Source organism: Oryctolagus cuniculus, chromosome 9 (assembly GCF_051225735.1).
Source record: "Oryctolagus cuniculus isolate XC-2025 breed Fujian yellow rabbit chromosome 9, ASM5122573v1, whole genome shotgun sequence".
Taxonomy (NCBI): Eukaryota; Metazoa; Chordata; class Mammalia; order Lagomorpha; family Leporidae; genus Oryctolagus; species Oryctolagus cuniculus.
The window spans coordinates 108,653,794-108,725,882 of record NC_142875.1 but is presented as its reverse complement, the minus strand read 5'-3'; the positions used below and the strand labels follow the sequence as shown (position 1 = coordinate 108,725,882).

Genomic DNA, 72,089 nt, shown 5'->3' with positions numbered 1-72,089 from the left:
AAGTTAGCAGTTAATTATATATATATACATAATTTTAATTGTACTTAGAAGACTTCCATGCTCATTTCACAAGAACTATTTTTAAAAATATGTAAAATAGTATCAAAGACAGCATGGGTATCTCACATGATGATTCTAATTTTTTACCCTCTTCTGACTCATTGAAACAAAAAATAATATTTCTTAATACTCCTGAAATAAAGTATGGATGATAATTATCTAACTAATATTTCACTTGAATTTGTTTGCAAAGATTTTATTTAGCTTTTAAAATGATATTTATTAGTTATTACCTTTATTAGTGATATGAAAATTATTTTAAGGAGTTTTACAACTTTTTATTTGAATTTAACAAAAAGTTTGATTCTTAAGCTTGAAATATGGACAAACCAATTTTTCTTGGATTTCGCTAATAACAATATTGCAAAGAATATAATATTGTTAATCCTGTATAACTTCTCAAATAGAGTAAGGACATGAACTGGAATAAAAAAATGATTATTTCTTTTTCCTTAAACACCTGAGGTATCAATCTTCCCTTCAATATTTTGTGTAAACTGTTACAATAAAGAGCTGCCTATTATCCCATGAAGATATCTTTATCCAGAAGCCTGGAGGAAGAGGGAATCATCCTGTGAGCTTCAGAATAGTTTAGTTAGATGTTAAGGATGCAAGAGCCATTTTGTATTTTATATTTGTAAAAACTCTTTTCTACTTTCCAAGTTTTTTTCCCAGAATGTGAAAAAAACTGTCTCTTTGTGTGTGTCCCCCCCCCTTGGGATATTCCTGATTACTCTGAAGATTGTCTATTTGTTTCTTCTTTTCCTTCAAGAATTAAATATTGATTGATTGATCAATTTGATTTCATTTGAAAAACAAACACATACACATACAGCAGGAGAAGAGACAGTGTCCAAGAAATAGATAATTCGCTCATTTGCTGGTTCATTCTCCAAATCCCAGCCACAGCCATGGCTGAAATATACTGAAGCTGGAAATCAGAAACTTAATCTGAATCTCATCTGAGCATCAGGAACCCACCTACTTGAACCATCACCTGCTACCTCCCAGGATGCAAACTATCATGAAGTAAGATTGGAAAGATTTGGATCTTGGCATTCTCACATGGGTTTTAGGCATCCAAGGTGGCATCTTAAACAATGAGTCAAATGTCCACCAGAATTTTTAATAAAATTTTATTATCAATTTTATTGCATTTTCAAGACTCTATTTTAGTTAGTCCTCCACTTGTAAATAACTTATTCTCATCCATTTAATTTTTTTATTTCTTTTTGTTAATTTTGCTCTGATATCTTGAGTTTGTCTTTCTTCTATCTAATTGTTTTAAAAATATGTTAAATGCTGAGTTTGTTACTTAATTTACTTTAAACACCAGTTGTTGCATTATAAAATCATTCAAGTTTGTAAAACTTTCTTTGATTATTATGTCAATCAAATCACACCAGTGTCCACACAAAACTCATCACTGTTTTGTTTTTTAAACTGTCAATACATTTGTATTTTATATTTGATTAGATATTTACATTTTCCAATTGTTTCAAGAACTCAAGTGATTTTATTTGCCTTTGATTTCCATTTTTAAGCTGTTTTCCAAACTTATGACAATCTTATTTATACAGAAATACATTGAATAATTCCATTTTAATTTCTATGCGGGAAGAATAAATTTTTATTTTAGGTTACAAAGTTTGATACTGTATACATCACTAAGTATATGTTATGTATTATTCAAGATGTTAGTCTTCCATTTTATTTCATTTTATAAGGAAATGTATCCATGAGCTCCTGCTACATTTATGTTACCTCTATTGCTTTTTGTAATTTCCAAATCTTTGTTAACTAATTTTCTTCCTTATTATATAAGTATAAATATCAAATATTGAAAGGCATTTATAATCTATGATAAATTAGTAGAATAATTAAAACTATGTGGGAAGATCAGTTTCAACTTAAGGAACTAGTTATGGTTGGAGGACAGAAGAATGGAGACATACCAAATTTTTGCCTTTTTTAAAAAAAAAAAAGCTTGTATTTTAACAAACTTAGGTTGCTTTAACATGTGGGAGAGAAAAGGAATAATTCTGAGTATTATAGATAGTATTTCACATTAAGAATGACCACAATTTTTCTGACATTTCTTCAATCAAGAAGAAGATTGACTTCCTTTCTTTTTCAATATTAGCAGGCTCTATACTGCTTTGATCAATGAAGCATGTGGGCCTAGCTTTCTAAACAGTCAGCAGTTTCATCTGGTTTTTCACCCTTGAAATCCAATCACCACATTGTAAGAAGCACACATACAGGGAGAGGACACTATAAGTACAGTACTGGACAGACAGTGTTGAGTTCCTCACTGTCAACCTGCACCAGTGACCAGGCATTGGACTGTGCCATCTTAGATATCTCACTCAGTTGAGCCTTCCAACGATGCTGCCTGCTCTTAGCCCCAACCTGACAGAAACTATGTGAAAGACCACAGTGAAAAACTATGTGGCCAGTCTGGCACTGTGACGTAGCAGGTTAAGCCACCAACTGCATTTCCAGCATTCTATATGGGCACCAGTTCATGTCCCAGCTGTTCTACTTCTGATTTGGCTCACCGCTAACAGTCGGGGAAAAGCAACAGTGGATTGCCCAAGTGATTGGTCCCCTGCTACCCACGTGGGAGACCTGGAAGAAATTCCTGGCTCCTAGTTTGTTGAGGCCATCTGGAGAATGAACAATGGATATAAGACCCCTCTTCCCCCTCTCTCTGAAATTTTGGTTTTTAAGTAAATAAATAAGTCTCTAAAAAAAAAAAAGACTGCTTGGCCAAATCCAGTCAATCTACAGAATTATAGAAAAATAGCACACTGTTGTTTAACACATTGGTTTTTGGTATGGTTTGTATTATGAAAATAGAAATTTAGACTAGAAGGAGTAAAGAATCAAAAGAATTCCATCAATTCAATCCCACAGCAAGAAAAGAGAGCAAAAAGAAAAGGAAAATCAAAATCCCAGAAAAATCTGATAAGATTGAAAAATGCACCCAGTGTTATCCAAAATTATCATGTATTTAGATCCTAATCTTTCACAAAATAGAGAATACATTTTTGAAAGTCTGTTCTGCTTACAAGAGAAATACCTAAAGTAAAAAATAAACAAAGGTTTGAAAATAATAGAATAATAGAATAATAATAGAACTGTACCACATACTAATGATAACAGTAAATGCTAATTGCTGCCCAGTGTCTGTCATCCCATCCTCTGATCATGATAGAATCACATTATTTTCTTTCACATATTTGTACCACAAATACATACCTATGTGTTTTTATATTTTGAGATACGATTCCAAATGGTTAAGGTATTGGCCTTCAATTTCTGGTCTGTATGTATTTCTCACATCTATCCAACTTATAACTAATTTACAATCTAAATCTAAGTTTCAGGCAAACTCACATTTAAAGTGAAAAGCACCAACAGGCAAAAAGGGTTACTTCACAAGTGGGCATTGTGGCCCAGTGGATTAAGCAGTCCTTGGGATTCCCATATCCTACATCTGAGTGCTTGATTCGAGTCGGGGCTACTCAACACTCTAATCCAGCTATCTGCTAATGTTGTGGGTTTCAGAGGATGATAGCCCAAGTACTTGGGTTCTCACCACCCATATGCAAGACCTAGGTGGAGTTCCATGCTCTGGATTCAGCCTGACCCAGATCAGGCTGGTGTAGCACTGGATAGTGAAACAGTAGATAGAATATTGATCTCTGTGTCTCCCTCTTTCATCAGTTTAAGTTCATAATTGATCATAATGATAGGATTAAGTGTCAAAGGGATCACATAAACAAGACTAGTGTCTGCTAATACTAACTGATAGAATTAAAAAGGAGAAAACCATCCAACATGGGAAGTGGGATACACAGCAGACTCATAGAATGGCAGATGTCCTAAACAGCACTTTGGCCTCAGAATCAGCCCTTAGAGCATTCAGATCTGGCTAAAAAGCCCATGAGAGTTTCGCAGGCATGGAAAGCCAAGAGATTGTGGCAAAAAAAAAATTGACCTAAATGAAAGATCTCTGTGAGTGAGATCCCAGTGGAAAGACGGACCATCAAAGAAAGAGGTACCTTTCTCTGAATGGAGGAGAGAACTTCCACTTTGACTATAGCCTTGTCGAAATAAGATCGGAGTTGGCAAACTCAAGAGGCCTCCATAGCCTTGGAAACTCATGACAAGAGCCTTGGATGATTACTGACATCATAAGTAAGAGTGTCAATGGTTAAATTAGTAACAGGAGTCATTGTGCACCTGCTCCCCATGTAGGACCTCTGTCCTTAATGTGTTGTACTATGTGAATTAACAGTAAAACTACTACTCAAACAGTACTCTATACTTTCTGTGTCTGTGTGGGTGCAGTCTGTTGATATCTTTACTTAATATATACTAAATTTATCTTCTGTATATAAAGATAATTGAAAATGAATCTTGATGAAGAATGGGATGGGAGAGAGAGTGGGAGATGGGATGGTTGTGGGTGGGAGAGAGGTTATGGGGGGAAAAGCCACTATAATCCAAAAGTTGTACTTTGGAAATTTATATTTATTAAATAAAAGTTGAAAAAAATTCTAAATTAACCAATGAAACTTAAAAAACAAGGAAGGATCATTCAGAGAAATAAGAATTTAAAAAATATAGAAAAGATAATAATTATGAATTTGAACATATCTAAGGTTTTGATTTTTAAAAAATCAGGAATGCTAGAGCAACTTTTCACTGGACATCTGCATGCCCATATTTATTGCAACACTATTTTTTAAGATTTATTTATTTATTTGAAAGATGGAATTACAGAGGCAGAGATAGAGAGGAAGAGAGAGAGAATGTGTCTTCCATCTGCTGGTTCATTCCCCAAATGGTCGCAATGGTTGGAGCTGGGACGATACAAAGCCAGGAGTCAAGAGTTCTTCTGGGTCTCCCATGTGGATGCAGGGGCCCATGGACCTGGGCCATCTTCCACTGCTTTCCTAGGCCATAGCAGAGAGCTGGATAGGAATTGGAGCAGCCAAGAATCAAACCAGCGCCTGTATGGGATGCTGACACTGCAGGCGGCAGCTTTAAGCCACAGTGCCGCCTGCAAGCACTATTCACAACAGTCAAAGAATAGAAACAATCTAAGTTGATGAGTGGATGAAGAAAATGAGGTACATAAACAATGGAACACAACTCAGCTACAAAAAAGATCTTGTGAAATTTTGTTCTTTGCAAAAATATATATGGAACTTGGGTAACTATATTAAGTGAAAAAAGCAAAGCTCAGAAAGACAAGTATCTCAGGATCACACTCACATGCAGGGCCTAAAAAGCAGGTGATCTCATAGGAGTTAAAAATATTATGGCAGTTACCAGAGGCTGGGGCAGGAAGTGTGGGAGAGGGATAGGGAAATATTGATTGATGGGTGTGGGGTTATAGCTAGATAGGACTAAGTTCTTCTGGGGTTCTAGTGCACATTTAGGGTGACTGTAGATAATGTTAATTAATATAATATATATTTCTCTATTTAAAGATATATAGAGGACAGGATTTGGGAGGTTTTTTCACTATAAAGAAATATTAAATGCATTAAGAAATAAATATATGTATCCTGACATGCATTACACTATGTATACATATAATGAAGTGTCATATACCACCTCCAAAATGTGTATAATTAAAAAAAAAAAACAATAATTGAGATCAGACTTGCAGGCCTTTAATTTGGGGAAGCAAAACCCATAAAAAGAAATATTGATGAATTTTGTTTTCCAATAAAATGATATAATTTGTCTTTCTTGAATCATCCTGATCTAAGAAGTAAAAACATATCAAAGATAGAGTAAACATCATAAATCCTCTTATAATCTTGAAATTTGGGAAAGTGTATTTAAACCTGATATTGATGTAAATTACACTAATATGGATGTAAGTAATAGTAAAATTATTGTAGACCTAATACACAAAAAATTAAACACAAAGATAAAAATACTTTAAGAAATATTCATATTATATATGATAGAAAAAGATTTAATGTCATCATCATTTTATAAAAAATGCATACTCAGCAGAAAATGAAAAGTGAAATACCATACATAACAAGTTATCCTCACATTTAATGCAGTACTATTATATTGCTTTCGTAGATGCTTTTGTTTGCATTTTAAACTGACCAAGTTATTTATTTTGTTAATTGTCACAGAGATTTAGTATGTGTGCAAATTCATAAATAGTCTCTTATTTACTGCTAGTGAGAGCTGATATTGGTGTATTGCTCATTAAGTTGGGTCATTAGTAAACATTAATAAAAGATCTTTACCACTTGCATAGGTCTGGACCACTTCTAGGATTTGATTCCTTTCAATGATTTCATCTTTCAAATAATTAGAGATTTTATCTTAAGTTAAAAACATATGAAACACCCAAACCTTTTAAAGGTATGATCTTTAAATAAACAATAATTTATTGATATGTCATAACATACAAATATTAAGAAGGATATTCTGAAGTATGGCTGCTTAACTGGTGTGCTGAACATCATCTTGTTATCATAATGCTGATAAATGTTGCATAAAAATAGTTCTCTATTTCAATTTAACATTGGAAAGTTTTAGGCACTATTTTGTGCTATGGATCCTTAGAGAATCCTTCATATGCTAAGGTATTTTGTTTAAATTCAATAGAAGAATATAATACGTGCTGTTCAAAGTTTTGATCATAGAAACTCTCCTTAAAACAAAAATTTGAATTAGTAAAGTCTATGATTCATGATATCATTCCTGATCATGAATCATAAACTTTACTGTACATATCTGTGTTTTGTGAATATGTACAAGAATATGTACATGAATACGTACAAGTATTGAAGCTTTGATTTGTTGGAATAGAAAACATTTAAATGGCAAAGAGTGGAAGAAGTATTCTTGATTTTTATTTTTTCCCTTCATCCTATTTATATCTTTCTTGAGTGTAAATATTGTACCTCTTCAAAAATTGTAAATTAATTGCTACAAAAGTAATTCAGGCTAGTGGTTTAAGGGTCCAATTTTGAATTCAAAGTCTGAATTTCTGGTTCATTTCTGCTACTAACTACTTTACAAACATAAAGTGATGATGCTGATAGTGATGCTGGTGCCTGACTGCGATGTCTAAATTCAGAAATCGTCTCCCAATTTCACTCTTCAATTGCCTGTAAACTCATAACTGGGGACTGTAATGTGTCCATGAGTAGCTTTTAGGGTGAAGCAGTGAATGAAAATGGTGAAAAGAATACTGTGCATATTTGCATCTGAAAACATTAGATTTCAATGTTTGGATATTCTTTTGAATATGAAAAATCGCCACCTGTGATTCTTATAAATGCAGTAAAATATGTGCTAGATGGAAATTGTTGGCTGGATCATTTGAAAAATGATAGCTGTAATTTCATCAAGGATACTATGATCCTACCCTACAGCAGAACTGAGCTTTTCCTGGAAGCTCAAAAGGAAATCATGTAGAGGACAGAAACAGAAGCGAAGCTAGCAAAATATTAATTGGTTATGGTAATGTATTTGTTTTATTTGGCCTAACTCATTGATAATCCAAGCTTGGTAGCTGTTTCTTTCAGGTTGAGCTTCAGTTCTGATCTTCTTTATTATAAACATTAAGAAGAAAGAGCTTACATGGAGTTTTGCTTATGTGTGTCAATTAAGCAAGTGAAGATCAGGTATGAGGACCTAACTGGCTTTGTTTAGGGATTCTACAGATCTTGTCTCCATTTTAATTTATCTTAAATAACCTAGACATGGCTGGCAGTTCTATAAGAAGCACAACTCTTTAAAAACACTCGGTGCTTTACCAATTTGATTTAAATTAGTTTCTCATGCTAGCAGACAATTTGGAGTTCTTTTCTATTGATCCTTCTTGTATTCTGCATATTTCATTGCTTTTTTACCCCATGTGCCTTTCTCTTTGGATTTAATAGCAGATACTTTGAGCATCTGAGAGTTTATCTGGAAAGAGAGATGTTTAGCTTCTTCGTCTTGGGTTACTGAACTGAAATTATTTATTGCATGTTTGAGTACTAGTTGGATCTTTACCTATAAATGAAATTCAATCAAAAGTATTAACCTGAGTTTGAGAACAATATCCTTGAGATTATAATAGCCTAAAGGCTGAGTTCTAACCAGGCTTTGATGTGCAAATATTATTTGGTTTTGAGAGCAATCATCTCTTCCAGTCCTACAAGATCACAAGTTTCTAGACTTTTTGGTAAATTCTTATTTATTTACTTATTTTAGAGGCAGAAAGAGAAAGCGAGCATGTTCATATCTACTGGTTCACTCCCCAGATTCCTGCAATAGCCTAGCCAAAGTGAGGAAACTATAATACTCTTACCTGGTCATCACCTACTGTCTCCCAGTATTTGCATTATCAGGAAACAAATATTTGAAAATTATAAATATACATGCTAAGAAACTATTACAGGAAATATGTTCTATATACTATATCCAATATACAGCAAAATAGAAAATATTTTCATAGTTATTTTGTTATAAATGAAATTTGCAAATAACCAAAGATTATATACTTAAACTATTTCATGAATACCCAAATGGTCTATAGTTCACCCAGTGAAGTTTTATGAGGGACAAAATATGAGAGGACTTTAAAAAGTTCCTGGAGAAATGAAATCAACAGATAAAACAAAAATATAAACTTTGTTCTCAATTTAAGCCCTATCAGTTTGAGAAACTTTCAAAAGTAAGGTATAAGCTATTTAAGGCATTCCTAAAATAATGAGAATCCTGGAAATTTAACAGTGTTAATGTTTTTCTTACAGTAGTAATTAAAGAAAGATGGGTGCTCTTCAAGAATTTTTTTTCAGATTAAGAATTGAAATGAAGTCAGGAAGAGCCAAATAAGGTCTATAAGGTGAATGCCTAATAATTTTGTTGTGAAACTCTTACAACATTGCCCTTCTTTGGTGAGTGGAATGTGCAACTCCAGGTTTGAACTGCAGTAAAGGCTGCTCCCAAATACATTTAGATCTGGCACCAGCAACGTATTCTCTTCTTCACAGAGGACAGCTGTCTTTTTTGCCAGTTGCTGGGCTTCATCCAAAGCATGAAACCCCTGTTTTTAACACAGGCTTTTGTCTTTCCGTTTGTTGTAGCATAGTCGCCCTCTATCCCTGCAGTGGGGTTAGCAGCCTCAATACCAGCTGGGGTTAGGTAGGCAAGTGGCACACAACAGGTACAGAGAGGGTACAGCATTCTTTGAGGGTGCTGATGCAAGCACCTGTCTGAGAACCCAGACCACCAGCCCAAAGCTTGGAGCTGCCTTTAGCAGAGTGCACCTTGTAAGCACCACCATCATTTTCAGTTTTATGTGAAGAGGTTAGAGGGAAAATGCATAAGATCTGAAGATATTTGGTGCCAGTGGGGTGTAGGGAGAGAGGATGGTGGTGAGCACTCTGGAGAAGTGAGAGGCAGGGAATGAAACATAATGATGCTCTTTGTAGATGAGTTTCTCTTCACTCCCAGTAATGACCAGATTAGGCTATAGCTCCACAGGAAACAAAAAACTCTTTAGAAATAACATAGCTTACCTTTGGGTGTATTATATATCCTCAGTGATAGAACAGTGACACACTATATCATAAGACTATATATTTTATGATTCACTCTTTTATAATCTTTGTTCCTCAGGACTCAAGATGTTGCAGACCATTTTTCAATATCTTAGACAAGAATAAAAATACAAAACAGCCAAAGGAAATACTCAAATATCTTTATTTGCATGTTGGCAAGTTCGAGTTCAGCTTTGCTGCATGATCATCTATGAAATATTTCAATGTACAGTAAGGACATAGATATCAGAACAAGTATGTGCAGATTAAGTTAGCAAGCCTTGGAGATTTTTTAACTTGACTTTGGCCTAATGATTGAAGAAAGATCAGGAAGAAAAGGAAGAACTTAAGTGTATGTTTAGAGTATATTCAAAGCCTTTTGTCCAGCAAAAATCAGGAGTGATATTCAATTTGAACTTTCTCCATCTGGATATGGAAAGCGCCCCACAGAACATCTTAACTCTCATAATTGTTATACAATTCATATTTGGGAATTTGAGCAATGGATTCATGGTGCTGGTAAATTGTGTGGACTGGATCAAGACAAGAAAGGCCTCCTCCATTGATAAAATCCTCACTATCTTGGCTACCTTCAGAATTGGTTTAATCTGGGTAACATTAGTATATTGGTTTGGAGCTCAGTATCATTCACCTTTACTTATAACTGAAACACCATTAAGGATTATTGTTTCTGCTTGGATATTTACCAATCATTTCAGCCTCTGGTTTGCTACAATCCTCAGTATTTTTTATTTGTTCAAAATAGGCAATTTCTCTAGTCCTAGTTTTCTCTATCTTAAGTGGAGAATCAAAAAAGTAATTCTGATGATACAACTAGCAACCTTGATCTTTTTGTTTTTAAATTTGATACAGATGAACATACATATTACAGATTGGATACATCAAGATGAAGGAAATGCAACTTTGGATTCCAGAATTAGTGGTTTTTCAAAGTTTTCATATCTGGCCTTATTCACTTTGACTATGTATAGTCTAATACCATTTACTGTTGCCCTGATTTCTTTCTGTTTTTTGTTGTTCTCCCAATGGAAACATCTCCAGAAAATGAAGTCCAATTCCAAAGAACACAGAGATCCTAGGACCAAGGCTCACATAAGTGCTATAAAAAGTGTGCTCTCATTCCTCCTACTCTATGCCAGTTTCCTTCTGTGCCTTATTATTGCAAGCATTCCTAGCATATATCAGAACCACCTGGCCTATAGTGTTTTACAGAGTATTAAAATGATCTATCTTTCAAGTCACTCATTTATTCTGATTCTGGGAAATCCTAAGTTAAGGCAGGCCTGTGTTCTGATGCTGTGGCAGCTGAGATGTAGGCTACAAAGATGAGAAACACAGCTCTGTAAATCATTCGGACTACAGATTATTGTCAGTTCTAGATTTTTAAAAGCAGACTATGAGGAGTTTAAAGATAAAGGCTTACCTTGATTTCTATTAATTAGGACATTGTAGATTCTTCAAATGAGTATCAAAATAGCATTCAACCTTAAAATGCCACATATTAATGATGTGTATTTCTACATTATGAATAACTTGAGACTTATTTAAGAAACCATTAATCAATTCCAGTGTGATTTAAAAATACATACCACTGCACTTAAAGATTACTTATAAACTTTCAACCTTCTGTCTAGTAATGGCCTCTCAGTTCTAATTCAGTCACTGGGAATGAGTATTTGAAGAAACTGTTTCATCATGTACTCCTATTTAAGTGACAAATTAATGTAACCATATGAAGGTATCTTTCCTTCCTGTTTCATATCTTTGCTTCCAAGTACCAGCTGATTGCACTGTGAATGACGTGTGGTTAGTGGATAATAATAACTGCATGGGAATGTCAGTAGCCTACTGGGAGGAGATGACTTAGAACGGCAGACCTCACACCCAGCTATGCAGCCATCTACTGTGCACAGCTTGGCTCCACTGTCTGGAAGCCTCCACCTGGCTGAAGCACTGTCTTTCCCTGATGGACCATCTTGAGATTCTGCTTCATTTTCAGTTGATGGACTCATTGTCTTTTTCTAACCTCCACCTGCAGCTACCCTTTCCCTTCAAAAAAATCACTTTTTCCTGCTTGTGGGAGGGAAAGACCACATTTTGGATCTAGAGGTTACTCTTTCCCAATAGTGATGGCTTTTTGAAGTAAGTCCTTTTCTCTTAACGACTCCCGTCTCTGGTGAATTGGCTGTCCAACAGCAAACATCAAAGGCCTGATTATTCTGCCTGGTAACACTAAAATATTATTTGGACCACAGGCATGGAAAGTTTGGATTTAGAACTAGTGCTAGTACTGATATGATGGGAAAATTGAGAACATTAATAAATTTAATATGAATGAATGCCACATAAAACAATGACCTTCCCTTTTCAGTTATTGTATTGTGTATATTTGTACATGCATGTTTTGCTTAATATCGTTTCAAATAAACATAATTGAAGTACAGTTTACATATAATAAAATGCAATATCTAGCATAAATTTCAGTTAGAGTTTTGAAAATATGTACACTTAAGTGATTACACCAATGTCCTTTGCAATTCAACCTCCCCATCATCATCTCTTTCACCCAGAGAACTGCTTGTCTGTTTTTGATACTTATAAGAGAGCTCTTTGATTTCTAAAATCTCAAATGAATGAATCACAAATGTTGCTGTTTATGGCTACTTAAACTCAATATAATGCTGTTGAGGCTCATCTACTTTGTTGTATGGACCAGTGATTTGTTCTTGGGAAATACTCTTTAGTATTGGATATATTTCACTTAAAAAAAATTTTCTCTAACTTGTTGATGAACATTGGCATTGCTCTCAATTTTTGGCCATTATAAATAAAATTGATTGCATTATCCATGCATGTAGCTTTTTCATTACTGTTGGGAAAATAATCTAAGAATAAAACTGTCAAAACAAATAGTGTGTATGTTGAATTTTGTTAAGAAATACCAGTGTTCCCCAAGATGATTGCATCACTTTATATTCCCACCAGTACTGTTTGAGAATTTCAGTTACTCTGTTACTCTACATCCTGGCCAACAGTTGGTTCTCTGCTTTGTTGATTATTTTCACCATGGTAGTCAGTGTGCAATGGCAGCTCACTGTGGTTTTAATCCAAATATCTTGCTGGCTAATGGCTCTGAGCATTTTTTCCATGTGTGTTTGGTCATTGATGTAACATGTTTTATGCAATATGTGTTTAAGTTATTAACCTATTATTTAAATTGGTTCATTATTAAATGATTGAATTACAACAAGTTTTTTGGGTTTTGCTGTTTGTTTTTAGAAAAAGGTCTATTTATTTATTTGAAAGGTAAAATGACAGGGAGAGAGCCCAATATAGAAAGAGATATCAATCTCCCATCCACTGGTTCACTCCCCAGCTGACCACAATAGGAAGCTGGATCAGGTGCTATACCAGCATTGCAGGAGGCTGTTCAACTACTGCTAGACTTTTATTTGTGACTCATTTCTTCTCATCCAGTTAGTATTTATTTTACTTATTTTGTTATTTTTTTTCTGAACTCTTGGGCATTTAATTGGTCTTTTAAATAGTCAGTAATATTTATGTTCAATTTGATCTCTAAAATTTTTTCAAGAGTTCAGGTGGATTTATTCATATTGGATTTCCATTTTATGCTGTTTTTCAAAGTTATGGCAATCTGATTTATATAAAATACACTGTATAATTCCATTTTGAAATTTATTAGAGAAGAGTATCTTTTTGTTTTAGGTTACAAAGTTTAACACTACAGACAGCACTAAGTATGGTTATTATATTGTTCAAGATGTTAGTTACCTTATTTTTATTTCATTTTTTAAAGAATGATCTCCTTGAGCTTCTGCTTCATTTATGACATACCCATTCACATCTGTAGTTTCAAAATCTCATTAACTAACTTATTCCAAATTTGTAAAGTTTGACATATAATTATCTTATAAGGACAAACTTTAAATATTGAAAGACATTTAGTGTCTATCACAAGTTAGTAGAATAATTAAAATTATATGAGAAAATTCATTTAAAACTTAATACTAAGAAATTAGTTATTGTTGGGGGAAAATAGAAGAATGGAGACATATCAAATTTTCCTTCATTTAAAAAAGTTTGTATATTAACAAGCTTAGGTAACTTGAACACATAGGGAAATAAGGTATAATTCTGAAAATTTTAGATAGTATGGTGGATTAAAAATGACCACAATTTTTCTGACTTTTCTTCATTCAAGAAGAAGATTGGCTTGCTTTCTTTTTTGAATCTTAGCAGGCATTTGACTACTTTGATCAATAAAGTACGTGGGGCTAGCTTTCTCATACAGGCAGCATTTTTGTCTTGTCTTTCCAACCTTGAAATCCAGTCATCACACTGGGAGAGCTCATTGTAGGTGCCTCGCTGGACAGAGCACACTGATTTCCTCACAGATAATCTGCACCACTGCCACCTTAGATGTCTCATGGATTTGAGCCTCCAACGATGATGCGCTCAGCTCTCATCTGACAGCAACCACATGAAAAATCTTAATTAAAAACTTCTTGACTAACTCCAGTAAGTCTACAGAATTATAGAAAAAGTGATGCAGTGTGTTTTAAGACACTGATTTTTGGTGTGGTATTATGGAAGTAGAAATTTAGACAATCCTGCAAGGAGGAACAGAAAGTGCCATCAAAAAGAATGTGTGTCAATGAGGAAGCGCCAGTGCAGTGGGAAGGAAGAGCACTCAGAAAAATCCCCTTGTTTGTGTACAAATCTTTAGCATATGTCTTATCCAAAGTAAATCATAAGTGGGTTAAATATTCATGTCAGAAATAAAGACATAATCAAAGGTAGACAAAATATCATAAATCCTTTTATAGTATTGAAAGTTAGAAAGACATGTTTAAATATGATATTAATGATAGATTACTTTAACATAGATGTATAAGGGAGGAGAGAACTTCCACTTTGACTATGACATTGTCTAAATAAGATCGGAGTTGGAGAACTCAAGAGACTTCCATAGCCTTGGCAGCTCATGACAAGAGCCTCAGGTGATTACTGATGTCATAAATAAAAGTGTCAATTGTTAAATCAACCACAGGAGTCACTGTGCACTTACTCCCTATGTAGGACCTCTGTGCTTAATGTGTTGTACAATGTAAATTAATGTTATAACTAGTACTCAAACAGTACTTTATACTTTGTGTTTCTGTGTGGGTGCGAACTGTTGAAATCTTTACTTAGTATATACTAAATTGATCTTCTGTATATAAAGATAATTGATAATGAATCTTGATGTGAAAGGGTTGAGAGAGGGAGTGGGAGATGGGAGGGTTGCAAGTGGGAGGGAGGTTTTTGGGGAGGGAAAGCCACTATAATCCAAAAGTTGTACTTTGGAAATTTATATCTATTAAATAAAAGTAAAAAAAAGAGTGAAATTGGAAAAAAAAACATAGATGTATATAATTACATAATTATAATAGCTTCTAAATGCCTAAGGAAAATAAATACAATAAAAGGTAAAAAATGTATACCTTATAAAATATGTGTAGTGTATTTGACACAAAAAGATTTTAATACTTTCACCATTTTATAGAATGAAAAATGAAAAATCTTTGTCAAATGTGTATAAATGGGTAAAGCATTTGTACACAATTTATACAAATTTATACAAATTGTACACAATTTATACAAATTGTACACAATTTACACAAAACAATAAAAATCCAATTAATATACATGAAAAAATTATCCTCACATTTAGCTATAAGTAAATTCTGGGCTATTATATTGCCTTTATAGATGCATTTGTTTGCATTTTAAATTGGCCATGTATTCCTATGTTAATTTTTACATATAGTTTGTATGTATGCAAATTTGTAAAAATATCTTACATTCATTGCCAGTGAGAGCTGATATTGGTGAATCCATTATGTTGGGACATTTGTCAACATTAACAATAGTCATTAACATTTGCATAGATTTGGACTCACTTCTAGGACTTGACTCATTCTTGTGACTTCATCCTCCAAATAATTAGAGATTTTAACATAAGTTTTATCATATAAAACATTGTGAAGCACTACAAATTTTTTAAAGGGATACTCTTTAAGTTAAATAATAATTCACAGATACATGTCACAGCATATAAATATTAAGAGTATAATGTAAAGTATGGCAGCTTAATTGGTGTCTTGTGGATCATTTTGTTAGCATAATATTGATAAACGTATAAAAATAATTCTTATTTTTAATATAATATTGGAAAATTTTAGGTTAAGCAAATGAGGCAATGTTTTGTGCCACATTTATTATTTACACTTTATGCTACATTTATTATTTACATTTACATATGTTCACAGAGTCTTTCATGTGCTAGGATATTTTGCTCAAATTCAATAGAAAGATATAATATGTGTTACCCAAAACTTTGATCATAGAAATTTTCTCCTCCAAAATTGAATGACTGAAGTTTAGTTTTCATGATGTGGAATGATCTCTATATTGTACAGATTTGTGAGTGTGTATCCACATGCACATGGATATGCACAAGTATTGAAGCTTGTTTAGACTGAACAGAAAGCATTAAAATGGCAAGCAATGGATTAAATATCCTTGATTTTTATTTTTTCCTTTCATCTTATCAGTATTTTTATTCAATGCCTCTTCAATAATTAAAAATTAATTGCTACAGAAGTAATTCAGGCTAGTGGTTTAAGGGTCTGATTTTGAATTCAAAGTTTGAGTGTCAGAGACCCCGAGCTATTCAGGTTCATCTCTGCCACTAACTACTTATAAACAAAAAGCAATGATGCTGATGGTGATGCTGGTGTCTGACTGCGATCTCTAAATTCAAAAATCACCTCCAAATTTCACTCTTCAATCTCCTGCTAGACTCATAATTGGGGACTGTAATGTGTTCATGAGTTGCTTTTTAGGGTGAAGCAGTGAATGAAAATTGTGCGTATTTGCATCTGAGAACATCAGATTTCAATGTTTGAATATTCTTTTGAGTATGAAAAATTGTCTCCTGCGATTCTTATAAATGCAGTAAAATATGTGCTAGATGGAAATTGTTGGCTGGATCATTTGAAAAATGATAGCTGTAATTTCATCAAGGATACTATGATCCTACCCTACAGCAGAACTCAATTTTTTTCCTAGAATCTAAAAGGGAAATCATGTAGAGAACACAGAAGCAAAGCTAGCAAAATATTAGTTGGTTACAGTTATACATTTGCTTTATTTGGTCTAACTAATTGGTAATCTAAGCTTTTTTTTATTTTATTTTATTTTTTTTTTTTGACAGACAGAGTGGATAGTGAGAAAGAGACAGAGAGAAAGGTCTTCCTTTTGCCGTTGGTTCACCCTCCAGTGGCCGGCGCGGGCGGCGCGCTGTGGCCAGCGCACCGCACTGATCCGAAGCCAGGAGCCAGGTGCTTCTCCTGGTCTCCCATGGGGTGCAGGGCCCAAGCACTTGGGCCATCCTCCACTGCACTCCCTGGCCACAGCAGAGAGCTGGCCTGGAAGAGGGGCAACCGGGACAGAATCCGGCACCCCGACCGGGACTAGAACCTGGTGTGCCGGCGCCGCTAGGCGGAGGATTAGCCTATTGAGCCATAGCGCCGGCCTGGTAATCTAAGCTTGTTAGCTGTTTCTTTCACGTTGAGCTTCAGCTCCATTTTTCTTTACTAAAAACCTTAGGAAGAAGTAGCTCACATGGAATTTTGCTTATTAAAGAACTTGTCGCACCTTTCCCCTCCTCCCTTTTCTCCCCCCCACCCCCACTTCCTTCCTTTTGCTGATACCCCTAGTGCCAAACCAGATCTGATTCCTTGCAGTACAAATCAAACAGCATCTGCTGTACAGGGCATCTTGTGAAACAGACAAGAGGCAAGTTCCCCAGGGCTTCAAAGAGCCCCATACTCTTCTTTTTTTATGTTTTAACTTTTATTTATTAAATATAAATTTCCAAAGTACTCTTCTTTCAGCTACCTTCTACTCCCCCCCACACCCCGCACCTTCTCTCTATTGTAAACTCCTCCTTGACCAGATAAAAACTCAGTCTCAAGGCTTCCTGTGCCCAGTCTCTTCACAAGAACAGACTGTTGCCAACATCTTTGCTTCAAATAAAGCAACTTGTCTCTGTTGAGGTCGGTCTCCGTCTCCTTTTTCTGTCTCTCCTTTCTGGGGATATGAAAGGCCAGAACCCCGAGCTAACCCAACCCTAACACTCATGTTTGTCAATCAAGCAGGTGAAGATCATGTGAGTGCTTAACTAGCTCTGTCTGTTCAGGGATTCTTCAGACTTTGTTTCCATTTTAATTTATCTTAACAACTGTAACCTAGACTTGGCTGGCAGTTCTATAAGAAGCACAACTCTTTAAAACACTCAATGCTTAACATATTTTATTTAAATGACTTTCTCTTGCCAACAGACAATTTGGAGCTCTTTCCGAGTCATCCTTCTTGTATTTTGAGTATTTCATTGCTTTTACACCCCATGTGACTTTCTCTTTGGACTTATTTTTTTTAAGATTTATTTTTGTTTATTTGAAAGTAAAAGCTACAGGGAGAGGAGGTGAGACAGAGAGAGAGAGAGAGAGCGATATCTTCAACCCACAGGCTCACTTCCAAAATGGTTGCTGGGCCAGTCCAACTCTAGTGGCCTGAAGGTTCTTCTGGGTCTCCTGTGTGGGTGCAGGAGCACAAGTACTGGGGCCAGGTGCAACAGCAGAAGTGGAGCAGACAGGGCTCAGTCTGGTGCCCATATGGGTTGCCAACATTGCAGGTGGGGGCTTCACCTGCTACGCAACAATGCCAGCCTCTATCTTTGGACTTAATAGCAGATATTTTAGAGCAGATGAGAATTTATCTGTAAAGACAGATGTTTAGCCTCTTCCTCTTGGATTTTTTTATCAGCATGAAAGGATTTATTGCATGTACTGATTAGTACTTGGACCTCTAACTGTAAATGAAATCCAATCAAAGCTTTTAACCTGAGTTTGAGAACCATATCCCTGAGATTATTGTAGCCTAAGGCTGACTTTTAACCAAGCTTTGATGTGCAAATGCTATTTGATGTTGAAAGCAATTGTCTCTTCCAGCCTTACAAGATCACAAGTTTCTGGACTTTTTTGGTAAACCTTATGTATTTATTTCTCTATTTACTTATCCAACCATGAATCAAAAACATCTATTGTACATGTACAGACTTTTTTCTCATCCAGATTCCCTAAAAAAATACAGTATAACAACTATTAATATAATTTTTATATTTTATTAGATATTATAAGCAATATTGAGATAACAGAGGAGAAGGACATTGGTTATATGCAAGTAGTACCTTATTTTATGCAATGGACTTGAGTAGCCACAGATTATGATATGCCCAGGAGTCCTGGAAGCAATCACTTATCGATACTGAGGGACAACTGTATACACAATTATTTCATATGGATTTTAGTGTGAACAGGACTAGAAATGGAAACATTATACATTTTCAAGGTGTGGAACAGACATAAAAATGAAAAAGAAAATATTTGAAATCATAGTGGAGACTAAATTACTGAATTTTCCTCATGAAGCAGCACATGAAATATTTTAAAAATTAAAAGAATAGGCTTACCATCCCCAAGTCACAATTACTCAGTTGTAGAAAATAGAATTGGACACTTTCAAACCCTATGTATTACAGGTGAACTAGAATTCAGAGATTCAAAAGTGTTAGAACGTAACTTTGGAACAGACTCACAGTAGAAATCTCACATTGCTCTATTAAAAATTTGCCCATCCTCAGGAAGGGCAAAAAAGAGTGAAGTAATTCTTAATACTATAGATAACAAGCATGGCTTCCCAATAGCAGGGTCAGACACTTGTTACAAGAAGGAATGCTCTAATTTTTAATAGTTTATTGCTAAGAATCTTTAATGACAGATGTGCTTGTTCCTTATGATATTACTGAAAAATGTTGTGATTGAATGTTGAGGCTCACTAGGCTAATCCTCCGCCTGAGGCACTGGCACACCGGGTTCTAGTCCAGGTTGGGGCGCCAGATTCTGTCCCTGTTGCTCCTCTTCCAGTCTAGCTCTCTGCTGTGGCCCAGGAGTGCAGTGGAGGATGGCCCAAGTTTTTGGGCCCTGAACCCACATGGGAGACCAGAAGAAGCACCTGGCTCCTGGCTTCGGATCAGCACGATGCGCTGGCCGCAGCGGCCATTGGGGACTGAACCAACGGTAAAGGAAGACCTCTCTCCTTGTCTCTCTCTTTCACTGTCCACTCTGCCTGTCAAAAAAAAAAAAAAAATGTTGTGATTGAATTTGGGAAAAAAATCAAACTCCAGATGCTTTAGGTAAGTTTGAGAAACAATGCAGGTTTCTATGAAGGTATACACTGAAGTCTGGCTCAGAATCTCTGTGCCTGGTTCAAGACAAAACAAGATAGATGAGACTGGGGAAGGAACATTTTTTTCTCTGAGAAAAAGCTTCTACCTCAAGTTTTTGCCAGGCTCTCTCTTTACTGTGTTTTTCCTGAAAGCTCCAATGACATTCTTGCTTCTAAGCCATTTTCTTGAGCAGTCCCCAGCCTCTAATTCTTCCTCAGATTAGCTCTCCCCTCATGAAGCAGCGCAGGTGCTCCAAGCTTGAGGTACCCTCTCAGCATTTCATCAGCTTGAGTCTTCTTGTTAGCATCTCCTCCAGATCCTCACCCACCTCTGGTCATCCTGGTGTTGCATTTCATTCCTTAAATCCCTGTTTACATCTCACCTTACAATTCAGGTTAGAAAATAAGCCCCACATATCTAGCTGTAATGTTGACTCCTCTTACTGACCATGATCGTAATGCCCTTCTATCCAAGATGTTCAAGTTATAGAAAAAATGGACAAAAAGTTAATACTTGGCTAAGATCTGGGCTTAAAGAATGTCTGGAAATCAAAGACTTCACGCCACAGGAAAAAAATATTTCCAGTGTCTGAAGTAGAAAGATGGCCCAGGCTGGTGCTGTGGCTCACTTGGTTAATCCTCCGCCTGCAGCACTGGCATCCCATATAGCCACCGGGTTCTAGTCCCAGTTGCTCCTCTTCCAGTCCACCTCTCTGCTGTGGCCTGGGAAGGCAGTGGAGGATGGCCCTGGGCCCTGCACCCACATGGGAGACCAAGAGGAAGCACCTGGCTCCTGGCTTTGGATCGGCACAGTGCCAGCCATAGCAGCCATTTGGGGGGTAAACCAACGGAAGGGAGACCTTTCTCTCTCTGTCTCTCTCTCTCGCTGTCTAACTCTATCTGTCAAATAAATTAAAAAATAAAGAAAGAAAGATGGCCCAAGAGGAGTACAATAAAGACAGTTGTTTTTTTGACTTCTAAGAAGGGTCTCCACAATCTGTTTCCTAGCTCCAAAATTAGGAATGTCATCTATTTGTCTCTCTCTATATGATTCTTTAAGTCTGAAATATCTCCAGTGTGTGTTTGTCTCCTTCATCTACAACTCAGTGTTCTGGGTCCCTTTTCTCTGCGATTCATTGCTCAACTGTGTCCATGAAGACAGCAGCAATTTTTCACAGATATTCACTGGATACGAGTGGTCTGTCGCTCCCCCTCTTCACGGAGGAACGACACAGGACCCTGCGCTGTTCTTTTGTCTGCTTGGCCTTTCCCGGGTTTACTGCTGGTTCTTCCCGGGTTGGCTGCCGATCCTTCCACCTCTATGGAAGGGCGGCTCCCCCTGCCACTTTCCCCACTTCCGTGGGGGAGTGGCACACCGCTGGCCGGCTCTCTCGGGGGCTGCTCAGATGTTATTCGGATGTTCCCCTTATATGTTCCTGGTGCATGTTGTCTCTCTCCTCCTTTATAGTCCTCTTCCATCAATCCCAACTCTGCTACCCACATGCCGAGTATGCTGCTCTCCTCCAATCAGGAGCAGGATCAGCTCCTGCAGGTTATTGGTCAAACTGGAGGCAGCTGTGTAGAAGTTGTTTACTCCTCTCCCAGAGCCATATTGTGGGAGAGCAGATGCATAGAATAAGTCTTAATTCGAGTAACTTAGTCTAGTCAGAGTTGCTCCCCACAGTGGTCCATCATTTTCTCATTATCTTCTGTGTCTTAGTATTTTTCTACTTAGGTATTGGGTTCTGAGGAAGTTGATTTAAATTTAAACACACATATCAGGAGTACAGACTTGAAGTACATTTAGAACTTTGCAGGAGCAGCCTAAAACAAAACTGGAAATGTAAGTGACATTTGCTTCCCTTCTGAGACATCTTGTGTGAATTCTGAGGTATCCAAAGGCTCCTCTTTTGCCAAATTCAAGAACACATATTTGTACCAGAAGCAAAGACATGAGACTGTGAGAGCCATCAGTGTACTAATTAAGACCAATGCATAAGGAAGCAGTGTGCATGAAAGGGTCTGGCAGTTGAGGGGCAGGTTCTGGCATGAAGAGACCATGTGAAAAGATCAGAGAATTAACAATGAAGAACAGTCTTCTGTCACTAAATTCATCTATTCCTGTACTGATACACAGAGTACGGGACCACAAATCAAAGCCCAGGCCAAGAGTCTAAGAGACAACCTTCTGGAGGAATCCCAGCTAGACCCTCTGCTGATCATGGAAACCAAGATGATGGTCCCCAGGAGACACCATCCCAATAAGGAGGCCAACAGAACCAGCCTATTTAGGTTCCTTATAGAAACCAATAAAGACTACCCCAACAGGGAAGCCCACAGGGAGCATGCTGATGAGGAGTACCCCAACAAGAGACCCATGGGGACAGCACAGCAAAGAACACCTCAAGAGTGATGTTGTCCATGAGCACTCCAATAAGGGGGTTCATGCAGATCACCCTGACAGAGAGCACCCCAACAAGTAGGCCCACAGGAACTACCCCTCTGGGGAGCACCTCAACAGACAGGCAGACAAGGAGCATCTTAATAGGGATCCCAGCAAGATCAACCTCTCTAATCTTCTGGAAAAAAACAAGGCAAGTATCTCAGTAATGGAGCAGGCAGTCACAGGTATGATTCACAATTGTTCTCAGTTCTCTATCAGTCTCCTGTGCATCTTAAATTATGGTGTGCCATGAATCAATTGGAAACATGTTAAATTACCAGAATTCTAGACTCCATTTCTACAGGTGTCTATTCAGTTGTTGTGGGATTAATAGCAACATCCTCTAATTTTAACAAGCCCTGCAAGATAATTCTGACTTTAAAAGACTGCTCCAAATGTTGGAAGTAGAGCATTTTTCTCCCTCTGGTCCTCTGTCTCCTGGACTCAGAATCAGTGACTTCCCATCTCAAATTTCCACCTAACCAAACAATATTTGCTATTGTTGTTGTTGGTGGTGGTGGTGGTGGTAAAGATTGATTGATTTGAAACTCAGAGTGACAGAGAGAGGGAGAGACAGAGGAAGAGAGAGATCTTCCAACCTCAGGTTTACTACACAGGTAGCCTCAATAGCAGGGACTGAAACAAGCCAAAGCCAGGAGCCAAGAGCTTTATCCATTCTCTCACATGGGTGGCAGGGCTTGGGCCATCTTCTGCTGCTTTTCCCAGACATTAGCAGGGAGCAGAAGTGAAGTAACTTGGACATGAATTGGCACCTGTATGGTGTGCCAACAGCAGTGACTTTACCTACAGTGCCACAATGCTGCTCCCAATGTTTGTTGCTATTTTATATCAGGCCTCTCAGGTCCAGGATCCCTGTTAATTGGTGCCTTAATATAATGCTTCTAAATGTTACCTAGGTTTATTTAAACTTACTTTTAAATGAATATGAACTAGGGCCCCCTGCATTTGGCATAGCAGTTAAGCTATCATTTATAGAAGTACCTGGGTTGGATTCTTGTCTCCATTTCTAATCCAGTTTCCAGCTACTACATACCCTAGAAGGTAGCAAGTTATAGCTGAGGTAGCTGGGTCCCTGTCACTGGTGTGGGAGACCTGGGTAGAGTTCCAAGCATCAGAATTTGGCCTAGTGTAACCTTAGTCAACGTGGGCATTTGGGCAAGAAGCAGTGAATGGAAGCTCACAGTCTCTCTCCCGCTCTCTCTGTCTCTGATTGTCTTTCTATCTAAGTCTCTCTCTCTCTGCCTCTCAAAAAAAATTGTTTTTTTAAAAAATTAACATCTTCTCAAGGTGAAAAATACAAATCTAACTGAACACAAAGTATGATGCTGACCTTAAAAGCGAATAACATCTTATCTCTTTACTTTTTTCCTAAAAACCATACCCATTGACTCCTGTGGACATCCTCTTGAAAATTCTTATATATGCCGGCGCCGCGGCTCACTAGCCTAATCCTCCGCCTTGCGGTGCCGGCACACCGGGTTCTAGTCCTGGTCAGGGCGCCGGATTCTGTCCCGGTTGCCCCTCTTCCAGGCCAGCTCTCTGCTGTGGCCAGGGAGTGCAGTGGAGGATGGCCCAAGTGCTTGGGCCCTGCACCCCATGGGAGACCAGGAGAAGTACCTGGCTCCTGCCATCGGATCAGCGTGGTGCGCCGGCCACAGCGCGCCGCCCGCGCCGGCCATTGGAGGGTGAACCAACGGCAAAGGAAGACCTTTCTCTCTGTCTCTCTCTCTCACTGTGCACTCTGCCTGTCAAAAAAAAAAAAAAAAATTCTTATATATGTGCACAAGCATATAGAACCATTTTCTCACAAGTGCACTCAGTGTGCAGATGTGTACATCGCTCATTTCAAATAATTCATGTCTTTGAAGAAGCCACATAACTTCTCATAGATTTACAGATATTTTCAGTGTTTTGTTGCTGTTCTTTGTTCATCCTTTTTTCTTTCTTTTTTTTTCAAGTTGTATACTATTCCATTGTGTGGCTTGCTGGGATTTCTTTAATACCCTGCCTGTGGACATTTAGACTGGTTTTAGTTTTTTGTGATTATAAATATATGTTGCAGTGAATATCTTTGTAAATATACCCTTGGGTATTTTCAACAGCCACCAGAGAATAAACAATCCAAGAAACACACAAAAACAAGCTGACTTTCCATCATTTTCTTATAGGTAAGAGAGAACTTTTTGAGGTAGATTTTCTCCCTATGTCATAAAGTACTAAATTATTATTAAAGCGGGGCCGGCACCGCGGCTCACTTGGTTAATCCTCCGCCTGCAGCACCGGCATCCCATATGGGCGCCAGGTTCTAGTCCCGGTTGCTCCTCTTCCAGTCCACCTCTTTGCTGTGACCTGGGAAGGCAGTGGAGGATGGCCCAAGTGCTTGGGTGCCTGCACCCGCACCTGGCTCCTGGCTTCAGATTGGCACAGCACCAGCCGTGGCGCCCATTTGGGGAGTGAATCAACGGAAGGAAGACCTTTCTCTCTGTGTCTTTCACTCACTGTCTGGCTCTACCTGTCAAATAAAAAAAAATATTATTAAAGCAAGGGGAGAAGGTGAGGGAAATCTATACAAATAGCAACTTAACTCCCAAGAATAAAACAGAAACAACAAAACTCCCTATCCTTAACATTTTTAAGTTTCTTTCTCTGAGGATGCCTGCCTAACACCGACATGATGTGAACATAGGTGACATGGTTAGATCTAATATCATGAAGTGTCCACGAATAACATAAGCATAATTGTTAGTACAGATAAATTGAAGGAATAGAAGATGGACAAAAGTTCATAAATGCTGTTTTCAACAATGATTATGCTGTATAATGTGTCTACTAAAAAATTTTGTAAATCTCTTTCAGACCTTCCCCCACAGAAGTTTTTCAAGATAAAGTAAACAGTCCATATTTCATAATTATTTGTTATTTCCAAATGGCTATTTTCTCAAAAATCAGTTGCTAAACATACTTTTAGTCACTTTTGACTTCTTACAGTAGAACACAAGGCTTCCCATGGTGCTAACAATTATTTCCTGTACCAAATTAAGAAATTTTAGGACAGAGGCCATAATTCTAAAATTGAAATTTCCTAGGATTTAATTATTCTAATTATTACACAGAAATTAGAAGCAACAAGAGTAAAGAAAACAATTTTATATTAAAAATTTCAACACATCTTTGTTAAGTGATGTTGCAACAAATGTGCTCAATTTATGGAAAAATGAAAATAATTTCTATCTTAAAATAGAATGGCTGGTTGTTTCACAAATAGAGGAAAAATACAAGACAAAATATCAAAAGATGCATGAAAATTGTAATTTTTAGAAGAACTTGCTAATATAAGAATGGATTTACTTAGAAGCTGTTTTTAATGATGATACTTAATATTAAAACATGCATTGATAGAAAAATAGAATCTGACTTAATCTCTGTTAAAGTGACAAGTCCTCTTGCAGTATTTGATCTGAAAATGTAAAGGGAAGTAGATCGTTTGGGGACTTCAGTCACCCAAAGATGCCTAGGCAACCCACTGTAGTACTGCTCATTGTCTTACTTCCACCCCTCCTAAATGATATTCTAACCTTTCAGTTCTTACGTACCCTCTGTTTTGATTGTCTGGTAGGCTCATAGCTGGTATTTATTCTTTCATGACACACTAATCTCTGTCGCCTACTTCTGGCACTGGAGCAGGTTAGGAAAATGGCCTGAGCTGAACAGTATTTGGCAGAATCACCTGTTCTGTTCCAGTGTCTATCAAGCTAAGGTCAAGGTTGCCTTCCACCATGACTGCTTCTTATGCAGCCAACCCACACACTGTGTACAGGTCTACCTGGCTCTCCCTCCGCTACTTCACACTGACCTCCCTTTCTTCCTGAAGGTCAACCATCAGCCAGCTCATCAGATAAGCTTAGCCCCAATCTCCACAGCGATAATATTTGTAGACACCAAAGACAGTCATCTCAATGGAGAGGAGAAGCTGATGAAATTTCCCTCTGCTTTTCATAAAGCCCAGAAGCCCAGCCAGAACTGTTCTACTGCCCATAGAGTCAGAGAATTTCCCACTGCTAATCTAGTCCCCCTTCAGCATACAACCATAATTATGCCAGGGAACATAGCATGCTCATTGTCACCTTAAAAGACAAAGTTATTCACAGCAAACTCCATTTTATTTAGAAGCCTCCCTGTGATATTAGCTGTTCCCCTCCAGAATGAGCCAGCAAAGACACTCAAGTACATAGCACTGAACCAAGACAACTACACTGGTCAAGGGACAGAGCTTTAGAATTTCCAGACACATGATCCTCCCCATCATACTTTCCACCTAGCACTCCCATATTTATCACTAGTCTAGACCAAAAAACAAAACAAAACAAACAAACAAAAAAAAACCAGATAACAGGACTTATCCAAAGTAAGGGCAGCTGGTGATGCTGACTGTTCTAGATTTTCTATGGAAAGCATGACAGGGCAAACCACAATGCAAAATAGAACTATCAGCAGCTAAATGGAAAGGAGATGGGGCCTGTGTTGTGGCACAGCAGGTTAACCCTCCACTTTGAGATGCCAGCATCCCATATCAGAACAGCAGTTTGAGTCCTGGCTGCTCTGCTTCTGATAAAGTTCCCTGATAATACGCCAGAGAAAGCGCAGGAAGATGGCCCAAGTGCTCTGCCACCCTCAAGGGAGACGAGGATGGAGTTCCTGGCTCCCAGCTTCAGCCTGACCAATCTGTCACTTATGCAGCCATTTGGGGAGTGAACCAGTGGACAGAGGATTTCTCTCTGTCTCTCCCTGTCTCTCCCTGTCAATCTTTGAGATAAATAAATAGAAGTCTTAAAAAAAAAAAAAAAAAAAAAAAAAAAAAAAACAGGAAGAAAGGAAAACAGGTACTCAAACTTTTTGGAAGCAATGTTTTGTTGTCAATTTTTAAAGTTAAAAAAGATATGGTACAATAGACTGTGATTCAGAAGAGTCACAGGATTAAATCTGGGAATTCTCCCAAAGTGCAAGGGAAAACAAATCCAAGTAAAAGAGGAAAAAGAAACACAGGAAGTTTGAATTCAGAAAACAAAATATCAACTGATAAGTTTTTTTTGAGGGGGAGAGGGATGAGAGGAAGAGTATGAGGATATTGTAGAGAAATTTCTCTGTAAGGAAAACCAAGGTGAGAAAAGAGCACAGAAACTAACTATAGAATAGAAGGCTGACATAATGCTACCGAGGCCTGTAAGGAGGTGTCAATATACCTTACTGTAGTGTACGATTGTGGCCACTCAGCTGGCAATGGAAGTGATGAAAATATTTTCTAGAGGAAATAGGATCAAGCTGAACCTTTTTTTAAAAGAGGAAAGAATCACACATTGTTATGAAAAGGAAATAACTCAGTGAAAATGACATATATAGTTATGTACATTCCAAATAATATGACATCCACACATTTCACTATACATGTGTGTGTACATAAATATACGCAGATACTGAGATTTCTGTGTCTGAGAGTAAGCACATGGTCAAATTTCAATCCTAAAACGTGTTGAGTGCTTGAACACCGCTCCTTTTAAAAGGCAGGGAAGGCATTGTGGAATAGCAGTTTAAACCTTTTGTTTGGGATACCCACACCCTCTAGGGGAGTGCCAGAGGCTGAGTTCTGCCTGTGCTTCTGGTACAGCTTCCTGCTACTGGACCTGGGAGGCATCACATGATAACTCAAAAACTGGGGTTCCTGTTATGGGAGACCCAGATGGATTTCTGCACCCCTGACTTCAGCCTTGTCTCAACTCTAGATTTTGCAGGCATTTGGGGAGTGAATCAGTGAATGGAAGATATCTCTCTCACTCTCATTCTCATTCTGGTTATAAAGTAAATAAATAAATAAAGCTTGGCCCAAGTCATACGCTGAAATTTTTAGAAAAGAGATACTAACATCTCCCACTATACCTCATCCTTCTGGGCTCAAGTCCCAAACAAGAATAAGGGATGCAGTTGACGTTATGTGAGCAAAGCCAACTGGTTTGACAGGAAGCGAGGTGCATCCAGCATGGTGCTCAAAGATTCACTTGTTCAGCTCCATTTTATAAAGGGAGCTGCCCTGAGTCTCCCAGCACAGACTTGGGAGCAGCTCTACATCCTCCTCCAATATGCTACTGATCCTGCTGGCCCTGCTGGCCCTGAGCTCAACTCAGAGCATAAATGAAGGTACACAAAAAAGGGGGAAGTAGGTGCTGTGACTGCTCCAACTCTCGGAAATCACACTACAGAGCAGTAGGGAGGAAAGTATGGATGATAAAAACAATTACTGGATTGCATATTTCTCCAGACAGGACACCTGTTGTGTTCTCATCACTTATCCAGATCTTTTCCTTAGTATAGTTAGATCCCACTAAAGAATTGAAACCTTAGAAATCACAAGGTAAGTTTTGCAGAGCTCTCCATGACTGCTATGTAAGATACACGAAGGAGGATGGCAGGACTGATACTGGAAAGTCCAGAGGGGGGAGATATTACAGTAATCAAATAGGGCATGACAGTATCCTTGCTGTACAGCAGCAGAAGTTCAGATGAATGAGACCAGCACATGTCAGACACACTTCAGAAGTAGAGATTTGGATAACATGTCTGTCTCTATAAAAGATACAGAGATATCACAGCTTACTTTGCTTATTTTCCCCCACCCACGTTGAATATTTCAATGTGCTCCAAACAAGGTGTATAAGGTCATTTCCAAATGCTATGCTCAGTTCTCCTGTTGAAAGAACATGTTAATGTGTGCCAAGAGCTTGATGAAGAACAGGGTAGAAGAGTACTTAGAATATATAACCTAAGTTAGCAGAAAGGTTGAATACTTAGAATATATAACCTAAGTTAACAGAAAGGTTGAGGAATCTTAGGTAGGACAAAAATGGGTATTTGTACATTAAGTTTGTTGTTGTTCTTCAGCATAGGAATAGCATCACAGAAAGTGTCTGGCGATGAATCATAAGAGATTTCCAGGCTGTGTGGGGGTCACCAGTCCCTGTTGGACACTTGTGAGCCCTGGGAGATCCTGGCATAACCTTCCCTCCACCCTGTGCTTCTCTTCCAAATGATGACTATCCCATCTTCATATCAGATAAAGCTCAAACAATCCTCAATCAATTTTTTCTTCCTTTTTCCTCAGAAATTTTCAGTTCCCCAGTAACTTCAACTCATCACTTTTCGGTAGGAATTATTCAATGTTAGAGCCCTGAAAAGTATAGACAAATCTGAATCTGGGGCCCATGGGTAGAGCAGAAATTTGAACATCGGGGATTCCAAGCTATCATGACAACAGTAGGTTGCCTGTTCCCTCAGCCAGAAATGATGACTGAGAGGTGACAGGCAGATGTGAAGTGTCTGAATTCTGATTCTTCTGTTGTACTCAGAAACTCTCAACTGCTTTCCTTTCCCCCAGTGTTCCTCCCTATAGTTATATGGCTTCAGGGCAAATGCGAAGGAATCAGGGTCCTTTTCTCCATGATTCTCTACTTAGTTGTATCCCTGAAGCTGGAAATATTTTGCAATATCTTTCAGTCAATCCCATGTTATCTCTCTCTTCTTTCCTAGCACCAAGAATAAGACTACAGCTATCACAAACCTATTGCCGTTGATTCTTGGGACAGAAGATACACTAAGAATCCCATACTCATCAAAATCATACTAATGCCTCATAAACTGCTGAAGACTGGACAACTGTGGTGCTTAGAGACATAGTTCACATTGATTACAGCTGAGGAAATCACTCACATGATATACTCTGGGCTCAACCAGAGCCAAAGCCAAAGCAACAACCCAACTGATACCACATATCTCATCTAAACAAACAAAGAAATCCTTTTCAACAAAACCTACTCCATAAGTAATAAGGAACACAGTAAGTGAACATCATTGTAGGGACATAGGAAACATGTAGAAGCAAGGAAGCATAAAAACTCCAAAATAAAATAATAGTTCTTCAGAAATTAATCATGATTTGGAGGAACGCCTGAAAAAGAAATCAAAATAATATTCCTAAGAAAACTCAGTGAGGGCCGGCGCTACGGCTCAATAAGCTAATCCTCTGCCTGCGGCACCGGCACACAGGGTTCTATTCCCGGTCGGGGTGCTGGATTCTGTCCCGGTTGCTCCTCTTCCAGTCCAGCTCTCTGCTGTGGGCTGGGAGTGCAGTGGAGGATGGCCCAAGTCTTTGGGCCCTGCACCCACATGGGAGACCAGGAGAAAGCACCTGGCTCCTGCCTTCGGATCAGCGGGGTGTGCCAGCCGTATGGGTCACTTGAGGGGTGAACTAACGGAAAAGGAAGACCTTTCTCTCTGTCTCTCTCTCTCACTGTCCACTCTGCCTGTCAAAAAAAAAAAAAAAAGGAAAGAAAGAAAGAAAAAAGAAAGAAAACTCAGTGAGATGCAAGACAACACAGACAATTTAAAGAAATGATGATAACAATACATGATATATATGAGAGGTTCAACAAAGAGAAACCATTAAAGAATCAGGAATTTTGGAGGTGGAAATGTTAGTAAAATAACAAAATACCATTGAGAGTCTCAACTTTAGAATAGGCCAAGCAGAAGGAAGACTTTCTGAGGCTGATTGCAAAAATTTTGAAATAATAATATCAAGAAAAAATAAATAGAAAATAATTAAAAAGAATGAAGAAAGACTATGAGACATAGGAGATAACTTTAAATGAAAGATATTTGTATTATAGGAATAGCTAAAGAAGGGAAGACAAAAAAGCATTGAGAATCCACTGGAAAAAAAATAATAGGTGGAAACTTCCTAAGTCACATAAGGGATATGAACATTTCAAAGGATACAGGAATCTCAAAAGATATCAACCAGAATCACATAAAAAATGATATTCTCCAAGGCATGTTGTAGTCAAGTTGTTCAAAGTGATCAGTTTAAGTTCCTAATTAATCAAAAAGATAGGATTAAGTGTCAAAGGGATTACATAGATAAGACCAGTGTCTGCAAATAATAATTGATAGAATTAAAAAGGAGAGAATGATCCTACCTGGGAAGCAGGATACACAGCAGACTCATAGAATGGCAAATGCCCTAAACAGCACTCTGGCCTCAGAATCAGCCCTTAATGTATTCGGATCTTAGAAGAAATAATAAAGAGTCCTACACTGGAAGTAGCCATCAGTACAAAATCCATTAACAAAGCAGAGCCAGTCGATAATTTTTAAGTGGCACAACTTAGGTCTTCTCTATCAGTATTAGCTTTGAATTTAAATGAATTAAATTATCTAGTCAAAAAATATAGTTTGGCTGAATGGATAAAATCATAAGGCCCAATTATATTTTGCCTAAAAGAAACTCATGTCATACATACACATAAACCAATAGTGAAGATTGGAAAAAGATATATCATACAAATGAAAATTAAAAATGAATTGGAATATGTATAATACATCAGATAAAGGCAAACTTTAAATCAAAAACTGTAAAAAAGAGACAAAGGAACACCATATATTGATTGGAGAAAGAACATTGATTGACTTGGCAAAAAGATACAACAATCATAAATATATACACACCCAACACAAGATCACCTGATATAAAAAGAAAATATTGCTAAATCTATAAGGAGAGATGCACTGCAATACAATAATATTGGAAGACTTCAATGCCCCCACTGAAATCAATTAGCAGATTATCCATACAGAAAATCCACAAAGATATACCTGAGTTGAACCACATTAATTAGCAAATGGACTTAATAGACATTTAGAGAATATGTCAACCAACAGAGAGAAAATGCACATTCTTGTAGGATATCATTCTTCTGCTCTCAACAATGAGATAAATTCCCTTATAAAAGAGGCTTCAGAGAGCTATCTGGGACTTCTGTCTCTTTTCCCAAATAAAGACAAAGTTTTAAACATTTTTACATGTGTCTATCATGTGAAAAAGATGGGAAAAACCATCTATGATGATTAGAACCTCACAAAAGACAGAATCTGCTAGTCTCATGACTTTGAACCTTCTAGCATACAAAATTATGAGAAATAGATTTCCATTATTTACAAATTTTCCAGACTACAGTTTTCTATTATAGTATCCAGAACTAAAACACAGAGTTATTTATAAGAGTTAAATGCACAATGTCTATAAAAATATACTGCAGAATGTTTGGCAACCATAGTCTAACAGATGCACTTATTCAGAGATGGGCTTTGTTCATCCTTCCAAATAACAACTTTCTAACAATGGATTATGCAAAAAAATAGATGACTCGGGAAATAACTGCTGTCTTCACCACTGGAAGAATTCAAAAAGAAGCAGAAAGACTATGAAGAAGGAATTCTGATAAACAAATACTTCCATGCATATCCTCAGGTGGCTAGTGAGGCTGGAAGATATCCAAGTCTCCTTCATTTGAGTGACAGTGTTTCTATACTTTGACATATAAGATTCACTCTGATTTCTACCTCTACAGTGAGTAGTGACATCTATAGGCCTCACTAAGACTTGTCAGTCTGGAAAGCAAGCAGGCTCTCTCCTAAGTAAATGACTCATATTTTTCCCCAAGGGAAATAGGTATATTGCTTTCAGAATAATGCCATATATATATATATATATATTCATGCAAAAATGAAACATACGCACTTTTCCTTATCCTCAAACACTAAAACTCTAGAACATTACATTTAAAGCATAAGAAGACTTTGAAAACTGGTGAGAACAAGGTATATGTGCAAGAGACCCAAGGAATGACATGTCATTGAATTCCCCAGATTTCCTTTTCTGATTTGTCAATAGCAGATTTGTAACTGGAAAATCCAGAAAAACAGAAATATGAATGAGCACAGAACAAAATAGATGAATAAAAGCCCACTGTTTCCAGCAAATGTACCAGAACCAGACATCCTAACAAAGTAGCAATCACTTAGACAATAGCCACTCATCTGCAGCCAAACACTGGCTATAACTTTGGCATTCAGAGGAGTGCTTGGACCTATATGTTTGCCAAGCTGGGACAGGTGTCTCAGTCCTGCACTATAGCATAGAGAGAACAGTGGGAACTGGAACTGTCATTCCCATCTGGTAGGACTGTGTGACTCACTCTTTCCCACTCTGTGCTAACATGGTACGGCCATGGAGGACCTCGAATTTCCTCCTCAACTTGCAGTAAGGAAGCACCCTTTCTTCTTCCACACTGGGATGGAATAGGTGAAGACCACATGGGAAGGCCACTCCTGCTCCCAGACAGGAGGAATCTGTGGGAGGGGCCAGATTTGTATCTCCTGTAATACTACCCAATAGTCATCAGGAACCCCCTTTCCTGCGTGTCAAGAGAGGGTGAGGAGCAAAATTACTCCTACCCCCATTCCAAGATTCATGTGATTGCCTCCCACCCTTGCCCTCTGCTGAAGCAGTGCCAGAGCAAGCCAGCTAACATGGAGAGTTCAAGTAAGGCTAGAGACAAACAACACCTGAAATCTCCTGGTTTAATCAAAACGCACCTGTCATGAAAACTCAAGAGCCATGAAAATCTCATGAAAAAGAAACCCCATAGATGAGAGGACAAAAACAGCAGTGCTGTGAGAATCGTCAGAGAAAGAGAATATGGAGGTCATTGTATAAACTCAGTGTGCCACACATTCCAATTTCTAAGAAGTTCACTGAGTGAAACTGTGTCCTATGAAATAGTTATTTTTACTATTATTATTAATATTATTAGTAGTAGTATATAATACTATCAATACCCTTAAGTAGGATATACAGCATTATTCTGAAAACAATATACCTATTTCCCTTGGGGAAAAATATGAATCATTTCCTTAATCACTAGGCTAATCCTCCGCCTTGTGGCGCCGGCACACCGGGTTCTAGTCCCAGTCGGGGCGCCGGATTCTGTCCCGGTTGCCCCTCTTCCAGGCCAGCTCTCTGCTGTGGCTAGGGAGTGCAGTGGAGGATGGCCCAAGTGCTTGGGCCCTGCACCCCATGGGAGACCAGGATAAGTACCTGGCTCCTGCCATCGGATCAGCACGGTGCGCCGGCTGCGGTGCACCGGCCGCGGCAGCCATTGGAGGGTGAACCAACGGCAAAGGAAGACCTTTCTCTCTGTCTCTCTCTCTCTCACTGTCCACTCTGCCTGCCAAAAAAAAAAAAAAAATTAAAAAATAGAATGTAATGTGCATTTACAGAGTCAAAATCAAATTTTTAAGCAGTTTTATATGAGTATAGCCATATTAATTAGGAAATATCTAAGCAAAGTCAAATTCTTAGGGACAATTTTGTTTGTTTGTTCACTATATCATGCTTAGTTGACTCAATGAATAAGGCAATTTGTTCAAACCATGTGAACTCTGCCTTGATCAGTGACACCAATGAACATTCCAGCATAAATTTCTCCACTCTGTTAATATTCATCTTTTCTGAACCCTCTTTTCAAGCTGCAGGCAAACAAGTGAATGTGAAGCTAACTATATAAAGAGAATCAAAAATGAGTCTTGATGTGAGTGGAAGGGGAGAGGGAGTGGGAAAGGGGAGGGTTGCGGGTGGGAGGGACGTTATGGGGGGGAAGCCATTGTAATCCATAAGCTGTACTTTGGAAATTTATATTCATTAAATAAAATTAAAAAAAAAAAGATTTTGTTTTTTTGTTTTCTGTCCCAGGGATCTGAACAGTATTCCAGAAACAAAGCAACATGTGGTGGTTGAGGTAGCAGAGGCATGAAATTTGCATATTAGAACAAGTGAATTGGGAAAATCAGGCATAATTTTAGCAAGAAAACACAGTACCTAAGTTCTCTTTTTTTCACACATCATGCTAACTTTCATGCAGAGAATTGAAAAGGGATGTGCTAGAGGCAGGAATATTATCCAGTCAGCTGGGCAGGGAGGAGAGCACAGACTTGGGAGCAACTCCGGAGCCTCCTCCAAGATGCTGCTGATCCTGCTCTCAGTGACCCTGCTGGCTCTGAGCTCAGCTCAGACCACCGAAGATGGTATGAAAAGGGGCAGGGTAGAAGATGATACTTCAATTAATGAAGGCCTGAATGAAGGTCTTGAAACAGAAATAAGACATTATTTTGTGATATATTTCATGGTAGAGTTAGTTGGATTTGCAAATGAGCAGCATGTTGGGATACAGGATACTAACAAGTCAAAGTGACTTCCATCTTTTTTTGGTCCACTGGATGACATAACTGTCACTAAGAAAAGATGAGAAAAAGTATGGGTTAACTTGTGACTTTCTCAAATGCCTCAAGTCATAATACACAATGCCCTTATTTGGAAACAGAGCTTTACAGAGGTGATTGTGTGGAAATCAGGCTATTAGAGTGGGCATTAATGCAATCCAAGTTGCTCCTTTTTGAAAGATTACATTTGTACAAACATCACTACAAATATGTGTGTGCAGAGGACACGCCACATGAAGACAGAGCAAGAAGTCTTCTGGAAGCCTAAGTTAAAGATCTCAGAAGAAATTAAGTTTTCTGACACCTTGATCTTGGACTTCTAGTTTCTAGAAGTTTCTGAAATAAATTCCTTCTGTGTAATACCACCCAGTCCCAGCATGTTGTTACAGCCATCATAACAAATTATTACAGAGGACAGCATGTATTTGTGTGTGGAACACAAAAACGCTATATGGAACATGTTGAGGTCAGCATACATAATAAAAGGCAAATGGATTGCATGAAGACTTCAACCCATCTACAATCCCTGGGCTGCATCCTTCAGGCTTGCTCATTACTTTAACCTCACCACTCCTACATGACAGTCACTCTTCTATAACCTCTGTTTTCGTTGAGTCTTGTGAATTCATAGCTGATATTTATCCTTTCATGACAGACTAATCTCTGTAATTTATTGCTGACATTGGTGAACTGTAGAGAATGACCTTGGGCCTTCATACTGGATTAGAACCTGGTAGAGGGCAAATGAGCATGTGTGAGACACAGGACAGGAACAGGGAAGTGAAAAGTCGGGTCAGACCTCATCATTTTACAGGCAACCATCTACCAGGATATCTAATCCATTCCCATGTAATGGCATTAGTTCATTCATAAGGGCAGAATCCTCATGAAATAACATTCAAATTGGTCCCACCCTGTAGCACTGTTGCACTGGGAGTTAAATTCAACTTGGGTTTGCCAGGGATAACATTCAAGCCACAGGACAAAATATATCCATAAGAATTCAAAGAAGAAAGAAATAATAATGGGCTTGGACTCCTTGCAAGAAAAAGCTTTCTAGAGCAAAACTTACTGCATTAAGAATATTTTCTTAAACAACTCTGTGGGTGAGAATCACTGTCAACACACACACACACACACACAAAGCAAAGGAAAGAGCACAACTGATTCACAAATTTTAACATTAATATATCTGTGCTGAATCCTTGGACATATTTGTTCAAAATCTTTGCCCAAGTCACATGCCAAACCCCTTGGAAATGAGACTGACATCTTTCACCTCACCCCACCCTGCTGGGCTCAAGTCCCAAAGAGAAATATAGCATGTCTTTAAAGTGATGTGAGCACACGAGCCTAGTGTGTCAGGTTGGGAGGTGCACAGCGTAGAGCTCAAAGGTGCCCTTGTTCTGCTCCTCTGTATAAAGGGAACTGCCCCGAGTCTCCCAGCACAGACTTGGGAGCAACTCCAGAGCCTCCTCCAAGATGCTGCTGATCCTGCTGTCAGTGACCCTGCTGGCTCTGAGCTCAGCTCAGACCACAGATGATGGTATGAAAAAGGGCAGGGTAGAAGATGATACTTCAAAGAGGGGGTGGAGGGAAGGGCTAGGGGATGAAAAGCAGAATAGGGTTGCCCAGTTCTTCTGATAATGATAAGACCATCGCCTGATACTTTACTCAAAGTATGAAAGGAACTAAAGTGTTCCAATAGAACAATGACCAGGTAAAATCACAAGGGAAGAAAGATCTCTCTGACTGGGCTGTGAAGGATGTGCAGGACAACAGCAAGACTGACACAGGGAAGTCCAGTAGTGAAGATATCACAGTAATCAAATAGGGCAGGACATCTGCCTGTCAATCTGGGAATGCAGCTCAGACGAGCAGGATAACAGCCAGCAGAACTATTTCAGATATAGAAAAACAAATAATAATTTTGACAGTACATAAAAATACAGAAATACTAGCACAAATTTATCTTATATTTCTCTCATGCTTATTAAAACGTCACTATGCTCTGCACATATTTCTGATTACTTTATTATTCAAATGTTATAATTACTCCTGATTGTGCCTGCGGATAAAAAGTTATTACATCTGGCTAAGTGTTTAATGAAGAAAGAGATTAGATGTTTATCAAAATATGACATGGCAACTTGCTGGACACTTAACTTAAATTAGCAGCATATTTCATGGATCCAAGGGAAGACAAATAGGGCTCTCTGTACATGGAGTTCAGCGTTTCCCTTCCCAGCAGTGGCAGAGAGAGTGGCAAGGAACCTTACAACATGCGTAGACTGTGAGTAGAGGAGTCCTTCCCCTGTCAAATATCTGTGAACCCTGAAAGATCCTAACTTAACCTTCACTTAATCTTGTGCTTCTTTCTTAGATGCCGTCTATCCAGATGATTCCCAAATAGCATCAGGTACATTCAAAAGTAACCCTCAAACTTTTTTTTAAGAATTTTGAATGGAAAATAGGAGAGAGAGAGAGAGAGAGAGAGAGAGAGAGAGAGAGAGATGCGGAGATCTAACCTTCATTGTGTCACTCTTCAAATGCCCGCAAATGGGTCTTGGAACCTGAAACATCAGCTCTAGTTTCAGCTTGGGCTCAGGTGTCTGATGTAGAGCCACAGTCAGCAAGTCATTGATAGTCCCAAAAACTTTGCCTATAACTATGTTTGTAATACTTTTGCTCTGCTTTCTGTTAGTCTCTAGAGATATCATCTGGAAATAATAAGGGATCCAAAATGCCTTTCTTTCTTTCTTCCTTCCTTCCTTCCTTCCTTCCTTCCTTCCTTCCTTTCTTTCTTTCTTTCTTTCTTTCTTTCTTTCTTTCTTTCTTTCTTTCTTTCTTTCTTTCTTTCTTTCTCTTTCTTTCTCTCTCTCTCTTTGTTTCTTTCTTTCTTCTTTCCTTTCTTCCTCCCTGCTTCCCTCTCTCCTTCCCTCCCTCCTCTTTCTTCTCTCTCTCTCTCTCTCTTTCTTTTTTTCCAAATATTAGGGCCATCCTTTTCCAAGAGTCAAGGAAGGAGATGCCCCATATCACAGTATATGAAATAAGAGTAGTACTACATAAGAAAGATGTGTGCATAAAGGAGGTGAGGGGTTGAGAGAAAGACTTGGGAAGAGACTGTGCGGGCATCAGACTGCTCACCATAGAGTTGCATCTTTCATCATGAAACTTGCCTTTTCTTGTACTGACACATACAGACTATGAGAACCAAGATGAGAGCTCTGATGCACTACCTCCTGAGGAACTCCCAGCTAGCTCTTTCGATGATTATGATGAAAATCAAGATGAAATTACAGAGCAGAATCTACCACCAGAAGAAGCCAACCAGAATGAGCACCATCCACCTCCCCCTAAAAGCCACCATGGAGCGAGCCAACAGGAAGACCAACAAAACCAGCATCGCCTACCTCCCCTTAGATACCAACAAAGACCTGTGCCACAACTTTTCCACAGGGCTGGACCACCACCTCCCTAAGACCAACTACCCCAGTAATCTACAGTTCAGGTCAGATTTAAATTCAGTGTCTACAAGGGCCATTATATGTCCCTATAACTTGACTGGGTTCAAGAATCACCTGAAACATTTTAAAATATCATAGCTATGACAATATCTTTAAAGATTTCTATTCAGATATTCTGGGATAAGGTAGCAAGACCTCATAATTTTAATAAACTCTGAGAGATAATTTTGATTTGAGAAACATAGCCCTTAAATTTCTTTTTCCAAGTGACTACCTGTCTAAAGTTATATTGGTAATGTAGATGTGGACCAATTGTATCCTTCTGGTCCTGTGCCTCCTGTGCTGTGATTGAATTACTGCCCGTCACAAGTTTCCATCTCAACATTCTTTGCTCTGTTCTGTCTCACAAGTCTCTCAGGTCCCACATCCTTGGTAAAGAATATTTAAGTTATTCTATCAAACATCCTCCACCTTTTAAATATTAATATGTGAATTAAAACATTTTCAAGTTTAAAAAGTTAAGCTCACTAAAAAAGGCATGAAATTAAACTTTAAAAGCATTCTCATCCTACCTCCCACCATGTCTCATCAAAAGCCACCACTTGAGCTTTTGTGGATGCTTTCTAGGAAACAAGTATATGTACAAAAGTAGAAAACATCGTTTTCCCACAAATGTTGCAGGACTTTGTAGCAGATCTGTATATTGCTTATTTCCAGTAACTTATTCCCTAGAAAACTTACACATAAGCTAGTAGAGATGCAGAAATCTCCTTAGTAGGGTGGGTATTTCTTTAAATGTATACTATTTCAGTGTGAGGGGGTACCATAATGTCTGAAAATATTACTTGTCAATGGAAATTTGGGCCCCTTTTGGTTTTTCCCTGTTAAAAGAGATATTGCATGGACCAGCTTAATAAGTTTGTGCATGAACATTGTCAATGGTAACCACTATAAACGCCTAAGAATAATCGTTTTCTTTAATTGGTAAGCAACAATTTAGAGCACATAGTCTATGACCTACATAGAAAGAGTGAATCAAAAGAACTTAGGAAAGGGAGCAAGAGATTGGTAACTTTTTGTCACATCAAGTATTGCCTAAAACCTGCTTTGTTTTATTGTTTCAGGAGGTGAATAAGAAGACAACGTCTTCACCAAGACAGCACATCGGATCAATGCAGTCATAAGTCTTTTATATAACAATAAAATTGCTTGCAACGAATGATTAATGTTTCTCTTTCTTGTTGTCTAAGGGTCTGAAATTTGAGTGTATGAACACAATCTAAGAAAATCCAGGATCCCTTCTCATTGGTTCTTCCAGGACCATTCCTTCCACATTTAAAATGACATTTCAGATGTTCCTCTGATATTCTTGTCATTTTAGAAGAACAGGGACTACAGCCAGGGTGAGGAAGATGCAGAGCCACAGGAACACTTAAGATTTTTAAAATTTTGTCCTGGTTACTGGGGACATGAACATGTTTTGAGGACTCTTCTCACCAGAACCAACTATGTTCTTTCCCCCCTACTTTTTCAAGCACAGTTATGTCCTACACAACAGCCCAAATATCCACTATCTTAGCCTGAGTGGATTTCATAGAGCAGACAACACGATGTATTTTGATCAGTAAGGAATGGTGGTTCTTCAGGCATGTGATTAAGGTCTAGCTTTTGGGGGCGGAGCCAAGATGGCGGAAGAGTGAGGACGCGCACTGGTAGTCCAAGAAAAGATAGCTTAATAAAAGTGGAGTTACTGTAGTTTCAGGGAAAGGCTCGGGGAAAAAATTGCAGAGGAAACTCTTCCGGATCTAGTGGATGTGACATGGACAACCTACGGGGAGAGCAAGGACACCCATGGCTCCAGAGCCCAACTGCAGAGACTACACATCTGTGCTGGAAGGGGAGGTGAGGTCAGTAACCTGAGACATTGGCAGGAAAACAGCAGATAGAGCCTAGAGGGAACGAGGCTTGAAGCCCCGCTGGGGAAAGTTCACCAGGCTAACTACAGGAGAGAGAAAAAAAAAAAAAGGGACCGGTATGGAGGAGTTTCTCTCTCTCTGCCCACATCACAAAGGCGAGCAAGAGACAAAGAGCAGGCGCCAATTTGGATATATGTAAAAGCTGCGCGACCTCAAGGCTGTGTGCAACCTCAGATCTGCGCCTGCCCTCAGTCAAAACAGAATAACCTGACTCTGGGGTGTGTGTGTGTGTGTGTGTGTGTGTGTGTGTGTGTGTGAAATAACAGGAAGTTAGGACCTGTTAGAATGTGTGGAGATAATGAACTGAGACAATGAAAAAAGAGACGGTGGGTGAGAGAACTCACGGAGTTCACGTGAGTACTCTACAAAGACGCTACAATTTGGTAACCTTGGCAACCCGGTGGGAGACTGCAGGAGAATTTGAGCCCACACTGAGGGCAGAACAGATTCTCTTTGTGGTCCTTGGGAAAGAGCAGACGAATGACATACCCCCAGGAGCCAGAGATCAGAAGCTGACTATCTTCAATTCCACTCAGCTGTGCGATATTACTTCCCTTCTGAATCAAAAGTGAGAGAGAGAGAGAGAGAGAGAGAGAGAGAGAGAGAGATTTACTATGCCTAACCTGAGTGTGTCACCTTTGGCACACTGAGCTCAGTTAGTTGTCACCGATCAGGGAGAACAAATGATATTTGTCCCTCTGGGACTGGCTTATTTCACTCAGCACGATGATTCCTCCATTTTGTTGCAAATGACCAGATTTCACTGTTTTTTACTGCTGTATAGTATTCTATAGAGTACATGTCCCATAATTTCTTTATCCAGTCTACTGTTGATGAGCATCAAAAAGGAAACCTGATGAAGTGAAATGGACACTATGAGAAACAGTGACTTGATCAGCCCTTATCATCACTGTTGATGCACAATTTAATACTTTATCCCTTTTAGTATTTTTTTTTGTTCTACTTAGTACTATTGGTTGAACTCTGTAATTAACACACAGTTATTCTTAGGTGTTTAAAGTTAACTGAAAAGTGATCTCTGTTAAATATAAGAGTGGGAATAAGAGAGGGAGGAGATGTACAATTTGGGAGAGGGAGTGGGAGATGGGAGGATTGCAGGTGGGAGGGAAGTTATGGGGGGGGGGAGCCATTGTAATCCATAAACCGTACTTTGGAAATTTATATTTACTAAATAAAAGTTAAAAAAAAAAGGTCTAGCTTTTCTTTCTTAGTTTTGGATTATCAGAACCTAACATGATAACCAGGAATACAGCCGGTGCCACAGCTCAATAGGCTAATCCTCCGCCTGCAGCGCCAGTACCCCTGGTTCTAGTCCCGGTTGGGACGCCGGATTCTGTCCTGGTTGCTCCTCTTCCTGTCCAGCTCTCTGCTGTGGCTTGGGAGTGCAGTGGAGGATGCACCCACATGGGAGACCAGGAGAGGCACCTGGCTCCTGGCTTCAGATCAGCACTGTGCGCTGGCTGCAGTGGTCACTGGGGGGTGAACCAATGGAAAAAGGAAGACCTTTCTCTCTGTTTCTCTCTCTCAATGTCCACTCTGCCCGTCTAAAAATAAAAAAAATGAAAAAAAAATAACCAGGAATACGATTTCCTGTGTGAGGACTTATTGGACTTTGAAGAATGTCATGGAATTTCCAGCATATATTAATAACATATCTATATAAATCAAAGAAACTTGAACCTTCTTTCTTATTTCCCCTGCATATTTAACATATCTCTGCAGCTATCACTCCTCATTGTATAAGAAGGGAAAATAAATTATCTTGAGGTATTTCAAGAGTCCTCTGGAAGTACCTAAAGTTAGTTTGATGTAAACAAAAATAGATTTAATTTGAGTCATGCAGTTGGTGCCGTTGTTAAGTTGTTTTTTACGATGACTGTGTCTCATATCAGAGATCCTAGCTTTTGCCCTTACTCATTTGCTTTGGATACACCTACTGTTAATGCACACCCTGAAAAGAGGCAGGCAATGGCTCAACTACTTGGGTCCTTGATAACCATGCGGGAGAATAGGATTGAATTCCAAGCTCCTAGCTTTGGCTTTACCCAGTCTAGGATGTTTTGAGCATTTCAGGGAAAACTCCATGGATGGTAAATATCTCTCTGCTTGTCTCTATTTCTCTATGACTGTCAAAGTGGAAATGAATTTTAAAAATTTTGAACAAAGACTTAATTAGAATTTAATTGGGAAAGTTGTCAAAAATGTCAAAAGGTAATAACAAATAAATAAATCAGGATTACAGGTCACTGTGAAACAATACCAAAGTGTCATTAATTAGACACATCCAGAAAACTACATAGTTGTAAATATAACATCTTTCAGTATTGAGAAGATTTGCTTTCTGTGTTATCAACCTAATAAAGTAATGACCTAATAATAGGTACCTGAAGCTTATAGAATTCATAAAAGACAAAATTATGTTTCTTAGTCCACTCATATAAAAAAGAGAAAGCACTACATTTTCAGAACACATTCTACAAAGACTTTGGCATTTTAACAGAGTGAATGTTAACTTCTAGTTTTGTACTGATATGCCTTTTTTAGTTTTTTTTTATTTATTTGAAAAGCAGAGTTATGTGAAACATGGACATGACAGAGAGAGAGAAAGAGAGAGAGATCCTCCATGCACTGATTCACTCCCCAAATGTCAAGGGCTCAAGCTGAGCCAGGAGGAAGCCAGGAGCCAGGAGCTTCTTTAGGGTCTCCCATATGGGTGAGGGGCCCAAGCATGTGGGACACCTTCTGCTGCTTTCCCAGGCACATTTGCAGGGAGCTGTATTGGAAGTGGATCAACCAGAACTCAAACCAGCACCCATATGGGATGCTGGTGCCTCAGGCAACAGTGTTATCCACTATACCACAATGTCAACCCCACTAATATGCTTTTGATATTAAAGGTTCACTATTTGCAAAAATAACTTCTAAATCAATTCATTGAAATCTTGAGCAGTTTATCCACACATAGATATTTTTATGATTCATTTTCAAACTGTCTATAATTTCTTCGATATATTTAGATTCTGTCCTATAGTTGTCCTCTTCCTCATCATGCAAGAACCAATCATTCCATAATTCACATCTTTCTTAAATAAAAACACCCATAATACCTCCTAGGTTCACTTGGCACAAACATCTTACTCTTCTCACACCCAGTTGTTTCTATTTTTCATCCTACTTTTCATTCCCACATATTAATTGGAATTTTTCTCTCTTAGTAATGCTACTTTTAGAAACATGTGGTGTTTCTAAAGTCATGGTGTACTTTTTTGAAAAGTGGCACAGCACCTATATGTTAATACACCAAAATATCTTTTGTTCTTTGTAATAAGAAGCTAAAATTATATAAACATATGTTTGGCAATCATTTCTCAATTTTATCTTACATGGCATTGACCTACATATGTAATAAATATCTATTATTTATAACTCATAAATAATTCAGCTAAACTCTATGAGCCTAAGCCCGAAAAATGTTACATGAATTTTTGGTAGACATGCTAGATAACATGATCATTGTTGAAGTAATTATTTATAAACTTTTGTGCTTTAATCTATTTAATTTATTCATTCCTAACATTACATCCTTCAGAAAGCCTTAGATTTTAGTGAATTTATTTAAATTTTTTTTGCAAATAGTGATCAAAGCATATTGGTTGGGCTGGCACTGTGCCATAGTGGGTAAAGCCACTACCTGAGTAGCCAGCATTCCAAATGGGTACCAATTTGAGTCCTGGTTGCTCCACTGCCAATCCATTTTGCTGCTAATGTTAATGGGAAAGCAGTGGAAGGTGGCCCACATCCTTGGCCCCTGTACTCACGTTGGAGACCCTAAGGAAACTCCTGGATTCTACATGGCTCAGTCCCTGCCACAGTGGCCATTAGGGAAGTGAACCAGTGAATGGAAGATCTCTCTCTCTCTCACTCACTTTCTATCTCTCTCTCACCCTCAACCCCTTTGCTTAACTCTGCTTTTAAATCAATCAATAAATAAATCTTAAATATAGGAATATTGGTACAAATCCAGAAGCTAATTTTCAACTCTGTTAAAATGACAAAGTTCTTGTGGTAAATCTTCTGAAAATGTAAAGCTTTCTCTTTTTTATATAACTGGACCAGGAATCATAATTTTGTGATTCATGAATTCTATAAGCTTCATGTTGCCTCTTATTAAGATCAGTACATTATTAAGTCAATAACATAGACAGTGAATCTTCTCAATACTGGAAGATTTTATGTTTACAACTATGTAGATTTCTAGATTTGTCTTTACAAGATAATGACACATTGGTATTATTTCACAGTGACCTGTGACGCTGATTTATTGTTTTTATCTTTTGACATTTTTTACAACTTCTCCAATCAAATTCTAATTAAATTAAATCATTGTTTAAAATTTTTATTTATTTATTTTCTTTTTTTAACTTTTATTTAATGAATATAATTTCCAAAGTACAGCTTATGGATAACAATGCCCCCCCATAACTTCCCTCCCATCCCCTGCTCTCTCTCCCCTTCCATTCACGTCAAGATTCATTTTAAATTCTCTTTATATACAGATGATCAGTTTAGTATATATTAAGTAAAGATTTCATCAGTTTACACCCACACAGAACATAAAGTATAAAATACTGTTCTTTTAAACTTTTATTTAGTAAATATAATTTTCCAAAGTACAGTTTATGGATTACAATGGCTTCCCCCCCATAACTTCCCTCCCACCCACAACCCTCCCATCTCCCGCTCCCTCTCCCATTCCATTCACATCAAGATTCATTTTCAATTATCTTCATATACAGAAGATCGATTTAGTATATATTAAGTAAAGATTTCATCAGTTTGCACCCACACAGAACACGAAGTGCAAATTACTATTTGAGCACTAGTTGTAGCATTAATTCACATTGGACAACACATTAAGGACAGAGATCCCACATGAGGAGTAAGTACACAGTGACTCCTGTTGTTGACTTAACGAATTGACACTCTTGTTTAAGGCGTCAGCAATCTCCCCAGGCTCTAGTCATGAGTTGCCAAGGCCATGGAAGCCCCCTGAGCTCATCGACTTTGATCTTATGTTGACAAGGCCTAGTCAAAGTGGAAGTTCTCTCTTCCTTTCAGAGAAAGGTACCTCCTTCTTTGATGGCCTGTTCTTTCTACTGGGATCTCACTCACAGAGATCTTTCATTTAGGTCCTCTTTTTTTTTTTAAGTGTCTTGGCTTTCCATGCCTAAAATACTCTCATAGGCTCTTCAGCCAGATCCGAGTGCCTTAAGGGCTGAAGTGTCCCACTTCCCATGTTGGATCGTTCTCTCCCTTTTTTATTCTATCAGTTAGTATTCGCAGACACTAGTCTTGTTTGTGTGATCCCTTTGAATCTTAGACCTATCAGTGTGATCAGTTGTGAACTGAAATTGATCACTTGGACTAGTGGTATGGCATTGGTACATGCCACCTTGATGGGATTGTATGGAATCCCCTGACACATTTCTAACTCCACCACTTGGGGCAAGTCCAATTGAGCATGTCCCAAATTGTACATCTCTTCCCTTTCTTATTCCCACTCTTATATTTAACAGGGATCACTTTTCATTTAAGTTTCAACACTTAAGAATAATTGTGTATTAATTACAGAATTCAACCAATAGTATTAAGTAGAACAAACAGAAAAAATATTAAAAGGGATAAAGTATTAAGTTGTTCATCAACAGTCAGGGCAAGGGCTGATCAAGTCACTGTTTCTCATAGTGTCCATTTCACTTCAACAGGTTTTATTTTTGGTGCTCAGTTAGTTGTCACTGATCAGGGAGAACATATGATATTTGTCCATTTGGGACTGGCTTATTTCACTCAGCATGATGTTTTCCAGATTCCTCCATTTTGTTGCAAATGACTGGATTTCATTGTTTTTCACTGCTGTATAGTATTCTATAGAGTATTTTCTTATTTTCACTTTCATTGACAGAGAGAAATAGAGACAAACAGGGAGATATTTTCCACCCACGGAGTCTTCCTTGGAATGCCCACAGCATCCTAGGCTGAGCCAGCCAAAGCTAGGAGCTTATCTATCCTCAGATGTTTCAGTCTGGAAAAAAGACCATGTTTCTACTAAAGAGACAGAGCCTGAACACATACAGCCTGCTGCTTCCTTTTAATGTAAACAAATGTCCATTTGCAGACAAATGAAGCATATGCACGTTCCCTTATTCCTCCCAATAATTACAGCTAAAACTCCAGGACATTGCACATAAAGCATAAGAAGCCTTTGAAAAATGGTGAGAACAAGGTATATGTGCAAGAGACCCAAGAAATGACATGTCATTGAGTTTCTCAGATTTCCTTTTTTGCTTTGTCAATAGCAGCCTTAACTGGAAAATCCAGCAACACAGAAATATCAATGGGCACAGAAAAAACAGACTTATAAAAGCCCACTGTTTCCAGCCAACGGACCAGAACCAGACATCCTAATTAGGTAGCAATCACTTAGACAATAACCCCTCACCTGCAGCCAAACACTGGCCACAACCTTGGCCTTCAGAGGAGTGCTTGGATCTGTATGCTTGCCCCATTATAACAAGATGTCTTAGTCCTGCACTACAGCAGAGAGAGAACAGTGGGAACTGGAACTGTCATTCCCATCTGGTAGGACTGAATGACTCACTCATCCACTCTGTGCTCTCATGGCACGGCCATGGAGGACCTTAAATTTCCTCCATAGCAGTCAGTAAAGAAACACCCTTTCTTCTTCCACACTGGGATGGGGTCATTGGAGACCACATGGGAAGGCCACTCCTACTGCCCTCAGCTTGGAGGGAGTCAGTGAGAGTGCAGATTTGTATCCCCCACCCAGCAGTCATCACGAACCCCCCTGTCTCAGGTGTCAACAGAAGGTAATGGGAGAAATGATTTTTACCCCTACCTAGAATAATTTGATTGCTTCCCACCCTCATCCTCTGCTGAAGCAGTGCCAGAGCAAGCCAGCTAAGACAGAAAGTTCAAGTAAGACTTGAGTCACATAACTCCTGAAATCTCCTAGTTTAATCAAAATTCACCTGTCATACCTAGGGCCATTACAATCTCAACTTGAGTAAAAAAGGAAAACCAGTAGATGGGAAGGCAAAAGCAGCAGTGCTGTGAGAATCACCAGAAGAGACAACACAGCAGTCATCATAATATAAACGCTTCCAGGAGTGACTACACACAAGTACTCAAATGAATAAAAGAACCAAACTGAAAATTACGGTAGCAAAAAAAATAACAAGCTTAATGGATGAGATAAACAGCAGTTTTTTTTTTTACAAAAAAATGAGTTAAATAACAAACTTTATAAATTGCAAAATTCAGGGGCACAGTACAATAGGCCCCGGTTGAGACACCAGCATTCCATATCTGATAGCTGGTTCAAATGCCAGCTGTCCCTCTTCTGATTCAACTCCTGCCTGGGAAAGCCATGAGTAATGGCAACATACTTGGGCTACTGCCACCTATGTGGGAGACACAGTGAGAGTTCTGGGCTCCAGGATTTGGCCTGGTCCAGCTCTGTCCATTAGGACCATTTGAGGAGTGAACCAGCACATGGAAGATCTCTCTGTGTCTCCCTCTATCTCTGGCACACTGCCTTTGAAATATATAAAATAATTTTTAAAAAATAAATTAGTCATTCTAAAACCAGAAATAGAATGGAATTAAAATAAGCAAACTCTAGATCCAGTGGGATTAAAACAAAAGGTCATCTGAGCCTCTAAAGGAGATGAGAAATAGGGCACACTTGACAAAGAACTCAAAAGGATAGAAGTTGAAACTTTCTGAAATTTGGCCAAAGACATAAACCTGCAGTTTCCAAGAAGTTGGAAACATCAACTATTTTAGAGTCTGGGCTATGGCAGCATTGACACCAAAGGCTGAGTGGTTGTTTAAGCAACAATGGAAGGTTATTCTCATAATTCTGGAGTACGGCACTTATCAGGATGCCTGCATGGCCAGTTTCTGATGGGACTGCTGCTAGGCAGGAGGGTCTTCTTCCCATTGTATCCTCACAGGGCACAGAACAGAGAGAGAAGAAAGTTTCCTCTGTCCTCCTCCTTTCACTAGGGCACTCACGTCAACAGGAGTGTCTCGCCTTGCATAACCTGTTCCAACCCCATTGCTTTCCTAAAGTCCTCCCTCCTCATGGCATCACACTGCAGGCTGATATGCACATATGGATATCAGGAGAAAAGATTATGCTTCTGAATCATAGAACTGCATGATAACAGGTTTGTCTTATGTGTCTGGCTACTAAATTAACGTTCATGTGTTACAGATAGAATGAACATATATAAATGTGGTAATGATCTAAACACTAATTATTTAATATTTTTCTCACCTCACTTGTTAATGCTCAGAGAAAGTTTTACCCTAACCATTCCCTAATAGAAATACTATCTCACCACAGTGCTTGGGTGATCCAATTGACACAATTGTGCCAATTCACATGAGTTCCTTCTTTTTTTTTCATTCCATGAATCTTTTTTTTATTAAAACTGAACATTCTTCAAGTAATATTAAACATTGGGCAGGCAACCAAAATATATTGTCAAATTTCTTTTCTTTTTTTTAACTTTTATTTAGTAAATATAAATTTCCAAAGTACAGTTTATGGATTACAATGGCTTTCCCCCGCTATAACTTCCCTCCCACTCGCACCCCTCTCATCTCCCGCTCCCTCTCCCATTCCATTCACATCAAGATTCATTTTCAATTATCTTTATATACAGAAGATCTTGATTAGGGTGCTCAACCCACAGTTGCTTTCAACACAAGATTATCCACCATGTCAATATTCATCTCTCTTGTGAAAACACTCTAGTGCTCCTGGCAAACCATCGCATGATGAAGCTGAAGATTTTGCTTTCTATCACAGAGAATCTGATTTTCAAGAAACAGAGGGATGTGTGGTTGCTGAGAGAGCTGAGGCATCAACTTCATAGCTTACCACAAGAACTACTGAAAAATCTTAGAGGGTTGATAAAGAGACAGAATGTAATTTCTAGTTTTAAGAATTGCAGAGACCTGAAAAGAGACCAGCTGGAAGGCTATTCAGGTCCTGCAGGAGAGAAAGCTCACAGCCAAAACCAAGGCCTTTTGCAGATGTTATAGAAGTGATCACATTTGGGACATGTTTTGGAGGAAGAGCCAATTGGTGCACTAATGGGTAGGGTTTGGTCGAGACAGAGAGAATGGAGATGTCAAGAATGGGATTGAAATTTTCTAACACTTGTTATCATCTGCGAAATGATTGTTGGATGTTATGGGCCAAAACAGGCACCCTCAAAATTTGTAAGTTGAATCTCTAATCTCCATAGCCTAAGACTATGACCATATTGGAAGAAAGGGCCTTTAAAGAGGTGAAGTTAAAATGAGCTGTTAGGGAGGGCTCCAATCCAATCTAACTTGTGTCCTTACAGCAATATGACATTTGTGCATGCAGAAACACCAGATGTGTGTGCATTGTGGGCACTACAGGAATGCTTTACTTAAACCAAAGACATTTTCCTAAGAAGGCAGAGTACATGCCACCCTTGAACTTGAAACTCCAATCTCTATAAGTGAATGAAGGTGGATTTCTGTTCTTACACTATGCAGCCTGTGCTTTTGTTAGGGCAGTTACTATCAAACTAACAAGGGAAGGGTGGGAGCACTTATGAGGATGGGGAAACCAACAACTCTATTTGGGAGGCATTAGGTTTAACATACCTATTAGAAGGCAATTGGATTGCTGAGAGCTTCAACCCACCTAAAGGTGCCACAGTTGCCTGTTACTGACCTGGTCATTGCTTCAGCCCACCCATCCTATTGCTGTATTCTGCCATTGTTTCATAACCTATTCATTGTGTCTTGTGAGTTCATAGCTGATATTTATTCTTTCATGAAACATTAATCACTTTCACTTACTGCTGAAAGAAGGTTAAGGAAAGGGCCAAAACTGAATGGTATTTGGAAAAACAATCTTTTCTGTTCCAGCACCCATCAAGCTAAGGTCAAGGTTGCCTTCCACCCTCACAGCCCCATCTGCAGGCACCAGCACATTGTGAACAAGTCTGCCTGCCTCTCCACTCTGAGCCTTCTCTTTGACCTTCCTTTCTTACCTAAGGGCCTACCATCACCCACTCTGACAGGATCACTCATCTTCACTTTCCTTTCCCACATAATTCGTGGAGAAACTAAAAACAGGCATCTTAATAAACATAGAGCAAAGTGCTGGGCAACACAAATTTCTTTCAAAAACCCATCTAGAACTGTTCATTTTGCACACAACCTGACAAAATTGCAAACAGCTAATATAGTCCCACTTTTGGAAGACAATCATAATGTTTAAAAAAAAAAAAAAAAAACAGGGACCGCTGTTGTGGAAAGGTATGTTAAGCTACCACCTACAATGCCGGCATCCCATATAGATGCCAGTTCGAATCCAGCTCCATGCTAATGAGTCTGGGAAAGCAGTGAAATATGGCCCCCCAATGCTTGGGCCCCTGCAACCATATGGGAGATCTGGGCAAAGCCTCCAGCTCCTGGCTTCCATCTGGCCCAGCCCTGGCCATTGCAGCCATTTGGGGAACAAACCAGTGAATGGAAGATATTTCTCTCTCTCTCTCTCTCTCTTTCTCTTTCTCTTTCTCTCTTTCTGTATCCCCATCTCTCTAACTCTGCCTTTCAAGTAAATAAAATAAATCTTTAAAACACCCAACAATTTTATGAATGACCTTGAAAGGAAGAAGTTATGTGTAGCAAATCCCACTGTACTAGGAAGATCTCCCGTGATACTATCTACGTCCATTCAGAAAGGGCCAGGCCAGACTCTCTCTTGCGTGAAACAGCATCTGGTCTTCTACAAAAGTCAAGAGGGGCCGGCGCCATGGCTGAATAGGCTGATCCTCCACCTAGCGGCGCTGGCACACCGGGTTCTAGTCCCGGTCGGGGTGCCGGATTCTGTCCCGGTTGCCCCTCTTCCAGGCCAGCTCTCTGCTGTGGCCCGGGAAGGCAGTGGAGGATGGCCCAAGTGCCTGGGCCCTGCACCCCATGGGAGACCAGGATAAGCACCTGGCTCCTGCCTTTGGATCAGTGCGGTGTACCGGCTGCAGCGTGCCAGCTATGGCAGCCATTAGAGGGTGAACCAATGGCAAAAGGAAGACCTTTCTCTCTGTCTCTCTCTCTCACTGTCCACTCTGCCTGTCAAAAAAAAAAAAAAAAAAGTCAAGAGGCCTGTCTTCGGATTTCCAGTCTCCTGGTTCTCCTTGCCACAATTCCAAGCAAGGAATACACTAACTATCACTAGGTCTGACTCAAAAATGATCAATAAAACAAGACACCCACAAGGTCTTCCATGATAAGCAGAGTTGTTAATGATGACTCATGCAAATCTTCTATGAAGAGTGAACAGCAACTACTAAACAAAACAGAACACACAGCAGCCAGAATGATTAACTAGTACACAGAAAAACCTTTCTAAAAACAAAAGATCATGTTTCCAGTTTTTGAAGTAAAAATGAAATAAAGCTATTGAAAGGAATGATAGACTAATTTAGAACTAAAAATGGAGAGACTCTCCCAACAATTGCAGAAAAAATTGCCATGTATAAGAGGCCAAAGAATAACAGGATGATTGAGAACGCACTATATCAACAAGTAATTTTCTGAAAGGGAATGGGACTATATGAGTGCTGCTTCAGGAAAAAAAATTCCATGTGTTTAAGAACAATCTGATAAACAGCACAGAAACTGATATAAATATGTTGTTGTAATATAATTGAGTTTTAGAGGAAGTGTCAGATATCTTATTGCAACATATAATTCCATTCATAATCAGTGGAAGTGATTAAAAATATATCCTTGGGAAGGCATTTGACTGAGTGGTTAAGATTGTGCTTTGGACATCCATCCACATCTCATATTGGAGTACTTGGTGTTAGTCCTAGTTCCCAATTCTAGCTCCCTGTTAATGAAAATCTTGAAAGACAGCAGGAGATGACTCAAATCACTGGGTCCCTGCCACACATTGGAGAGACATAATTCTAGTTCCAGACTCCTGGTTTCAGTGCAGTCCAGCCATGGCTCCTACAGGCATTTGGGAAGTGAAACAGCAGATGGGAGATCTCTGTCTCTGCCTTTCAGATGAATGAAATAAATAATTATATAACCTACAAGAAATAAGGCCCAAATTGAATTTTACAGAACATTCTAGAAAGGGGGTGGAGCATGGAAGAAGTCTTAGAGACATGAATAACATAGTTCACTCTAAGAAAAATACATTGCTGAGTTATAATACAATGGTTGTGCCTGTGGTTACTTTTACTTTCATAATGCAGTACTGCATTGCAGATTAAAACTCAACCTGAGTTTGCCAGGTGATATCATTCAAGCCTCAGTACAAAATATATCCATAATAATTCAAAGTGGAGAGTGCAACAACAGGTGTGGCCAGTGCTGCGGGAAAGCAGGTATAGCCACTGCTTGCAGTGCCAGCATCCCATATGGGCACCAGTTCAAATCCTGGCTGCTCCACTTCAGATCCAACTTCCTGCAAATGTGCCTGGGAAAGCCATAGAAAGTGGCCCAAGTCCTTGGACCCCTGCACCCACTTGGAAGACCAGGAATAAGTTTCTGGATCCTGGCTTTGGATTGGCGTAGCTCCTGCCATTGCAGCCATCTGGGGAGTGAACTCGCAGATGGAAGATGGAAGATCTTTTTCTCTCTCTGCCTCTGCCTCTCTGTAATTCTGCCTTTCAAATAAATTAGTAAATCTTTAAAAAAGGGTCGGGGGAGAACAATAGGCCTGGTATCCTTGTAAAAAGAAAGCTATCTGGAATAAATCATACTGCGTTGGAAGTCTTTCCTTCAACACTACGCTACATTAGAATAGACCAATACAGACACTCCTGTACACATACAAAGCACAAGATTCATTCATCCACATTGGTGGCCGGCGCTGCGGCTCACTAGGCTAATCCTCCGCCTTGCGGCGCCGACACACCGGGTTCTAGTCCCGGTCGGGGCGCCGGATTCTGTCCTGGTTGCCCCTCTTCCAGGCCAGCTCTCTGCTGTGGCCAGCGAGTGCAGTGGAGTATGGCCCAAGTGCTTGGGCCCTGCACCCCATGGGAGACCAGGAGAAGTACCTGGCTCCTGCTATCGGATCAGCACAGTGCGCCGGCCACAGCGCGCCGGCCGCGGCGGCCATTGGAGGGTGAACCAATGGCAAAGGAAGACCTTTCTCTCTGTCTCTCTCTCTCACTGTCCACTCTGCCTGTCCAAAAAAAAAAAAAATTCATTCATCCAGGTTGGTTAAGAAATCTATCTATAAATTTCCAGTCACACGGCCCTCCCTGCCAAACCTCCTACCGAACTAGCCTATATATATCTCTAGCTCTCATGAAAATGAACACGAACATGAGACCTCTACAAGACCTGAAACAAGTGGCAAGTGGGGATGTTGACTGCTCTGGATTCTGTGGATAGGATGAGCAGGCAACTGTCAGATGGAGTAGGATAATCAGCTGAATATTTAGTGATCAAGGCAGGGATGTAAATAGATTATTTTGGAAACACAATATCCTTATAGTACAATTTTTAAAACAAAAATAAAATGATGCTAATGAAGAATAAAAAGATTCTGGTTTAGGATATTAAATAAAGGAAATCTGAAAATGCTTAGCAAAGAAAGCCTAACATAAAGAAAATAAAATGAGAATCTGTTCAGAAGACAAAATATCAATGAACAAGATTCAGAAGGATAATGGAGAGGAATGAGCATAAGAATGTTTCATGGGATCAGGCATTGGGCACAGCAGTTCAGATTCCACTGGGATAACCGCACTCCATGTTAAAGTGCCAGCATCTTGTCTCTGTCTCATCCACTTGTGATCCAGCTACATACCAATGCACATGCTAGGAGGCAGCAAAAGGTGATTCAAGTGCCTGGATCACTTCCGGCCACATGGAAGACCTGTACTGAGTTACAGGGTCCTGGCTTTGGCCTGGTCCTGCCCAGGCTGTTGAGAGCATTTGGAGAGTGAACCACCAGAGAGAAGAGCGATCTCTTTCCCTTTCTCTCTCTCTCTCTCTCCCTCTCTCTCTCCTTTTAAAATAAAAAAACTAGTTTTTAAAAAAAATTTAAAAACACATTTCAGAGAAGAGTCTGTATTGTACACACACAAAAGAAAACAGATAGCATAAAAATGTACTATATGATAGAAGTCCATGCATGCAATAGAGGCTTGGATGGAGGAGTCAAACTCCTGCTAGATTGCATTATTATGGCCACAAAGATATTAGTAAGTAAAAATATTTTATAAAAGAAATAAAGGCAAATCTCAATTTTGCTGAACTTTGTAGATAACAGAAGGATCTTTGAAGTAGTCAAATACATGAAATACCGTGCTTCATTGTAGGAATTGTGCATGCATGTTGAGCTGCTGAAGAAATCAAAGACAGTGTCTGAGACTACTTTTACTTTAACAATTCCCCACGATATTAATGAAAACAATATCTTAGGAAATCTGGGTTCTACATTACTAGAACTTTCCTGATTAGAGCCAGATCTAGAGAATCTTGGACAATTTATGGCCCTCAACAGGTTAAGAACAAAATCTGTCACCATGTGTACCTAATAGTGTAGTTTTCACTCATTTTGAAGTTACAGAGGAAATAAATGACCTACACATCATCAAAAAATTTAGTTAAATGTCATGCACATGGGAACACACACCATGAAAGACTGAATTTGGACCAAAATAACAGCAAAAAATATTGAACAGTATCTCTGTGGGAAAGAATCACTGTACACACACACACACACACACCAAATGAAAGAGAGCATAACTACCTCCCCAAACAGAAGGAAAATCAACTTGTATCCAAATCTCAACTTTAAAATCTGTGCTGATCACTTGGACAGATTTCCTCAGAATCATTGCCCAAGTCACATGTTGAAGGAAATGAGACACTAATATCCTCCACCCCACCACATCCTGCTGGGCTCAAGTCCCAAAGAAAAATACAGCATGTCTTTAATGTGATGTGAGCACACCAGTCTAGTGTGTCAGGTTGGGAGGTGCACAGCGTAGAGCTCAAAGGTGCCCTTGTTCTGCTCTTCTGTATAAAGGGAGCTGCCCCAAGTCTCCCAGCACACACTTGGAGCATCTGCAGAGCCTCCTCCAAGATGCTGCTGATCCTGCTGTCAGTGACCCTGCTGGCCCTGAGCTCAGCTCAGACCACAGATGATGGTGTTAAAACAGACAGGGTAGAAGATCCCAACTCCTGTCGTAATCATCAGGGGAATGAACCAGTGGATGGAAGACTGCTCTCTCTGTCTTTCCCTCTCTCCGTAACTCTTCTCTCAAACAAATAAACAATTATTTAAAAATAAATAAATAAGTGCACAGGACAACAGCAAGACACTCAGGAAAGTTCAGTTGTGAAGATATCACAGTGATCAAATAGGGCAGAATTGTGCCTTGTTGTACAAGGAATGCAGCTCAGAACAAGAAACAGATACCAGAGCTATTTCAGAGATAGAGAATCAGATAATAGTGAAAGTGCAAAATATCTTTCTATGATGCATTAGATATCCCCCAATGTTTTCCAATGAAATCTGTAGAGAAGTAGTATTGTTTGGATTAAAACTTCTCCATGATGGGGACAGCACTGTGGCATAGTGGGTTAAGCCACCACCTGCGGTGCTGGCATCCCATATGGGCCTGGCTGCTCCACTTCCAATCCAATTCTCTGTTATGGCCTGGGAAAGCAGTACAAGATGGCCCAGGCCCTTGGACCCCTGCACCCACGTGGGAAGACTTGGAGGAAGCTCCTGGCTTCTGGCTTCAGATAGGTGCAGCTCTGGCCAATGTGGCCAATTGGGGAGTGAACCAGCGGATGGAAGACCTCTCTCTCTCTCTCTCTCTCTATCTCTCTTTCTCTGTGTGTGTGTGTGTAACTCTGACTTTCAAGTAAATAAATAAATCTTTATAAAAAAAACTTCTCCATGATGACCATCACATTTGAAAATTTTTTGGCAAGTTTATTCATTTCACTGGGAAGGCACAATTTAAAGATTGAAGAATCTCGAACTCCCTAGACAAAAATACATCCATCATTTCCTGTCTTTATGGGATCTTTCCTACCACAGCTTCTTTAGGGAACCAATGAAGAGTCCATTTTCTTTCATGACTTCCTACGTGGAAACAAGTGCAATTTGTTACCTAATTAGGATTTAAAATGCTCATATAATCTTGGGGATCTCGAGGCCAATGTATAGAGCTTGAATCTGATGCATTTCAGAAATGGCCTCTAAAGGCACAGTGAGAAGCAGTGAGTACAACAGATTTGGCCTGGAGTTATACTTGTTTCCATAGTCAGTGTCTCCTTCAGACTTCACTCCTGCCACTAAATATGTTAAAAGAAAATCTTGGGGCCCACACAGCAGCTCACTAGGCTAATCCTCCACCTGCGGCACCGGTACCCCAGGTTCTAGTCCCTGTTGGGCGCCGGATTCTGTTCCAGTTGCTCCTCTTCCAGTCCAGCTCTCTGCTGTGGCCCAGAAAGGAAGTGGAGGATGGTCCAAGTGCTCAGGCCCTGCACCTGCATGGGAGACCAGGAGGAAGCACCTTGCTCCTGGCTTTGGATCAGTGCAGTGCGCCAGCCATAGCGGCCATTCGGGGGATGAACCAACAGGAAGACCTTTCTCTCTGCTGTCTCTCTCTCTCACTGTCTAACTCTGCCTGTCAAAAAAAATCTTTGGTGGCACATTAATATTTTAATGAATTCAGCTTTTCATCATGACTTGGGCATCATCACACTATATTGGTTTAGTCAATGTGGTTAGAATAAATACAAAAGACTTCCAGAAACTTATAAACCCAGGCTCTGTCCCTGTCATTTCATTTAATAGCTCACACCTGGGTTGTCAAAATGACTTCCAGGTTTACAGAATCAATGATAATTTTCAGTCTTCATCTTAACTTACTTCCACGCAGTGACTGGACATTTTTTCCAATTCTGTCCTATTTAGAAAACACTCTTCCTTGGCTCTGTGATACTGTATGCACTTGTCTTGTATTCTACATCTCTGTGTGTCTTGTGTGTGCCAAGAATTTTTATGAGGCATTTAGGGTCTAGTGGGAAATACAAAATTGCAGTCCATGCAGGCTCCCCACACAGGCTCCACTATTGTGACTGAAATTAATGCCTTTAAAAAACAGGCTTCAAAGAGAGGCCAGCCCTTCCATTTCTTCCTGTATGTGAAAACTCAGCATTCTTCACTTTGAGGTGAGAAGATGTCTGTGAAAAGGAGCTCATTCAACATCAAATCTGTTGATACCTTGATAGTAACATAAATGTGAGAAATATATTTCTGTTGTTCATTAAGTACTCAAGTTAAGGCTTTTTGCTATAGGAACCTGAACTTACCTAAAAATTCCAAAAATGTGCAAGTGGCTTTGGAACTGGGAAGTAGATGGAGACTGGAAAAGTTTGGAAATGAAAGCTAGAAAAAAATTTATAATATCATGAATGGATCATTGAGGACCATTCTGATACGAGGTGAGAAGGAATCAGCAAGAGAGGAAGCTTGAAGGCACTTGGAGATCATTGAAGAGGCCATGATCAGAGTGTGGTTAGAAGTGAGAACAGAATGAATGTACTTTGTATGTAAGAAGGGCTTGAATTTTGGGAGATCTGCAGCGGAATGTTATGTTTTAAATATTTGTATACATCCAAAATTCATCTTAAAATTAAATCTTCTAGCGCTGGCACTGTGGCATAGCGGGTTCATCTGTCACCTGCAACACTAGCATCCTGTATGGGTACCAGTTCGTGTCCTGGATGCTCCAGTTGTGATCAAGCTCCTACTAATATGCCTGGCCAGGTAGCGAAGGAAAACCCAGTTACCTGGACCCTTGCCACCCATTGCCACCTATGTGGTAGACTTGGAGGCAGCTCCTGGCTCCCAGCTTCAGCATGGCCCAGCATTGCCAGGAGGAGAATGAGGAGGAGGAGAATGGGGAGAAAGCAGAAGCCAGTGGCAGGGTGATGTAATGTTTTGTGCTACGCTGTGACGTTACACGGTGTGATATGCTTTGTGACTGTGACAAAATGGAATGTGGAGAGGAGGTGTGATGTAATGGGACAGGACATGGTTTGATGGAACAGGATGAGATAAGACAGGATGGGATAGAATTGGATGGGATCAGATGGGATGAGAAGGGATGAGTTGAGATGGAGTGAGACGGGATAGTCCATGATACTATGTGCTGCTGTATTATCATGTGATGAGATGTTCTGACATGATGCAGTAAGTCATGATTTTTTATCACAATTTAAAACAAAATGCTTCTCTCTAAATTTAATTCAAATGATTATTTATTGAGCCTATATTAGATGGGACACAGTCACAAAATTCCCATCCCTCATCTGTGTAGAGTTCACAACACCCACTCAGGATCAGTGCTTTGCTGTGTCTCCTCAGCTGGGCACATGGTGAGGTTCATCAAAGTTCTGCACTTACACCTTCTCCCATATGTTGAGGCTAGGCTTGCTCTATAGCTTAGAATCTTCTTAGAAATTGATGGATAGCAGAGAGACCATCAGAGCAAATGAAGAATTTCCTTCATTTTCTATGTTAAAGCTAAAATAAAAACATGAGTTAACAAGTGAAGCAAGGAACTCAGTGCTCAGAAAAACAACACTGGGGCCCCTGGGTGTAGCACAGCAGGTTATGTTGCTGGTGATGCCAGCTTCCCATATGAGCACAGGTTCAAGTTGAGGCTGCTCTACTTCCAATCCAGTTCCCTGCTACTGTGCCTTGGAACGCAACAAAAGGTGACCCAAATGCTCAGGGCCCTGTTTCCAACATGGGAGACACAGATGGAACTTCAGGCTCCTGGCTTCAGCCTGGCCCAGCCCAGACATTTGGGGAGTGAACGAGCTGATGGAAGATACCCCTCTCCCACCCATCCCCATGGAACTCTGCCTTTCACATGAATAAATAAATCGTTTTTTTAAATCAGCTGTATCTTTTATCATTTATCACTGTGACCTTGGGCATGAGGTTTAACTCCTTTAGGAGGAATTCATTATCCCTCTCCCCTCCTCTTGTGCCTGTGAGATATTTACACACTGTCCTGATGTCCATTTCACTGCACAGAGAAACCATTTAAGTTCTTCCAAAGAAGCCCAGGGTGAGGTGAAGTATTAAAGCTCAACCTCCTAATTCAGAGTCCCCAGGCTCCAATGTTTTTAACTGAACTCTATATTCTACACATCACAAGACTGAGCAGCTTCTTTTCAGATTCTCCCTTGGTTAAGAATCTGTGGACTGGAGTGGAATCCATATGCCAGAGACAGGAAGGGAGAAATCTTTAAAAAAAACTCAAAGGATAGACCTTGTTTATCCTGTACCTATTTGCTTACCAAAAATCTAGGCAATTGAGTGTGGAAGATAAACCTCAGAAAGAAATAGGTTTGTCTTTAACCTCTTTATCAGATATTTCAGGTGATGGCAGCACCTGGAAAGTGTTAAGTTTGAATCTCTTATCAGTGTATTAAAATCAGCATCAAAAATCATATCAAATCTCCAGTAAGACATCAGGGCAACAGAGCAGAAACGCAGTAACACGCACTGAGATGGACTCTGCTTCCTGTGGAACTCCTGGTCTACTCAGTAGCTAAGAAATGGTTTTCATTCACTTCTGACATTCTGACTACAGCCTCTAGTTGTGTAAGAAAATGCAGAGCTTCACCAAGTCTGTGGCACCAAAACATCTCTCATCCTGATGCCAAGTCCTTCTGCCAGGACTAAAGACTGACCCGGAGACATGAAAAGCAACATAAGCCAGGGGCAGGAGCTTGTTGAAGGCTTGGCTTCCATTCACACTCAGAAGTTCCCAAGAATAGCATGTAAATCAGACAGATCTCCATGTGCTAACATCATACTCTGTCCGCTCCCCAAGAGAAAATTCAGCCAAGCCGACAAAGTGCCTGGCTGAGAAGGGGACATCATGTGGGAAGGAAATCCCGGTCCACTTCTTCAGTCTGTCCTGGATTGTCCCCACAAAAAGAGGAAAGTCAAAGATCTCCGGCCTTACCTGTTATTGTAACCATGGGCCCTTCCAAATAAACAGAATGGACCTTTGATATAAATATTCAAGTATATTTTTTAATTTAGCATATAAAATCTCCAGGGAAATTTCCTCTCCTATGGAAGATAGAAGCATCTTAGTTAACTGCTAACTGCCATAGTTAGAAACCCTTTCCTGACAGGTAGATGTGGAAACAGGTGGGTCCAGCACACCAGCAGGAATAACCAGTTGGTCTCAGCCATGAAGCGACTTTTTGCTCTTGTAAATAAACAGGAAAAGCTTCTTGATGTGCATGGGTTATAGGGGAAGGAGAGTAAGGGGACAACACTAACTTATTCATGACTCAGTACACTTTGAGTACTTACAGAGTGCAATACTGAGATACTGTTCCATTATAAATAAGCTATCTTCTAAAGAAGTCAAAGCTGGACAATCATCCCTTTCATAGGTTCTTCAGCCTCCACAAAAATGTAATTTCTAGATTCTTCCAACTGCTATCTGAAAATCTTGAATACACTTAGCGAAGTGCTAGAATAGTTAGCTATTAAGTGTAGACATAACCAGATTATTTAAAATTCGGTTTTGTGGGTAAAAGTCAAAGCTTAATTTCAGAAAAGAATCAGGCATCTCTCAGACTATTGGTATTTGTTTCTGAGGGGTGAGGCACTGAAATCTGATAGCCCCAGAAAAGTGAAAATAAATAAATAAATAAATAAATGGAGGCTTGAGGGAGACAGTTGGTAGAGAAAGGACCCCTGCTTCATTGCTGAAGCTCTTAAATCCCTTTTTTTTTTTCCTGTTTACTCAAAATCCAAACAACATTTACGCTTACCATTGTCCTCGTAGGTCTCAAAGCTCTCTGTCTGAAAAGTGTCGTAGTAAACTGGAAAAGAAAAGGAAGTTGTTCACCACATTCTCCCCACCACGCCCATCAGCCCATGGAGACACCGGGAGCTCGTCCTTTTTACAGAAGCCCAGAGGCTGCTTCCAGGGCTCAGTCGGGGTGGACCCCAGGGCTGGGCCATGTCAGCTTCCAGCAGATTCCTTCTCATGACAACACTCTGGGAAAGTGCTTAAATTCCCCCCAAATTTCAAAGAACCTTTGGCCAAAGTCTACTCTGCCTGAGAGAACAAAGCAACAAAACTATCCCCAAACCACAGAGCATCCTGAGCTGTGAGACATAGCAAGGAGGAGGAGAACACGCTGCTGTCTGAAGACAGAACTTCTACCTGTGGTCTCAGTAGCTTCTCCCACAAGGCTGGAGGTGGCTGACTCCTCGAAAGTAGCAGATTCTGCGAATGCAACACAGAAGATGGGTGTGGTCACAGCCAATGGTGGGATTCCAGCACAACAGGAGCTGGGGGGAGCGAAGCGGGAATGCAAGAGATGGGGCCCAGCAATGCATGACTCGCCACCCGTGAGGCACACCCCTACTCACCGACAGACTGTGTGCTCTCCGGATACTCAGCTGTGGTGGACTCTGTGTCCCCAGTCGGGTCCAGCTCCGTGGTGGAGACTCCATCTGTGACTGCCGCTAGGTCTGTGGTTAAGTCTGCGCCAGTGGTCAGCTCTAGATCAGAGATCCATTCTGGTATGTCAGCGGTTAATTCTAGAGCAGCCAAAAAGGAAAGAACAGCTCATGGACTTTCCAGTGGGACTGTGTCTTCCATTTCCACACCCTTCCATTCCCAGCTGCATCTCTCTCTGGGGAGAGCACGGAACATAAAGTGGGAGACTGAGTCCAGCATGGTCTCCCCACAGGCTGTCCTCTGCCACTGCTAGAAAGCCAAGGGACCGAGGCTGCCCAGGGCTGTGCACAGGGCCCCTCCATCCCCTCTCCGGCGAGGGTCAGCTCAGGGTGGGGCTGGAGACACTGCCTCCACACAGTGTTGATCAGACTGGAGCAGGAGAAGAATTCCCAGACGCCCTTTGTAATCCTTCCAGTTCCTGGAAGCTGACAACAGAACCCGGGAGGAGTCAAGGAGCAGGGAGACAGCCATTTCTAAGAAGTGGGAGCCAGGATGGGGGCAGCTGTCACTCGGGCTACTCCTACCACTATCTCATTTCATGGCTGCTGTGTAGGACAGCAGTTTTCAGCGTGCCCGCAGAACACACCACCCAGGCCTGCTGGGGCTTGCTGAGCCCGAGGCACCCTGTCTGTTAGGTCTGCGGAGCGGGCAGGGCCTCCTCAGGCCACAGTGAACACGCTTCTGCAGCCACTGTTTCCGCCCCGGGGAACCCGCCCACAACAGCAGAGTCCTTAGCTCTCTGGCATAGTCATTGCACTTATCAGAAAGAAGCCCAAAGCCGGCAGAGCAGACATTGAGAGCTGCCAGGGCAAGAGCTGGGAGGAACAGGGCAGGGAAAGCAGCCATTTTTTTTGCAAGCTAGCAAGCTGCCATCCCACTGAGGGTCAGGCCTGATTGCAGGAAGAACTGGCAAAGAAAGCTGGGGGAAGGGCTCCTTCCCCTCTGGCTCAGGGGACTCCGACTTCCTTCCTTCCTCAACATGACTCGAAATTTCCTTTCCAGACCCTCTGATTTCTACACCATGAAATTTACGAACTCTACTGCAAATAAAATCCCCTAGGGCTTTCTCACCTGAATGAAATAGAATACCACCCCCAAAGTAGCCAACAGTGAATGGACTCATAGAAAAACTTCAGTAGTTCTTTCCCTACCTTATCCCATCTGGCCCAGCCTATGAGGCAGATTCAAACCCCACAACCCATATCTCAGCTTAGTCACTCAACTACCCAAGTCCTTAGAGCCCAGCTGCCCAACCCCAGCTTAAAACCAGGTGGCTATAAATTTTAACCAATGTTCTTTTTACTCTTAGTCTATCTGTCTCTATGCATACACACCCAGAGAGAAAGGATTGGGGCTCTATTCTCCAAAATGTCCCCAGTGGTCCTCTTACCTGGAGGTAAAACTGGAAAAGTCCCAACCAGGTCACACAAGGCAAAGAAGATCAGCCCTGTCCTGAGCATGGTGCTGGCAAGGAGGGCAAGTGGCCTGCACAGGTGAGCAGGCTGGTAGGCAGGTCCTGCAATGTGTGCACTGAGATTTCCACTGGGCTTTTACAAGTGGTTGAAGAAAGAAAAAAAAAAAAAAGCCTCACCCACAAGAGAATGCGCCTGGTGCCTGGAGGGAAGGTGCGAAAGGGGAACTGGGGGTGAGGGGGTGGGGGGTGGAGGATGCTTGGAAGAAAACTGTGCTAAGGTCCCTGAAGAAAGGAGCATGCACTGCCCCACTATCCTTAGCACAGGTTACCTGCTTCTCTGAGTCAGAGCAGAAATCCCTGTCCCACCAGAATGCATGGCGACTCCTCTCATGGATCAAGAGTTTATTATCCAGGCTGCAGTCAGGTATGGCTTTACTGACTCCCCTAAATGCCTCTTGTGCCAGATGATAGGACTGGATTTCAGAGCAAAGGATCAGGTAATTCATGAAGTTTTAGTCCAGGAGCTTCTAACCAAGTCTTTAGCTTCATAAAATCTCTTTGAACTTGCTGCCTACTTTCACTCTAAGGAAGTCACAGAGTGACCTAATCCTGGAGAGTACTAAATTAAGTTATGTGTGATAACCATAAGTACTATTGCTACTAATACTAGAATAATAAGAGCAACGTCCAAAGTTAGGATTTCACAGAAGACACAATCTCGTTTAATACCACTATCAGTGGTGGGCACTATTATCCCCATTCTTCGGTGAGGAACCTTGAGGCTCAGAGTCCTAGAGGACAGCATTCGCTGTCTGCAGGGCTGACATTAACACAGACTTCTTTTTGGGAATCTGATTCCTGCCAGCAACATTCTCAGTTTTGGGGGAGGAGGAGCAGTGTTAAGCTGAGAAGTGTTCTTGGTTCTACTTCTGACTCTTTAACCCTCACAGGGATACAAAATGAGCATGAGAAAATGCAAGGGTAAGGGACCAGCTCCCATATTCAGCCTCATCACTCAAGTACAAGTTACAGCCTGGGTGTTTGGCCTAGCAGTTATGCTGTGTGGGATGTCCTCATCCCATAGCAGATAGAACACCTTGTTTCAGTCCCAGTTTCTCCACTTTCTATCGAGCTCCTGCTAATGCGTCCTCTAGAAAGTAACAGGTGATTGTTCAAGTGTTTCAGGCACTGTCAACCATATAGAAGACTTGGTTTAAGGTCTGGGTTCCAGGCTCCAACCTGGCCCAGTCAAAGCTGTTGCAGGCATTTGGGGAAATGAATCATCAGATGGGTCATCTCTATATATCTATCTCTGTTTCTCTACCTTCAAATAAAGTGAAAATACATAAATAAATACTTAAACAAAAAGTCACAACCATGACTTGGCGGGTAGGTCTTTCATGGATAAGCATGACTGCTGTCGCAAGGTCAAACTCCCACGAGGTTGTAGGTCTCAGGTCTCTTAGTTCAAAAGCTCACAGCTTGTCTGAACTCCTCATAAATCTCAACATTGACACTATGACTGTTAGAAAACTCCCAGAAATAGTAGTAATAGCTAATGTTTGTTGAGCACTGAACTGTGTACCACAGGCATACGGTATGTTATCCTAACAATATCCTTATAGGAACCTTGTTGTTCCCCTTCCTAGATGAGGAAACCAAGGCACAGACAGCTTAGCTGACTTATGAAAAGCTACCCAGGAAATGACACATGGCCAGGAAGCAAACCCACCAGCAGTCTGAAGCTGGAAACTTTCTCTTAAACACTTTATTTGTCTCCCCACAAACCAGTTAGTTCTCTGATCATCTCATTGTTGGCTTCAACCTGTGATGTGTGGCCATGCAGGAGGCTTCACTCCAAGAAAGGGAAAGGACACACCCCAGGGAACACTTTGTTTTCTGGAAACTCCATTTCCTTGGCAAGCCAAGAATAATGAAGCATATAGCTCAAACACAATAGTCCGGAGTTTGGGGAACAAGAAACACAGGAAAACTGCAGGCAAATAACACCAGCAAACAATGGGACTCACGAGATAACGCAGCAGTAAGTCACGGGCCAGTGGAAGAAAGGGACATTTTAGCTGCATTGGGCTTGATGTGAGAATATTTCCTGCCACAGGAAAGCACAAGAATCAACTTCAGATTTGCTACTTGAATCCCTCAAGTCCTGGAGAAGAACTGGACTAAGGACTGAAAAACGTCTTGAAGGGACGGGAGCCATATACTTGCTCTGGAAGCTGTGAATTCTCAAGCACCTAAAAGTAGGGACACTGCTTTAGACGTCCTTCCAGAGGTCACGGTGCCGTATCTGCGTGGCTTAGTTCCCACCAGTGTCGCAGCAAGTTCTCACCTGCTCACCCTTACATGGAAACTTGGGAGCCATCCTGGAGATGGAGCAAGTCACTTTCTTGCTCCCTGAGTGTTTTGGGGCTATGGACACAGCAGGTCCCAGAGAGGAACGAGGCTTCTCCTGAGGGGTGATCTATTGAAATTCTGAGGCTATCCTAGTAGCTTTTTTTATTAAAATGAGTTACAGTCCTGTTACATTAATGTATTTGACTTTCTGGACTTTCTTCATGTTAAATGTTATAGAATAGGGAGTTTGGACTTAAAAAATAGAGAAACTTGGGTGTGGTTCATTAATTTCAAGTAATATATTACACTAATATGAGATTCTACTAATAGGGAGAGCTGTGTATGGGATATATTGGAACTCTTTACACTTCACAATATTTGTTTTGTAAATTTAAAAGTATTCTGAAATATATAATTTATTTTTTAAAATGCTACAGAATTATATAATGTCATAGATTTAGAGCTGTCTTAAAATGCATCTGGCTCAATCAGACCATCCAAGGTCTGTTTGTTATATAGAAGATGATGTAACATACCTGTCGAGTGACCATCATTCCTAGTGTTGGGAAACCCAGTACCTTGAGAAGAAGAATAGTTCACTTCTGGACAATTATGCCAACACCTGAAATATGCCCTCCTATAATTCCAACCTCTTTGACACAGTTTTATTTTTGAGGACTATATAGTTACATAAAATCAGGTTCTTTTTCCTTCTTCAAATGTCAAAGGCAGTTACCATTTTACTTTTAAATCTCTTCAGCATTCTAAAAAAAAAATTATAAAATATTAAGGACAAAGTTGTTCCTATCTTGCATCCTCGAATTTATCTTGTATGTAGCACAATCTTGTACATAGTAGGTGCTTTTATTTATCATATTTTTTTATTTATCATACTATTATGTATTTATACTATATGTAAATTAATAGATGAATGTCTAGATAACTAATTCCTGGTCACTGGTCTCTGCATTCATTTTTTATTCTAAGAAGGAAACACTACAATGAAAATTAATGACCACAGATTCAGTCTGATTAAAGCAGAGGAGAAAGTGCCACCATCCTTCATTTGGGCAATATGTGTTATTAACTGGCATTAAGCTGATTTCTACATTAATGCTAGGGAAGATGTGGCAGAGAGTAGGGAAGGTCTCCTGATGGCACTAAGGAGGCACTAAGGCTCAAAACCCTGGTGCCTGCCTCCTCCAGAGTGAGATCAGTTTCTGGGAAGAGTTGAGCTAGGACTGATGACCCTCAGCTGCCTCTTTGTGCCTCCCAACACCCACCCCCAGCAGAACCAGGCTCTGAAGCTGCTGGGAGCAGACTTCCAGGCTTTGAGCAAGGGCAAGGTGCTTCCTTCATCCCAGTTCCAAGGACCAATCCCCCCTTAAGGTGCAGTTTCCAGAAACAGAGGCTGAAGTTTCTACCCTGGGGAGTCGAGAGCACAGTGTGGAAGGCTAGGTGACCTTGCAGATTAGCTGTGCTCAACATTCTCATCAGTGAAGTCCTGAAGAAATAAAAGAAAGTTGTTATTATAGAAAAAAAATTGGGAAAAATCACTAAAACCTCAAAAAATTGGTAAAAGTCATATTTGTAGATTCAAGAGACTCAGTGGATTCCAAAAGGAGTAAACTCAGAGAGATCCATACCTGGATGTGTTATCATCAAACTGATGAAACCCAATTCTAAAATACAAGGAATGAATGCAGAGAAAAATGAAACATTACAAAGAGAGGAGGATTAGAGTGACAACAAATTTCTCATCAAAAATCATAGAGGCCCAAAGAAAGTATTACATCTTTCAGGTACTAAGAATCAACAACTGTTGGCCCAGAATGATATACCCTGCAACAATACCCTTCAGGAACAAAGGTGAGCGGATTTGTGTTCAAGTGGAGGGATCCTGGAGAAATTAGCCCCCAGAAGTTCTGCTCTGCATGAAATTCTAAGCAGAAGCTTGTGAAAGCTCAAGACAAATTACACCAGAGGTCAACGTGAATGTCAACAATGAAAGGAAAACGTAGAGGCAAACCTCTGGCCTAGCAGCAAACTGGCTTGGGACATCCCCGTCCCACAGCCAAGTGACTGAGTTCAAGCTTTGATTCCACTTTTGATTCTGGTTCCCTGAGAGTGGGCACATTGGGAAGTAGCAGCTGATGCCCACATACCTGAGTGCCTGTCCTCCCTGTGGGAAACAGAGATTGAGTTCTGGGCTTCTGACTTCAGCCTACCCCAATCATGTTTCTATCTTTAGAAATATCTCTAGAAATCAATCTCATACTTCTCTAAAGATATTTCTATCTCTATCTTTATTTATCTTCCTCTAGAATAAATAAAATAAAATAAAATTCTTAAGATAAAAAAGTAACAGAAATAGTAAATATATAGACAAAGATAATAAACTAGTTCTCTTAAGTTTTCTAAAAATGTCTGACTATAGGAAGCAAATAATTTAATAATTTGAGTGTAAATATAATATACATGTGACTTGCAATATAGTAGGGGAGGACACAGAGTTTCATTTGGAGATAAGAATGCTATATTTTATTTGAGGTGATAAAATGTCAACTCAGTAAACTCTGATAGGCTAAGAATTCTATATCCTTAAATCAGCCCTAAAATAGTAATACAAAGAGTAAAATTTAAAATGTTAATAGATAAAATGGCCTATAAAAATAATCAAATGATCATAAAGAAACAGGAATAAGAAGTACACGTGAAACATTCACTGAGATAGATATGCTCAGGTCCATAAAACAACCCTCAAAGCAATTAATTTTGAAATCATACGCAGAATATTATCAGGCTAAAAGAAATTTAAAGAAAATCTGGATTCCTCAGATACTTAAATATTAAACAACATGTTTCTAAATTCAACAGAATATCAAAGAAAGTTTGCAAAATTTTGAACAAGATAGAGAGTGTCACCTTCATAGTGCTCAATCTCTCAGATTATTAAGGCATTTCAGGACAAAGATAAAGCAAAATATTCTACAAACCAAATGATTACACAAACAAAATTTTTCAATTAGCAGAGTTAGTGTAAGTACGTAGGTTCCCTTCTTAGTGTTTCCATATCTGAATTAAAATGCTTCAGGAAAAAACTAAAATAATGGTGTTCCAGTGAAATCTTTAAATTGCAGAAAATGGTCCACTACAATGGTCGGATTTCCTGACAGCTTCAAGATAGCCTATGTTATACGGAGAAAGGTAGAGCAAAACAAAACGGACCAACGGGATGAACGTGTCTGAGGAGCACGTGTCTGTGAAGATGCGGCTCACTGCAGTTCATCTGTATTTCATGGTGGCATGCTGCATGTGTGTCAGGGAGGGTGGTAGGAAGAGGAAATTTGTCATTTTTCATTAATTGTGAACATTAAATAATAACTAATATAAAATTAAAATAGCAATATTATGTAATAGTACTGGATAATGCATTTATGTTAACATACTAAACATTTTAACTCATTTTATTTTCATTAAATTGATCTGATAAAAGCTATACATATATACAGAAAATTGCTATGGATTTTAATAAATAGGAGGGGTCTCCAAACAGTTCACAAAAAAAAACTGCATGGCTTTCAAAATATTTTTCATAAAAATAAATTTATTTTTAATTCCATAAATTTTTGGAAGAATCATTGTATAGATGTATATATATACACACAAATGTATATAGGTTTAATTCCACTGGAGGCTAAATATTTTATGTTTTCACTTAAAACTATAAAATGACACCAAAATGAGAACTGACATGTAGAGTAACATATTGATACTGCAACAACAACAAATAGTTTTTATATGAATGCAAAAACAAAGTCATTTCAAAGCTTCATGTCATAAACAGCTATCTCCTAATACAAGTCATGACATTTTAGTATCTCCAATAAAAACAAATATCAATGAAGTTATTAATTAAGTGATTAACCACTGGTACATTTTGAATTTTAAATGCTTATCTTTGAGTCAGGCAGTATAACGACGTTAAAAGACAAATTTCTGAAAATATGTGTAGTTCCAGGAGGTGGCAGTAGCAGTATACCAAATCTCCTCTCATAAGAATCCTTAGCAAGCAAACTAGTAATGGACTCCTCAAAAAACAGATAAAATAACAAAATAAAAAGGCAACCACATAAGTTTAAAAATTAAGTTTAATAAAGAATGAGAATTCTTAAAAATATGACAAACTAAAACAATGGATCAAAGACAAAAATAAGTAACACATGACAGAGGAAAGGACCAAAAATATACAATCCTGAAGAATCCTTAAATAGAAAGCAAACTTGGGCAACCAATTAATATAAATTCCAAAACAAAGAGGGCATTGTATGTAAATAAGAAAAGTTTTTTAATATCAATATTTAAAAATTACAATTGATTGCATCTTAACACTTCTAAAACATCTTTAAAAAGCAATAATAGGGACTGGCACTGTGGCACAGTGGGTTAAACCCATATCTGTACCTATTTTAGTCCTGGCTGCCTCACTTCTGATCCAGCTCCCTGTTAATGCACCTAGGAACGTAGTAAAAATGACTCAATCCTCCACCCACTGGGGAGACCCAGATAAAGCTCCAGGCTCGTGACTTTGGTCTGGCTCAGCCCCAGTTGATGTGGCCATCTGGGGAGCAGACCAGTGAATGGAAGATACCTCTCTCTCTCTTTCTCTCCCTCTCTCTCTCTCTCTCTCTGTTTCTCCCTCTATCTCTGTAACTCTGCAAGTAATAATAATAAATATTATAAATAAATAAATAAATCTTTTTTAAAAATGAAACATTTTCTGGGGCCTCTTCCTCTCTGTCCAATATCAAATTCAAATTGAAAGAGATGAATTTGGTCTCAAAAAGGAAGTAAAACCTCTTGCTCATCACCCCTGTCCAACTGTGACCATCAGCACTGAAGAGGGAAGCAGAGCTATGATTCAAAGGAACCAGAGAAGTTATGGAAACTGTTTATTGGTGATCCTAACTTTCAAATGAATGATGATAGTTTAAGACAACATTTTGAGAACTGGGACACATTCACAGATTGTGTGGTAACAAGAGACCTCCAAACAAAAGATTTCCAGGGTTTTAGACCAGTTTTGTGATGCTCTCGTGTTAAACATGCAGTTTCAGCAATGTGTCCTCAGTCACAGAAGGTTGATGGGAATGGGGTGAACCAAAGAGAGCTGTTTCTTGAGAGGATTCTGAGAAGCCTGGTGCCCAACTAACACTGGAGAAGTTTTTTGCTGGTGGTATTGAAGAAGGTACCAAGGAACATAATTTGAGAGACCACTTTGAAAAGTACAGCAAGATTGAAACATTGAAGTTATGGAAGACAGACAAAGTGAACCAAAGAGAGTATTTGCTTCTGTAATTTTTGGTGTTCCTGATACATGTTAAAAAATTGCCGTTCCTTTAGTGAAATAAGCCAGTCCCAAAAAAACAAATATCATATGTTTCCCTGATTTGTGGTAACTAATATACAGATGACAAAGAAAAGTATATGAATGAAAATTGACATTTTTGAGACTTGCTTATTGTTTATAGCCCTTGTCTGTACTCTGGAGGAACAGTGGTTTTTCTACATA

General features: G+C 39.5%; 3 protein-coding genes across 4 annotated transcripts; 2 read left to right on the top strand and 1 right to left on the bottom strand.

Annotated features, from left to right (window-relative positions):
• The first annotated feature begins 10,079 nt into the window (after positions 1–10,079).
• TAS2R13 (taste 2 receptor member 13) lies at positions 10,080–11,441 on the top strand. Its single transcript, XM_002722154.4, has one exon. The coding sequence runs from the start codon at positions 10,080–10,082 to the stop codon at positions 10,995–10,997; it is 918 nt and encodes a 305-aa protein (XP_002722200.3). The 3' UTR covers positions 10,998–11,441.
• A 25,627-nt stretch (positions 11,442–37,068) lies between these two features.
• On the top strand, positions 37,069–40,335 carry LOC108175716 (uncharacterized). 2 transcript variants are annotated; one of them, XM_089303860.1, is made up of 4 exons: positions 37,069–37,195; positions 38,033–38,068; positions 38,853–39,160; positions 40,241–40,335. In XM_089303860.1, exons 1-3 carry the CDS (start codon positions 37,132–37,134, stop codon positions 39,128–39,130), a joined length of 378 nt encoding a protein of 125 aa, XP_089159986.1. In that variant the 5' UTR covers positions 37,069–37,131; the 3' UTR covers positions 39,131–39,160; positions 40,241–40,335. The 2 variants fall into 2 exon arrangements, with proteins under 2 accessions (XP_089159986.1, XP_017193591.2); XM_017338102.2 differs by lacking the exon at positions 38,033–38,068 and having other exon boundaries at positions 37,077–37,195.
• Positions 40,336–59,482: 19,147 nt separating this feature from the next.
• On the bottom strand, positions 59,483–64,283 carry LOC149124720 (uncharacterized). The gene is made up of 5 exons (XM_089304589.1): positions 64,139–64,283; positions 62,658–62,828; positions 62,449–62,511; positions 62,051–62,101; positions 59,483–59,765 (listed from the first exon to the last, which is right to left on the bottom strand). The coding sequence occupies exons 1-5, from the start codon at positions 64,206–64,208 to the stop codon at positions 59,755–59,757; spliced, it is 366 nt and encodes a 121-aa protein (XP_089160715.1). The 5' UTR covers positions 64,209–64,283; the 3' UTR covers positions 59,483–59,754.
• Positions 64,284–72,089: the final 7,806 nt, after the last annotated feature.

Excerpts from the sequence above, each read along its gene's own strand:
- TAS2R13 (XM_002722154.4), top strand. The coding sequence starts at position 10,080 with ATGGAAAGCGCCCCACAGAACATCTTAACTCTCATAATTGTTATACAA.
- LOC108175716 (XM_089303860.1), top strand. The coding sequence starts at position 37,132 with ATGCTGCTGATCCTGCTGTCAGTGACCCTGCTGGCTCTGAGCTCAGCT. Across the intron at positions 37,196-38,032 it reads AGCTCAGACCACAGATGATG|ATGCCGTCTATCCAGATGAT; the intron begins GTATGAAAAAGG and ends CTTCTTTCTTAG. Across the intron at positions 38,069-38,852 it reads TGATTCCCAAATAGCATCAG|ACTATGAGAACCAAGATGAG; the intron begins GTACATTCAAAA and ends TGACACATACAG.
- LOC149124720 (XM_089304589.1), bottom strand. The coding sequence starts at position 64,208 with ATGCTCAGGACAGGGCTGATCTTCTTTGCCTTGTGTGACCTGGTTGGG. Across the intron at positions 62,829-64,138 it reads TTTTCCAGTTTTACCTCCAG|AATTAACCGCTGACATACCA; the intron begins GTAAGAGGACCA and ends TGGCTGCTCTAG. Across the intron at positions 62,512-62,657 it reads GGAGAGCACACAGTCTGTCG|AATCTGCTACTTTCGAGGAG; the intron begins GTGAGTAGGGGT and ends TTGCATTCGCAG.